This window comes from Pelecanus crispus, chromosome 5 (assembly GCF_030463565.1).
Source record: "Pelecanus crispus isolate bPelCri1 chromosome 5, bPelCri1.pri, whole genome shotgun sequence".
Taxonomy (NCBI): Eukaryota; Metazoa; Chordata; class Aves; order Pelecaniformes; family Pelecanidae; genus Pelecanus; species Pelecanus crispus.
In genome coordinates, this window is record NC_134647.1 from 81,683,571 (window position 1) to 81,755,659 (window position 72,089).

Sequence of the window (72,089 nt, forward strand, 5' to 3'; positions counted from 1 at the left end):
ACGTTTCTCCTTCACGGTTCATAAAAGCGTTTCCAAGCAGGGTAAACATGAGGCAAATTTCATGCTCAAAAGCCAGTCTGGACACAGTTTATGCATCTATCGTTCTTGTGAAAGTTGTCTAAGGGCCTTGGCAACAACATCCTCTAAGCTAGCGAGCCCCGACCACCATCCAGCACTGCGTCCCTGGGTATTGAGCGTCCGGCCCCAGGACAGCCAGCCTCTTTAGCCACTACGGTTTTGCCCGGTGACTACCTTGGATTGGCTGTGCTAGTGGTGCGCAGCAACGCTATACCAAATGGAAGAACAGGGAGTGAAAACGGTAGCGGTCCGTTGGTGGCACGGAGGAAATTAAGCCAGGCGGGATATACTTGGAGGGTAGCCAGAATACAAAATGTCCTACGGATCTCCCCATCAAAATGGCTAAGATCTTGGGACTCCGACTCCGACTAAACTCCATTTACAAAAGGAAACAAGACATCGCTACAAACTTGTATCTGCACCGAAGATGACCATTAACGATACCATTTTTGAAGAGTAGGGGAAGAGAAAGACGGGCTCAGATCTTATGTTTGCTGTTGTCTGAAACCTCCTGCTTCTTTGTTACTAGCTGAGACAGGAAGAGCAGGAGAACACAGAAATGGAAACAAGAGCGATGCTCACTTCTAACAGCTGCTGCTTTGCTGCTGAAAAGAGCAAGTTTCCTGAGGAGTGGATTCCCCAGGGCGATGAGCAGTTTTTAATTAAAGTCAGGGAAGACCAGCCAAGGGACCAGGCCCTCTTCTATCCAAACGAATGCATAAGAATTGAATTGGCTGTTTTGGCTGAAAAATGAGTCAGACTGCAATGTGTTCTAATCACTTGGGTGACCACACTGGTCAACATCCAGCAAGCCAAATCACCTGCCTTTTTCATACATCTGTTTAAGCACCTTACAAGCAAGCATATATTTGAGGGGTTTTTCAATTCTTTTAGGATTGTGCCAGGTGGAAGAAATAAGAACACAGGTAAATAAAACAACTATTAAATGGTATTTTTGTTTTGAGGAAATATGGCTTTATGTTTCCTCTGTTTAGTCTTTGCCACAGGAGTACCTAGAAAATCAACATAAAGGAGAAATGCATTATTTTTTTAAGGTTTCAAGAAAATTCACTGTGTCTCCAGTAATTTTTACTGTCTCCCACTAATTCTCAAGGGTTTACTTATCTACCAGCTCAAGCCAAGGTCTTCCCTTAGCAGGATCTTGCACTTCCACTCCCCAAGCTTTGGTTCATTAGGCTAACTCTGAGGCAAGGTACTAACAGATGCACAACACAACTATTACAGAGAAAAAAAAAATTAAAACTCCCTCAGTTCCTTCAAACCAAACTTGCCCTTCTCTGGAGTCTCCCAAGTGCTTCAGAAATACCCATGGGCTGGGCAGGTGTAGCAGGCAGCAGGTGACTATACCAGGATGAAAAAAAAAGGTCTTTTACCATGATTTTGCTTTTAGATACCACGATGACCAATTGCTTTAATAAATGAGCGTGAATCCTCCTATAGCACCTTCTCATAGCTACAGAGTGCTGCATGGCAGAGTACCTTATCTGATAAATGGAGCCCTGTGTGGTTACTCAAAACGCTGAGTTAGCACTCGCACAGCTGCAGAGCCTTTCCTCATGTCCCCTCAGCCTCTGCCTGACAAATCCTTCTCCTAGACCTCTCCAGAAATAAATGAGCAGCGAGAAACATCAGGACTCTGCTACCTAGAGTCAAACTGCATCTAAATTGCCCGTTCATTTATCTAGAAGCCTCTCAGCTGCTGTAATTAGAAACTGTAATGCTATTACCAACAGCGGCAGTTTCTATTGCTAAGGTTGTAAATTGAGTGATTTGGTTATAATCTCTCTTTGTAGGAGCATGGGTGTGTGATAAGGGAATCAGTGACTGATGGATTCAGTAGCCAGCACCTCCAGCTCCTAAGCTGCTTTTTGTCTAGCTGATATCCAAAGTCCTGGCTGCACACCCCTATTCAGCAAAAACTCCACCTGATTGCGCATAGCGATCATGATGAGCTCCATTCAGGCAACAGCAGGTCAGGAAACAAATCCCTGTTACATAAATATAGTCTGTAAATATAGGCAATTTATACTTTTGTACACTGCTCACAGACTGCAATTTCCTGCATAGGATGGCCCAGCAAAAGGCTTAGTCTGAGGAAAAAAAGGCAGAAATCTATTTGCACTTCTTTGTGTGTTTACATGGGTCCTTCAATAAAATATTTGGAAAGCTCCCTTTTCGGTGGAGATTTTTATTGTAATTTTTCATGCTTAACCACTTCAATAAGCAACTTTTCCCCTTCAGAATCTTAATATCCAAATAGCTCCGAAAATCTTTAGCTAAATGTCTTTCTCTCACCTTTTTTTTGTTTTCATGCCTTCCCCCTTTCACAGTAATCTCAATTTTAAGTCATAAGCAGCACAGTTCAGCAGCATAAAACATGCTCCTATATACTGGCCTGTTCTTTCGCGTTCACAGGCTGGCCGGAGCACCTCGGTGCTATGTCCGCTGTTCCAGGTCTGCAGATACTGTGCTCAGCAGTGGGATCCCAAATACCCGCTAGACAGATAACAGTGTCTATAGAAGATTATGGATGACATTTAAAGGTCCCATTTTTGGGATGAAGTCTCCATTTGATGAGGTGCCTTGCGGATTCAGATACAGACAGTTCATAGTGCAAAGACTATACAGTCTAATAGACATAAATCACGTCACAACTGTAGTCAGGCATGCAGTAAGAAGGCAAATAGAGTCATAAACAGTGCTACTTCTCTTGTGTATTGGTCTTTGTTAAAATAGAACCAAAGTCAAAGGGACTAATGGTACTGGGGGAGTCACTAGAGGAAGGGAGTAAGACAAGGAAGGAGAGTCAATATTGTGTTGCTTCCTTGGTGACAACACGGTCAGTCGTATCTGAAGGATGGCTGTGGAAACAGATGAGGCGATACTTGCGCTGGCGTATCAGCATGTTGCATGCTTGCATGAAGAGGTAGACAACAGAAAATGAAAAAAGCGTCAGGGAGCCTGTGCGTTTCTGGCATTACTTAATCTGCTTTAACCCTGCTGATGCAGAAACAGAAGCGTACGGGCACACCAGCAAGAGACGGCAGTTGTTGTGACGCTAGCCATGACCACGAGCACAGGGCGCCAAAAGGACCACGGCTGCCCGTGACAGAGCTTCCCCAGTCTCGTGAGTGACTGTGCCAGGAGAGCCACGAGGACAGCGCTGCCCGGACCAGGAGGTCCCTCCCTGCTTTTAGGAAGTCTCACGTTTCTCCTTGCCTGCGCCTCTGCGCTGAAACCAGCACTCAGGTCCAGTAACGCACAAAATGGCAGAACGTCATAGTTCCGCCACTGCCACAGGGAGACGGGAGCCTAGGGCTTGAAAAGTCCAACGCAAAGCTATCTATTTGTCTGGGATATATTCTAAACCAAATGCTAAACTGCAAACCAACACCAAACAGTGAGGAAGCCGACACGCTTAAACGCTGCTGAAGTGTAAAACTCAGCAGAGGAAGGGCACTGATGGGAAATGGAAAATTTGTAAAGCTAGATTAACGTATGCTGCAAAGCTCTTTTATGCCATCTGGTAATAAGAGCAATAAAAGACCAATATGGAAGAGTGAATAAGTTCAAAAAGTAATCAAGAATAAGAAACCAGCATATGAAAAAAGACGGCATCTGTTACAGAGAATGGATGGAAATCACATCTATCTCATACTCAAGGAATAGGAAATGACGGACTGAAAGCCTATTCTGCCAACATACTGTCCTGGAAAAGGGCTATGCCAGGATAGCTTAAAGCTTCTGGGAGACACAGCTGATAAATTCACATGATAAGTCCACTCTCCATCTGGCAGGTGAAAGAGCTTTCCCTGTTCCAGGGCTAACCACTGATCTATGCGAGCTTGCAGCCTCCCGTCACAACTAGGTCCATCAGAAGAACGATACCACCGTGACGCTACAAATGCGCAAACGCTCATCAGCAACTAAGCCCGTGCCCGGTTTCCCGCAGTACGCCGTCCTGCCGAAGACGTTCGGCATCCTTTCACCCCAGCGGGAGGGAGCATGGCTGTATCAGCTCCAGCTGCAGAGCAGCGGGGCCAGGGGAGGCTGCAGCTCTCCCGTGTCCTCCTCGCAGCTAACGCAAAAGCTGTGTTTGAAGTCTTGCTAATGGCCTGTGAGCGCAGGCTGGAGCGGGGCGAGAGCAGAGGAGAGATGCGCAGCAGAGGAGGTACTGCATTCGCGTCAGGTGGCGGGCAGTTGAGGTCTGAGTCAAAGCCTGATCAGAGCGGGGTATGAGCTTCAGAAAGGGGACCTCGCAAAGCAGGAGGACGCAAGGTGGCTGAAGGGGAGTGACGAGGACTGGGATTTTCCTGTTGCCTCCTTTGTTGGTGGTTTTGAGTAGCTCCACACAATGAGCTTGCTTTGGAAAGGGCCATTTGTCATATCTGGAGTGCTGCTCCCAAATACCACATGCATTTGAAAGAATTAACCAACATATGGTCTATCTTGTAAATGATAAAACAATACAAAACCACCCTCCCACCCCCCCGCTGTGTCTTCTATTTAAATCTGGAACCAGTCCCCTGACTCCTACCCGGAGTTACGCAAACCAGACTAGACAAGAGCGGTATCTAGTCCTTTCTTGACCAATTTTCTTTCCTGCTATATCACAGAAGGCATGATACACGCTGCCCTGCACATCTTTGCTTTCCCATTAGTTTGTGACTCGTCACAAATTCAGGCCATATTTGCGCCTGTGAACATGACTGCCAGACCACTATCTGTACGATCTGCAGTGTCATGAATTAATCCAGTATGATCTCTTTGCTTTACCAGCTGTACAGGAAATTCTCATCCACTGTCTATAATGTCATTGCACGTTATATCCTTTGAAATTCCACTTGTATGCAGATTCAAGCCTTTAGCTTGGATGATGTCACTCACGTTTATTATCAGATTTTTCCTTACCCCTCCGTTTTTTCTGAAACAATCTCATTTTCTGCTGTTGCTCTACTCCCATTAAAATAACTGGTACCTCATTACATTTCTTCTACTTTCGTATTCATATCTGCACCTGAAAAATCCATTTTATGTTGGCAAAGGCCTAAGTCCAGCTACACTTGCTGGTTATTACACAATGTGACACAGCAATATGTAACATCTGATGAGAAAGACAAATGCCAGAAGCAGAGTGAAAAAGTGAAGACAGAGACAGAGCCATATAACACAAGGAGCAGGTACGCTAAAGGCCAGTGAGGATGGAGAGGAAAATTTTAGTACTGTTCTCTTGTGTGTTGACATGTTTCTCAGCAATCTTCCAACTGAAACCACAACCATAGTGAAGTGAGTGGTACGTTTGGAAATCAATTGCGCACTTGAGACCAAGCAGGTCATAAAGGGCTTTGTAGGTGACCAAAACCTTGTTGTAGCTCCCACTGCAGCGCTCAAGACTTGTAGAAGCCAGCTCTTCCATTGAGCCTGTAGAGGTGACCCTTCCCCTCAACTATGAGAAGCTTTTCGTTTCAGGTTTATAGCAGTATAGAGGTAGAAGTGAGTTTACCATCCCAATTTTCAAAAGAAATTATATCCATGAGAGAGATTTTCTTAAGCTCTACATGCAGATCACCAGAGTCCTGAAGAAAAATTCCATTTTATTCATACAAAAATGCAGAATACAGCGTTTTACCTTAAGTATGCAGGGAAGGCAGGTCATCAGGCAGCAAATAAAAAGCAGCAGCATATTGTCCAATGCCATGGGAGTACCGACTTCTCTTAATCTGACAAAGAACTGAAGATCAAATATCTCATGATTATCTGTTCCTCTAAGCAAAACAGTAATTGACTGAAACGTATACATTATAAGCAGGCAACAGTCCCATAGGAGACCCAGGATGACAGAATTCTGTCACATGAGCAGCCGACATCAAGTCCCTAGTCACTTGGTTTCTTTCCTAAAAAGACTGAGCGTGGGAAAGCTCTCACCCTCCACTGTCAATATATAGTTTGTTTAGTCTTTCTATTCCCCCTCTTCTGCACTGCTGCTCACTGTCTTTGAGTGTGACTCCGTAGAATAAATATAATACAAACCCAAGGACATTCTCCGTTTCTCTCTGGAAGACTATATGCTCCAAGACTACATCCTTATAATGTTTTCTCTAATTGCTCCGAAAAAAACCAGGTATTAATCTCAAAAAAGATCTATCACCTTGTCTTGACAACAACGCAAGGTATTGCCAAGAGGCAAAGGGTCTTGGTTTATTCCTGGTGTTTCCTACTAGGATTAGCTTCAAGTCCCCTGTCTTGAATGAGAGCCAAAGGGGCTTTTCATTTGTTTTCCCAAATAAGCGCTTCATTCTCATCACATCAGACTTATTTTTAGAATATTTGACTAGCATATCTTTAAGTTGTCAGTTGCTACTGTATAAATAGAGGTTGCTAAGGAAGGAACAGGAGCTGCTTCCTTAAGCAACAGTAGCAAAAGAGGATGAAACAGCAGATGATTTCTTAGCAGAAACAGCAGACTAAGAGTAGCAGTTCTCGTCTACTGCATTATTTAAAAGATGTAGAAATGGCATCCACTAAAGTATTGATATTTCAAGTTAGAAAAATATAGCAAATCTACCTCAAATTGGCACATTTGCTAAAGAGCGTAAGAAGTCATTTTCCCCGCTTCTGAAATCCATCCCCTTCTCACTTTTGGAGCTCTTTAGTTTTTCTTTTAGTTGTAGACGTTACTCTCTTTTTTAGGGTCATTTGCCTACCTCAGAGCAATCCTAGGAATTCACAACTCAAGGATCTCGCATTCAGAACTGCATTAAAGATTGCCAGCAAGGCTACAAGTTCCCTGTAGCTGCAGAGAGTATGTATGGGTGTAACGTTGTTATTTACAGAGAGATTCATCAGAAAAAGGGGTTAGTTTCTTATTTTTATTTATTTATTTGTATCTGAACATTGTCAGATGAGAACACTGGTGCAACGAGCTTGGGTTTGGGGACTAAAACTCTTTACTGGGGCTTCTACTGAAACCCCCACCTTCAAGGATGGATTCAGTCATTTCACAGTTGGAGCTTACCATTGTGCCCGTTCTAAATCACCTTCAGAGCACAAGAGCAGTCCTCTGCACCCAGTCCACTAACGAAGCCACTAGCAGCTGCGTAATTTAGAGATGATTATTCTGCTGATGTGATCACTTCAGGAAACTGGTTGCCACATGTTGTTCTGGCTGTAGTCACTAGGGGAAGATATTACAACAGTAGAGCTCCTGGGAAAAAAAAAAGGCTTAGGACTTGTCTACACAGGGGACATTTCAGGACGGTTTATCTGAATTAGCTAGAGATTTGCTGTGGATTAGTTAGAATCACATAAAACCTCTGGGTGTATACTTTTATTCAGAATTAAATTGTTCTAATTCGATTAGATTAACTTGCTTCCAAATGTTTCACACAGCTAGTGATAACAGACCAAGAGCAGAAGACATGTGAGGGTATCTACAACAGTCTGCCGATGAACACAGCCGCTCTCCCCTTATGCCTCGTGAATATCACATCTCACAGCAGAATGCAGCATCAAGAGCCGACAACTGGAATGGAAGAAATTGAGTTCAAGGACACGATAGGCAGAGAACTGGATGCCACCATCATCCGCAGAAAAAAAGTAGTTGGAGGCTGGGCAGTAGCTGGTTACATCGCTTCCAGCCAGAGTAATCATCAAACGCGCCTGGATCATGATACCCTTTTGGGCAACTGGGAGCATCTTTGAAGCTAGCCTTAATGACAATGATCTTGCCACCAACTTGCCTGGGATAGTGTTCATCAGACACTGGGGACAGGTTTCATACAGGATCTGCTGCGCTTCCTAGGATTCTCTACAGAGAGAGAACAAGCTCCAGTACTGAGCAGGGAATCAAGCACCTAACCCTCTGTGTTGGAAGAAGTGGACTAGGGCTTCATGATGGCGCAAATATGGCAAATATAGGCAGTTTAGTATCAAAAGCAAACCTATTAGAGTGGTACCTTGGCATGGCAACTCAGCAAGTGCTGAGGAAACAACCAGGCTTACTTATCACACAGTCACACTAGGGCTTCCGATTCCCTCCCTGCCAGGAGTATTTCTGGGGTGTTCACATTTTCCTCTTCCCAGAACACCAGGTCAAGCCTGGAAACCCTAAGGAGCTTTTTCAGCCATCCTCACACAGGAGAGGATGACAAAAAGGCAACACTGTGTTTTAATGGAAAGTCCCTGGTGGCCGACAGCAAGAGTAAAGCTTGCCCAAGCCTAGGCGTGCAGCGGAGGTTCGAGTGGGCAGAGAGCCTGTGAAGCTTTCCTTTACTTTCCTGTGTGGAACTCTCTGAAAACCGAAAGGCCTAGAAAGTGGAGGAGAAGGCCAAAAGCTGAAGCCATGGTATGTCCCCGTTCGTTTGCCTCTCCATTTGTCCAAGTAGGAATCGGGCAGCCGCCGGCTCCAGCTGCAGTCACGCTTGTAGTACACTTCGGGGTGAGGATGTGGCGTCTTGCCTGACCTGTCCAGTTTCGCAAAGGTACTTGAGGGGAGGTGAAAAGCGCTGGCGTACAGCAGGGAAGCCTGGTGTGTTGGGGTCGAGTCAGCGTCAGAGGCAGAGCCTGGAGAAAATGCTCTTGGTGACCTTGGAGGGAGGTGCTGCAGGGCTGAGAGGTCCGGAGGTCTGCTCGCCCTTCCACCTGTTAATGCTCCCGAGCTTCCCCAAGGCCAAGGCTGTGCAGATGGCCAGGGATGCATTTGATCAAAACAGACTCAGGTTATCTCTTCCTAAGATGTAGCGCACTCTGCTTTCTGCATGGCAAACCTCAGAAATACCAAAATTAGACTTCAGAAGAGTATAAAAAGCTCCCTGCTAACATAATGTGCAAATGGACTGTCGCACTCACTGTGATCTTGGGCAGCAACAAAATTAGAAGGCAACAGCAAACAGCAAAGAAAATTGCAGCTGAAAAATACCAACATTATCCTCTTTTAATACATATTGTTAAAATGAACATTTTTAAAAGCTGAAGAGATGTGGAGCCCAGATGCTATCGCTGTATGTCTTATGCAGTTCATGATTCCAAAAAACCAACAGATTACATATAAGGGAATCTAAAATGGTATGGATACGAGCCCAGCTGGCGTCCCCATATGCCTTATGAATTCCATTTTTAGGAACAGCATATAGCATTAGAGATGCTTCTTAAACATCGCATTTATAAATAGAGTGGAGCTCTTTCACCGAAGCACACACAGAAAAGGTCTGCAAGGATCATAAAACCAGCTGCGTTCAAAACCACTGAAATGGTTCCACCACCGTGTCTGCATTAGGAACCACTCTGCACCAGAACATTCCCTGGATGAGGGATGATGCTTGTTTGTCATAGGCTCCTCACTGGGATTTTTTTCAAATGCGACCACCAAAAAGCCATTTTAGTCAGAAAATGCCAACTTACTTTTGTTTTGGCAAACTGTTCCTACTGAAAGCTTTTTCAGGTCCCGAATGGAAGAGCGAAGACCCGAGCTCCAGGGCAGTGGAGAGGTACGGGTGTGGGAGAGGTGAATTCTTGGCGCTTCTGAAAATCAAAGTAGGGTCTGGAGCTTGGCCGGTCCACATCCCGGGTGAGTCCTTCACCAACAGGCTGTGGACTCTTCTGCAACACAGCTCTTCCTCTCCCGCTTTTCAATTTCACCAGAATCACCGCTAAGGGAAGGTAGTTAACTGTGGGGATTCCTGCTTAATTGTGAAAATACATCACCAAAAGCAGTTGACTTAAAATCATCATTTAATTATACGTACACTATCAACCAAAATATACCTAGAGCAGATATCTAAAAAAAAATACACTACATATGAATGAAAAATTATTTTATTTAAAAATACATTATACAGCAGAGTGTCTCTCTTTTTGTTTTCTCACTGCTGGTTCACAGAGATAGTATGGTAAATTTAACCCAAATATTTGACTGGGAAAGATCCTGAGAGAGAAGGAGACCAGTTACAAGCTGATGATATACAGTACACTGAAAAAGAGTCATCTCTTTTAACATAAAAGAATCTCTTGGTAATCTTATAAATCAGATATAAAAAATGCAGGTTTGCTACCATGCAAAAATGAGTGAAGATTTCATTTAAATCTGCACACCGAGAAATCATTAGTACCTTGGACCCTAAATAGCTAGACTAAGAGAAGGGTAAGTGTGCCTAACATGGTGTTACAAACTTTGGACCTACTACAATTTTGTAAACACAGTTGATAGTCTAAGAAAGGTGGATCTTTCAATCACCTAAGTAACACTGTTGTAGCTAAGGGCTCTATTCTACGACTTTTCTCCCCACGGATATTATTTCTTTATTCTCTAATTCTCAGCACAACAACTTCGTGAGATACGCACTATTGCACTCAAAGATGACTTGGCCTTGCCCCGTTTGCCAAGCACTATTTAGGTAGTTGCATTTGAGTGAAAGCAGAGGTTAAAAAAAAAAAGTAAAAAGCAGGTGTTACCTGGACGACTGTGTGGGAATGCATTGAAATTCATCATCAAAAATATATACCCGATTCTACAGCCTTGTGTTTCAAACATCTTCTAACAATGATTAATGCACAGGAAATACACTGAATTATGGAAAATTTAAGGCCTAGAATGTCCGACAGCCTGCACTGAGCATCACTGTTCTCAAAGTGTCTCTAGTGCTAGCGTTGTACCAGCTGTTGCCAGAGGAAAACTTTCTGGGAGATGTTAAGAGCATCTTCAGCATCTACAATATTCAGATCCAGTTGGTGCTCAATTTTTATAGGACAACTTCACTATGAATAGTCAGCGAGGCTGTCTTTTGCCGGGGAGGCTCAATTTGATTATTCACAGCGATAAGAGAGATATGATAACATTGCCTGATGTTGAAGAAAAATCAATTCGTCAACACCGCACAGACTGACAGAGGATTTTTTTGCAAGAATATGGCCCTGAAACAGAAACAGAGATAGAAAGATTTGTAGAGAGAAAGTCTGCCTGTCCTGGTCACTTCGGCTGAAGAAAATTCATGAAGCCATTTTGGTTTTTCCATGAGTGCTCCGACATGAAAATGGAGAGTAGAAACTCATACGCACTTTTCCTCACTAAGCCAGTGACGCGCTTCTTATAGAATTATAGAATCATTTAGGTTGGAAAAGACCTTTAAGATCATCCAGTCCAACCATTATCTTAGCACCCATTCTCCCAGCGTAATACCGGGGTGTACAACAAATATGAGAAGATGCAGGGTTCCTTGAGTAATTTTTTTAAAATTATTTATGAATAGCACGGCTTCCCATCAGATATGCTGAGCTAAGAATGGAGCCCTTAACCTTTTATGGGATATCATTAGTAATAAAGAATATATCAATGATCAAACTTTCTATATTATTTTCATTTCTTTTAACCTAGATACATATATATCATCCAAGACATTCAAGAACTACAAAACAACAATTCAACTACAATTATGTCAGGAAAATATCCAAATAAATAAACCTTTAATTATGATACAATACTTAATACAGTAAAAATTGGCATTTTTTTTCTCTTCAAAAGCAGAAGCACCAGTCTTACATATAACATACTGTTTGAATGATATCCTACATGGAATACAGCGTAATACAATGTGCAAACAGCATTTTCATACAGAACGTAATATTTGTCTAGTTTTTATACACTGAAATCGCCTCAAATGGAAACAAGTTCATGCTGAATTAAAAACGTAGATTTTAAAAACCAAAGTCAAATCAAAATATGAAGTACTGTTGGAATAGGTACACGAACCATTAAAAACAATGAGAAGCCAAAATAGAGGGTATTGTCAGATAAATATAATTAGTGCTCAGTTTGTCCCATTCCATCAAAAAGTAAACAGTTAATATTTCTGCTAGAAAGTAAAGTGACGTTCTAATATTTAAGAATTCTTCAAAATGTCGGTATCATTTTAATGATGTAAAAATCAAGTCAGAAATAGGACTTCTAAAAATTTCTTATTTTTGATACACTGCAATTATCGTGTGGGGGCTGGGAAAAGAGATGAAGTCCAATGGAGTGAATATACATCAGCGTCAACATCATGTGACTTCTGCAAAGGCCGTGATGTGGTTCTACGAGTTAAAGGAAAAACAAACAGATAAAAACCCAGAAACCACACAGACAGACATCAGTCGCCACTGCGAAAACTTCTGCCTCTTGCGCTTTAGGGACAGCGTTATGCTTGGAGACCATTGCCGGATGATGCAAATAAAACGTTGTCACTGCACTGCTCTCGCTCACTCCCATAGCAATTCTTTGTTAACCGCTGAAGGACGGGATATGTAAGCACGCTGAACAAAGTAATTAGGTGCCATGGTTCTACACTCTTTTAGTTTTAGATGGGGCTTTCAAAATTAACAATGTGAATAATTGAGTTCTGTACTTTTATTGCTACCTTGTTCATAACTTAAAGCAAAATTCCTAGAAATTAAAATGACAGTTTCTGACAGATGATAATATTCTATTTCAGCGTTGATACAATTTTAATGTTGCATTTTTTTGAAGATTAATTGCTTCCCATGAGCTCGATGGCACAGAATCGAGCATCAAAATGCTACAACAAAACTGCACGCAGCAGCTGAGAACTCATATTCAAAATTTCTTTTTCAGAATCACTACAGCGTCCTCTTCGTTTGCAATGTTACTCTCCTCCTTCCTTCAACAGGACGATTCTTACGAACACGAAGACGCGTATCAGAATGTAAATATACTACGCGTGGCTCTACACGGTGAAGCTGCAGCAGCCCAAAGAGCTTTGCTGCTTTTTCATGCTCTAATCAAAGCAAGAGCCTCTGCAAACATTTGGTAGGTGAAGACTCAACTGCACAGTGACGTGTGGGACCCAAAGGAACCGTACGCTCCCTTCAGGCACATGGTACCCTTGACTGCCACCATTTTTTATAAAACGTGCAACGTGTAAAATTACTAGAGGGAATCTTGTCGTTAAGCCACGTGTTTGCTCCCCCGGCGCAAAAATGCACAGAGGGAAATAACACCAGGCAAAGCACTGCAGGTTTCTGCCATCACCTCCCCTCCTGGCGCAGACCAAAGTCAGAAGGGAGGAGGTGTAAGCTGAAGAGGAGGGGGGATGTAGATAACTCACGGAGAGTGGGATAAGATCTCCCTTTTTTTGCTTAAGGGAAGTTGCTCTAAATCCTTCAGAAAATCTCTTATCACACACCACAGAAAGTGCTGGAGAGAAACAGTGGCCACCACACAAATTTATATTTCTCCTTTCTTCTTTAAACCGCCTGGATATTTGCCTACCAGTCTACGTGGGGGGAGGCAGGCAGGCATCTTTGATTTCCTCATTACAGAAAGGAATTTAGAAGTACCCTGAGTGGGAGCACGGGAGAGCTGCCTCTTATGCCCCCCGCCCCAAACAAGGCTGGCAGCTTTGCTCCCTCTCTCGCCGCGCCATAGCTGTACCGCGTCCAGGAGGCGAGCTCTCTTCCCCCACCCCGAAAACATGCACTCTAGCTCTGCCTGTGTTCTTGCTGTATTTTACGACAGCTTTCACAAGAGAACATCGCCGAGCAGTAAGCTTCGATGTCCGTTCTTCTCCAAACCAGAATTAATATATTTTAAATAAATAACAATGATTAAACCATAGCCAGCAGATTTTTTTAAAAAGCATTAGGAAAAAAAGAATCAGCGTGCAACTTCCTGTGAACATGTTTTCAGTAAACAATATTAGCAAATGTCACCGTTTCCAGATTTTGACTCTGCAGAAGAAAAGCAAAATTAGATTTCCTAATTAGATAACAAAACATTAACATTTCAAAGTGTTTTAGTTGGCTGGCCATCTTCTGCATTCAGTACAGGGAAGACGACACATTGGGCAACCTCAATGGCTCTGGGGTTGCTGTGAGGCTATTATGACATTTTCTTCACAGTATTTAATTTTTCCTTATTTAGAAAATTATCCTGTCAACTTAAGCTAGCATCAGTCTAAGATTATTCACTTTGTTGCTAAGTAAGATGGTTTAAAAAATGAGGAATTAGAAGAAAAACAATTCCTCGTTATTTAATCTAAACAATTCTTTCAAGTCCTGCTACATGCTATCCCTTTCTCGAAGCGACACGTTTGCCTGCGATGCGGAGAACCAAATGCTCTTTCATGTGACATTAATTCAGGACTGGATAACTATTACTTCGGAAAGGAGAATGCGGTTCACTCCCCTGCCAGCTGTACTTCCAAAATGAGCAGGTCGCCATCCTTGGAAGGACCCGCAGAGCATGGGATACAATAACAGAGGAGAAAATCCCCCTTCCTCAATAAACGCTCAGAGAGAACTGCTAAGCTACCCATTGCGGAGCTATTGATTTGGACCCTAGTGGAGACTTGTCAATTTTTTTCCAATGGACTCAGCAGGGTGATGCGTAACTAGGTCAAAATAAATTACTTGCTGATGGCAAGAACCATTGATACAGGTTCATGCAACTGTCTGGGCAGTCACGCTTTTCCGTATGTTCTCGTCTCAGGCAAAACTACAAATAAGCCTTGCTGAGACGCCTTATAGAAAAAAAATCATAGAATCATTTAGGTTGGAAAAGACCTTTAAGATCATCCAGTCCAACCATTAATAAACAGCCTCCCTCTTGAATAACTGCATTTCAACTCTCTTACTATGCTCTTTTACTTCTGCTTAGATTTACTGCGACAAAGTTCAGCGCGAGATGACCACTGTCAGCAAACACTCACACAGATGCAGGAGACAAGCAAAACACCATGCACAAGACCTCAGCTTCTCCAACTCCATGGGAAATTATTTTCCCTACGGTACTCAAAAGAATTAAAATATGCCGAGGGTCTGCTCAACGGCAGCAGTTTCACGGACAGGCACACCAGCTTTCTATTTATTTCTATTATTCGTTCTAAAATGACAGTATCGGCTCGGCGTCAGCACCACGTGAACAAAGCATGCTTCACAACCGTGCTAGCACACACTAACAGAGAAATGAAAGCTTAAGGCTAAGCCTTGAGTGCAGGTTTCTGGGGGGAAATGATCCATACTTGTATATCTTCTCTTAAGATTTTAATTAATTTCTGTTTATAAGCAATTCTATAATGTTAAAGCATTGGAAAAAAAATCCATGACAACATTTTTGTGGTTTGCACTTTTCATTATACATATTAAATATTTTTTACCCGAAACTGTTATGTTCTGCTCTCATGAATACAGTTAGAAATACACAAAACCATTCATCATCCTAAAGAAGATCTTTCCATCTTTGAAAACAGGAATTTGAAAAATTGTTTCTAGTCCTTCACATGGTGGAGTTTGTTAAAAGAAATAGACAAATACTACTGTAGTAGTTCAGGCAAATGATAATTTGTCATACCATAATAATAATGTTATCATACAATTCTCTGGGTCAAAGTACATTTTATGCTTTTACTGGACGAATCACGTTTTTAGAGAAAAGAATGAGTCCAAGTGAAATTCACCATTTAAAACATTGCAGACCTGCACAGAACGCTGCCGCCACACTGCATCTGCCTTTGCTTCAATTCCACACGCAAACACTTATTGCCTTATATGAAGATGTTCAAAACGGTCCGTTCCTGATATCCAGGAGAAGAACCGAATGATGCGTGCTTTGAGGGACTTCCGTTGCAAAGGATCTTCTCGATCATTACTAGCACCTGGATTCTGTAACACCCGCACAACACGTATATTTGAGGAGGTCACACTGAATATATCGTTCCATTTCCTATGGTTAAGTATTATTTTAGTTGAACATTAGATGTGGTGGTCACAGTTTGCATTCAAACAAAAGTAGTTCTTGTACAATCCCCCAGAGGTAGATTTAAGCAGAAGAGTAGGAGATGAATGCAAATTCAAATGCTTGACATTGAAACGAAATTGCTTATGGTCTTTTATGAGCTGCCTCTCCTGGGTATGTGTTTCTGCGTGTGAAACAACGTTGTATGGTAGCTGCTTTAATATACTGTATTATCAAGAGAGAACCATTATGACAACAGGAACCTTCAAACCTGCCTATAAGCTAACGTAAGCACCTGGGCTCTAGTCAAGCCATCCTGGAGATACACATGCACGTACTAAAGCACTGTATGGATACTCATGTACGCTTACGGACATCAAGCATGACAGTATTTGGAAACTTCTCAACTAAAATATTCTGAAGCGGCAGAAATAGACACAAACCCTCTCCCCGCTTTGCCCGCAGTATGATGAGCTAAAACGTCTTTCTGTTTTGCTCTTTGCCTGTGAGCTCAGTGACAGGCGACCGAGTCTCCAGGGAGTCCCAGGGACCAGACCGGACTCCCCAGGCCACGCTGTGTGTACGCAAGTGCACGTACCAGTGAAAGGCTTCCTAGTACCAAAATGCTTAAGACCAAGGAAAAAGCAGAATTAAAATTAAAAATAGCCTTTTCTGACACTGCGAAGAAGCTGTTCTGTGTCTCGTGAATAATCAAGATGGAGTAAACAGAAAAAACGTTATACCTTAAAAACGGAAGGGGAAAGCTTCCCCAGCCTTAAAATACTATCGGAATCTATTACAATATCTATACTTACTATTGTTACAATGTTTTATCACCAGCATTTCCTTTGGCACATACACAATAGAACAAGAATTAGTGTCAAACTCAACAAGATTTTTGAGACAATTAACCCCAGATAGTCACTAGCAATTGGTATGATAGGCAACAAGAATGTCACACATTGTGAGAGGAATTCCAAAGACTTACCACCATTAAAACTTAGAAATGGCTGTGTCGGAGAGGGAGACCCTACACTATCTGTTTCTAGCTCACAGCCATGCTGGAGAGTCAGCCCTATGGGTGGAGCGCAAGAAACCTCATTGTAACAAGGAACGGTGACTGTGGTTGGGAACATGGTTTGGGCATTGCTGACCGAAGTAGCAGCATGAAGGAATGCCAAGCAGAGACTTTGGGAATAAATGCAGCTTAGCTGTCAAACAGAGCACTGTGAAGAACCCACTGTGCAAATAATATTGAACAGCTACAGCAAGTACTGGTGGTCAGACACAGTGATCATCCCACGCCACAGGAGATGAACCATAGTGCCTCTCCCAACCCAACCCTTCCTTCTAGAACCTCTTACCTCAGCATTCTACCTACTGCCCCAATTAGTCCTCAAATGCTCCATGTTCCCTTTGTATTTGATTTTTTCAAAGCTAGAATACTTTAAAAAAAAAAAAGGCTAGGGAGAGTCAGCAGCTACTACAAGACGCATACAAGCCCTCTGTAAGCCCTGGCTAATTTCAGGTGACTTTAACATGGAATAATGTCAGTCTCCCCTGAAACGGAAGACAGAAAAAATAGTTTGGGACTGCCCTGGATGAAGCTGAACTTGAAACTCTTCCAGGTACCACCCAGAGTATCCCTATTTCCCAGTAACTCTTGCAAAGGAAGAGGAGTCTCTAACCCTGGCTGCGGTAGGAAGAGAGCCTCCTCTTCGCGGGAGAGTGCCAGCTAACTGAAACATGAATTGTCTTGTAAGAGATGAAGAAGGTCAGAGACAGGAGAGAAAAAGCAGCAGATTGTGAGTGATGAGGTTTCTTGGCTTTCATTCTTTTCATTAATTCTGAGGATGAATGTAGTTAAGGTGAAAGCAATAAGTCCGCACTGCTGAGCCAGCCCTGGCAAGGATTCGTCAAGGAGACACTCTGCAACTATGGCTTATTTGAGCGCATGAGAAGTGGGTACCCGTGCAGAACAGCTTAATCACTGCATGCACCACAATTAAGCAGAAGTGTCATGCAAACAGTGATCTACCCTTGTCATTAACCAGCAGCAGCTCAATTCAGAGTATTACAAGGACACATATTCCCATTTAAGTGCACTTCAAATGTATCTCTTGACCTCCACCAGAACTCAGACAGTGGGAGCATGGAGAGCATGCCAAGCATGCCAAGAGCATTTGTTCTCCAGCAGGAAAAAGCACTGGAATAGCAAGTAGCAGATCTGGAAACACAAAAATAAGGTGCTTCCAGGTCTGTGTGATACACCATGTGCTTATTCATTTACGCGTGAATTTATAACAAAATTGCAACGAGTGAGATCCCATCTGGCAGGCATTTCTAATGAAGTCATTCTTTAAGACAGCATCTTTGAATTGCTCGCTCCCAGATACCCATATAGTTGTTATTTTTATACACCAGAGTTGCATCGCTTCATGCTAGCACTGCCTTAGCCCATGATAACTTCAGTCAGTCAGGATTTGTGCTACACTTAGTAGCTAATTTCTGACAGTAAGCTGTCTTTAATACTGGCACAGGAGCTTGCAGACTGAGAATAAGGAAAACCAAATTTAAAATAAGCCAACTGTAAATGTATGTGCATTCAGAATATGGAACTGGAACAGCCCTAACTGAAATGTAGTGAAAAGTAATTTGCACATGGTTAAAGTAGGGAAAGGCAAGCAGCACACAACTTATTTAGCAACCCTCTCTCCCCGGAGGACAGCAAAGGATGTAAAATAAGAAGGGAGTTAAAAAGCAAAGACTAAGTTAATAATTCCTATAGTGATGGTCGTTAATTGAGGTGGCTCAGTTTAGATCTTAGTTCCACATATGTATTATTCTTAGTGCTTTTTATTTAACAGGGTCTGGCTTCTATCTAAAACTTTAGACTAAACATTAAAAAAAAGAAAAAAAATCCACAAAAACTCAACACCTGAAGCACTCACATGTAAGTAACTTTTTCATCAATTATTTGCTAATTCAAATTCAAACTTTCTGAGAGTGGAAACAGAAGAAAGCGTTTCCCAACAAATAGCAAAGTCTCCACGTTATCCTCCCACCTCATCCTGTCTGTCTGGAAAGGAGAAAGGCTTTGCAACATAGACAAAGATGAGCCCATACACCGAGATCTCCCCAAGTGCAGCACCCCGCGGACAGTCCCCAATTTTACCACCTAGAGAGAAGTTCCATGACAGCAAACAGCTGCCCTCTACTGCCATAGGAATACGGGTTCAGATGGAAAGAAGCTCGTTCATATAACGGAGTCCTGGGCAGTTCACAAATGGTAGAGGTCATCCTCGAGCAGAACAAACATTATTCCTGCCACCACCCTTCCACACTCTCCCATAGCTTCCCCCACACCAGCTCAATCTTGCCTAGGCCAAGTCTCAGGAAAAGGACATTGCTCATCATGAGCGAGAGGGTGTCAAATCAGGTAGAAACACTAAGTTAACATGAGGTCTTTATCCCCAGGAAAAAATTTAAAATGTCAACAGCCAGAGCATGTGCATTTATTACCTATGATGGCTTTTGAGCCACAGAAATGGCTTCTACTGCAGGAGTGCTTAGCACGTAACTAAGACATGCTCTTGTTAATGTGGTATGTCCTAGGCCAACTGACATCTTGTTTTGTTTTGACATTTTACAGCAAGTTTACTGAATGGATTATTTTGAAGATACACATTCATCATCTAAATGCTTGTTCAAGCAAATGAGACTCTGACCTCCTTATGACAAGGTATCAGCAGAAGTAGCTTAGACACATTTGGTTCAAAAAGGCGTGTTAGATCATTCTGAGGAGAAATCTTCTTTCCCTTCAGGGAAAGGAACAACAACGCAGGGCTAGCAGCAATTCTTACTAAAGGACAACTTCCACCACTTCCAAGTGACTAAGACAGACTGGGAAGTGGTTAAAACATTTCTTCTTATGTTTAATAGGAAAACATATCAGGAGTAGTTTGGATTTAAAAGAATGCCACAGAAACATACTTTTGGTGCCCTAAATCTGATTACCTCGGCACTCTTGACAAGATAGTTTGGGATCATCCTTCCAGGAAAGCTACAGTTTTTTTAATGGTTTCTTAAAAAAGTCAGACATTACCTTTTCTAAAGGGCTTTCTACTCGGGGTATGCTGATCATGGGCATCTGGGCCAGATTATCCATGTGAGAATGTTCATGTTCTGGCTGACGTCCTCTGAAGTTATTTACCACACAAACAACCTGGAAGGGATTAGAAGATAAACAGAATAGCTAAGAAAACAACTCATTTTTTTGAGCTTTGATCCTGACATCCATAAGTAGGCAGAACTGACACCAGCTTTAGTCACAGCTTACAGCAGAAACACAGAAATGCGAAGTTCACGTTTTACAGAAAATCCTTAATTAATATTTCAAGACAAAAGATTTTCAACCAATTATTGTTACATGCATCATCTAAGAACCAAAAATCCCTCTTATCTAAAACCAAATCCATTCCTGAAGCTGAATAATAGAATACCAATTATTAGCAACGTCATGAACAGCTGTCCAGAGCACTTGCAGCAGAATATGGCAATATCTTTAGATTCCTATGAAGGGCCAGTACCATCTAAGTTTTGACCAGCAAAGACTTTCTCAAATGGAGAGTGAGAAAGGGAGAATAAGAAGGCAAGGACCATCCCCAGGTTTGAACTAAACTCTAAACCTGCTCAGGGCAGCAGTGACTTTCACACAAGGATTTAGGAATGTGATATACACCAGTTTGTTAAGTGTTTCTACTAATTCAGACATTCGGCCAAGCAGCAATGCTTGCCCACTGTATTTTCTTCAAAACACAACTAAATTTGCTGTCATGCTACTCAAAGGAGTTTATGCAATATACATCAGAAAACAAGAATTTGTTGGGACAGATTTCTACTCTGCTCTCTTTTGGGACTTTAGGGGCACAAACAGAATGGAAAAACTTTTTAAAAATGAACAACCAAATATAATTCCCGGACGCCTTGTGTGGAAGGGAACATCTGGAAGTGTGAGCAGGTGTATTTTAAAGGAGATCTAAAGCTGCCCTCTCATTTCTCAGAGGAGTGAAAACACCCACCTCAGCCATCCCTGCAAGAGTTCTCAGCCAAGCCAAGCCTTCAGACCCAAGACCTTGAGATCAAGACCTTGAGATCCAAGAATCAAGCTCAAAAGTGTTTTCATGGGGAAAAAATGCAAAGGTGTATTTAGTACTATTACGAGCTGCCAGGCGGGCACAGTTGCAGGCAGTAAACAGCCGTGACTGTTCTCTGCCGTAGCCTTGCACTGAAGCGATCGGTGAAGGCGATGAACAGATTAGCGGCAGCTTTCTGACACAGACACTAGTCATTGTGAACTGTGACTAACGATCTCGTTTTGGAACACAGCTCCAGAAAAGGAAAAGGCTAAACAAGGATTTTTTGATACAGAGTAACATAAAATTTCAGTGTAAACTTGAATTAGCATGAAAGAAAATCAATAGGGTTAAAGCCGGAAAAGAAATGCTACTTATTCTCTGATCAGTGTACGTATCACTTACTGAATTTAACAATTTATACATGAAATCATAACTAGATGTCATTCTGAAGGATATACACTTGCTTAAAGCGGGGCTTGATGCAAAAATTCTTGGTTGAAATGCTACAATCTGATTTATAAGGAAATCAAAAGAGATAATTTGATCAGTCCTTTCTTGGCTTCACATTTCTGAGTGTATGTAAATGTAACTAAGAAAACTGATAATTAAAAAAAAAATTAGAAACACCTCTTTTTTGTCATTTAGTTGTCTGAAAAGTCAAGGCTACTAATATTTTTTTAAAGAGATACAAAGTTACACACTGATTTTTTCAAACAGAAGTGACACAGATATACACTTACCAAAAATACTGCTATAGATATTCCGATTATAAATCCTGCTATTACATCTGACCAGTGATTTCGATACTCTGCTACTCTGTTGATTCCAGTAAGGAAAGCCAAGCACATTAAGCCCAAACACAGAACAGGTTTTGCAAGCCTTGTTCCTCTGGCTTTTACTGTGTTGGTGATATACATCTGAAAATTAGGAAGGAAGAGAGTTAAGGCTGATGGATATCTCCCATTAATCGGTGAATAAAATCTCAACATTTTATTTGAATAGACTACATGTACTTGGCTTTTTTTTTGGTAAAGAAACAAGAAAGTAGAGTGCTAGATAAAGTCATCACACCCTTTTCCTAGGGATACAGAAAAAAAAATTAGACCATACAGCAAAATTACATTTTATGTGAACCTGAAGAGCCCCCAAAGGAACATGCAAATTAGATAATCCTATCCTGTTACTCCCAATGTACGTTATTTATTTGTGCAGAGAGGTAAAGGAACTGATTTTTCACTGTGCAGTGTTGACAATAATAGAAAAAGATCTTTACCCTGAGAGGGGCTACAGCAAGGCCTTATTTTTATTAGCAAAAGCCTGTCTTCCTCATACCCAACTTCTCCATGTGATTAACTAGAGATTTGTCAAAAAGCAGTGAAAAATTAACGAAATGCCAGCAATAAATAACATGTAGTAGTTTCAAGCAGTGCTGAACCAACACACCCCTGTACTTCACAGACGGTGACTGAGGATGTTTCGTACCAATCCCCCCAGCACACAAACCAACCTCAATGCAGAAACTTTTATGCATCAGACTCCAAGAAATCAATGTGCCCTGCTTGCAGTCTAACTCTCCCTGTGCAATACTACTGAATTAAAAGCACTGCCTGATGACAGAGCAGCTCTTCTGCCCTGAGGGTGCATTAGTGACTACTAGGTTTAAGCCAGCACTTTCCAAGCTCTGATGGGCCAATGGAAGAAACGAATACCAAATCTCTGACTGCCCATTCTCTTGAATCTTGATATTAAGGCTGCTTGAAAGTTCCCCCCTGAAAAAATTGTTCTTCGACTAACACAATTTTTGAGAAAAAAGTTTTCACTTTCTGCAGATGATGTTTTCTTCTGTTAAACCACTGAAATCCCTAAAACCTTCACATTTAGTTGGAGCTGAAGTCTTCGGATTGAAGAATGCAAATATTTTCTATGGAGTTTCACTAGAGACTCCAAGTGTATAACGCCATCACTTTGAACCGCGAAGGGAAACAGATGAATCTGCATTGAAGAACCAGTACCTTTTTGGCCAAATGGGCAGTCTTTTGTACTTTTTTTTTTACTTTTTTTTTTTTGCTTTTTTGTACCGTCTGAAACTTCAGCTGAATTTACTGGGTAATTAGTTACGAAGTGCTACAATAATCCAGTCAAGAAGTAGTTTAGGAAGCGTAGTTACAGTCATAATAAATTAAGTAAAGGAAGTAGTGGTCAGAGGTTGTCTGAAAAGAGCAACATCTGACAGTAATTTTGTTTAAAACAGTAGAGAAGATCCATGGCTTAGAGGATGAATCAAAGCTTAAGCTTAAAATCACAGCAGGGTACCGCAACACATACATCTTCAGTGTACCTTATGTGATGAACAGCAAGGTAGCAGCAAGCTTACAACTAATGCAGACAGAGCAAAGGTTTGAAAAAAAGAGATTTGGGGTGTATCTCCAAACCACATTTCTCCTCTCTTCTTCCTAGACCGTTTCAGAAATAGCGTTTCTCCCTTTGCTGACTATCCTTTTATTTTAATTCATATTTTTGCAGACTCTCTTCAGTGAGTTACTCTTACCATGTGGAATGCTGATGAGACAACTGCAACTTTAATTTCCAGCTTTTTAGCACCACTGGTTTTCTTCAAGCTACAGACAGAGCCATGCATGCAGAGTTATTCAGCAACTCTCTATTTTAATGAGTCTCATTGTACTCCTGGATACTACCACCATTATCCACATTAATACTACATGTTAGAACATCTGGTGCTAGGGAAAATATTCTAATATTTTGAATACACAGCAAGAGCACCAAATTTCAGATACAGTTTGGCTGAAGTTGACAGGAAGCTATCCTGCATTTAATTCTGTATTGCGGCATATTAAATCAAAACGACTACTGAGAAGGAAAAATCAGCTCAAAAAAGAGTGTAGCTTATTTAAGGCAGGTCTTGGTGACATATTTCAGTTATCTGTAACACCTGGTCATCGCCCAAGAAGATGATCTCAATTTTTATGAAGTCCAAACACATTATAATACAAATACTTAATTCTGTGGTACTTCAGTCAAACTTCAACATTTTTAATACAAAGCTAAACTGAAAACTGCCCTGCAGAAAATTCTCAGAATCTTTTTACAGTCAAGCACGGCCTTCAAATCCCTACTGAGACAAAGCACTGAATGAGCAGAAACAACTGCAGACTCATGCCCTGCCTCACGTGAGTAATAAAGACCTCCATTTGCCAAGTCCCTTCATATACCTGCAGTCAAGATTGTCATGCGCAGTCCATTAGTCAAAATAACCTGAGGGTTCTGCCAGCACAGGGACCATTTCTATCTTTTCTTTAAAGAACAGACACCAATGATGTTAAGAATAGTATTATATTAAAATATTATTAAAGAATCAATAGAAACAGGGTAAACTTTTCCTGAACCAGTGTAGCAAAAAGTCTCTATATTTGCAAAACTCCACGGAGCCAACGTAGACTCTTCCAAGGCAGGATTCACAGATGTCCATTTTTAAACTTAACCTCTTGCAGCTCTATTACAATATACTAACACAGTCGACTCGGTCAAAGACCTGATTTGCACTAAGAATAAAATATAATTAAGCAGTTGTTTTCTTCTTGGTTCTAGAAGGAAAGCTATAAACCAGCACAGTCAGTAATTGACAAAGAATAAACATCTTGAAAAGATGACAAGATTTTTCTTTCACTTTTCATAAATATTAAATGCAGTATCAACAATGGAGAATAGCTCAGTGATTTAAAACATTAGTGAGAATGAATGGCAATATAAATTTTTACATGTCTAAAGATGTTTACTGAACAAGTCCATCTCAGTTCCTTTAAGAACAGAAACTGGGAGAGAAGGAATCTAATTACATCTTTTAAATTCATCAACAGCAAGACCAACAACATAGATTTTGTATGTAAGGTCAAGGAATGATACAGTAGTTAGAATTAATTTTGCAGGCTGCACTTTCTCCTGCAACATCAGATCAGCAGTGAATCTTCTCTTGAAGAACTTCTACTATTGCTTTTTCTTTTTCCTGAAATAAGATTTTAGTATGAAAAGAATTAAAGGTGATACTAGCAAACAGACACCAGCAGAGTCTTATATAAGGAGGTAGATGTTATCTGATCATTCTATATACCAATATTTACTAGATTTTCAGGAAAACACAAACATTTGACCTTCAGTCTTCAAGATGCTGGAAGTGAAGTCTTCAGACAACCTCATAAATCGGAAGAAAAACTTTAATTAAAGTGGTATTGAAAATATGTATTTGAAAGACTCAGAATCATCACCATCACCACCTGTGAGGCTTCTGACATGACTGTCTCAGGTCATAATATAAGGAATAATCATAGTGTTGGCACTTAGCTCGTACTGGGAAAGCTTTCAAAAGTGTCATGTTGCAAGTCTGACTCATGTGAAATATGTCCCAAATCTAGTGCAAACAAAATCACTCCAAAACACGTAAGGGAAGACAGGAATTGTATGTCAAGTGCAGGACAGAGTGGCCTCCTGGGCTACGCTGCAAGCTCTTCCTAGTCGTCGTCTTTGAGCTATCTTTAGGCTCACCCACGCAAACGTCTATGCACACAAACACACACGTAACAGGTCCCAGAGTCACATTTTAGGTAGAGTGGAGCTAGTCATCGGGCTGGGTGCACCAGCCAGGAGGGAGGTTAGTTCTCCTAGCTGCTTTCATCAGCCCGGGGCCCAGGGATGTGGGTAGGAAGATCCCTCTGTGCTTGCTGTTTCAGTCCTCCCTGAAGCAGATGGTCTGGGGGACTGACAGACACAGACCAGTCCATTAGTGGGCAGAGAATAATGACTCATGAAGTGACAAGCACCAAGAGGAAGGAATCACTGTACAGGTGCCTATCCCAGGCAGCACTCCCAATGTAAATTATCTCAGGATTTGTTTTGCTTTTACAATGTGCTATTGTTAAAGAAAGAATCTTGAACTACTCAAATAATATAAGCAATGTCATAGATGTTCCACCTCAGGAATGCACAACTTTCAGTATTCATCATACCTACAAGAAAAGGGATACTCAGAGAACAAAAAGCTGCAAAAGTAAGTAGTGGGCTATAGCAGATGGTAGTCTATAACCAGGTTCAATGTTTAGTTAGAATCCTCTTTGACAATCTAAAAGCTCTTCAGCTTCCTTGATTAATAATGATTGGGTCAAATTATTTCTACAGCAAACCACAGTCGTATTCTCAAATCATCTGGGCCTTTCTGCAACTGCCCACTGAAGATTTTTCTAGTGCTCTTGAAGCCTCCTCCAGCTTTCTCCCTAAGTTTTGCAGTAATTATTGATGGTCCTAGACAAAAATTGGCTTTCAAAGTCAGGGGTCCGGGTTGGCAAAAGGAAGAGAAAGCTCTAGAAATGCTGAACCTTACTATTAAGTTTCCCACTATGAGCTCCCTGCAGTTGTAACTCTAAACAACTGGAGAAGGAAAGAGGAATTCTTCAGTGTACCAGGTCTGTAAGATACACCCAAATACTAATTAAAGCTGATTCAGTCTACAGAGGTGGTTATCTCGAGCAACTGAATTGTAATGAAGGACTGACTGACAAGAAATATCTAGAGGTCTTTAGATAAACCCTTGGATCAAATTCTAATGTTATTTTACTATCCAGCCTGAAAGTAACTAATACACCCACTGCCTGAAGCCCGTGATATATGCTGTACAATCAGTATCAAGGGACATTTTTACTTGCTGCACCAGATACTGAAAAGAAATTCCACTTTCCTAACACTGCCCCTGAAAAGCAGCCAAAAGAATCCTTTAATTCTTCAATTTCCTAACAACAAATGGACAACAAAGCCAACTCAATAAGGTGGCTCTGCCACTCCTTTTCCTCCTGAACGCTCCCTGCATGCTGCTGCCAGCTGCCCACTGAGCAGGAGCCAAACAGGCACTTCAAGACGCAAGAGAGGTGAGAGGAGGCCTAAAGACTGGATCAAGGAGTGACACTGAGCAGAATGTCACCCTGCTGCCAGCATCGTGACCCACACTGCCTTGCTGCCTTTTCCCAGTGACTTACAAACACAGTAAACGGCAAAGATGATACAGCGGAATGCCAGGAGCAAGAACCTTGCAGAAAAGATGATCACGGGCCCAACAAAAGCTCTGCAGAGCGGAAAAAATTGTCAGGTTTATCTGCTAGCCCTGCCTGAGGCCATAGTTGAGGCCAAGGGTTCCCAGCACAAAGCAACAAAAGCAGCCCACAGACCTAAGGGCTGTGTCAATTATCAAGACATTAAACCTGCTCCTCTATCATTACACATCCAAAGCAAGTCTGAAATGTATGCGGTAACACCAAGTTCAAACGCTACCCTACAGACAGGTTGGCTGCCAACTGCTCTTGTCCCATGCGGTAAGAATAAAACAACAAAAAAGCAACATTTTATAGAATGAATTAGAATTTGTCTTAAACTACAACTAGCAATGACCAATCCCCTAGGTCTGCAGCAGCAAAGGACAACTGTTAGTCACAAGTCTCATATTTAAAATCCAGGGGAATAGACTGACTAAATCTTCATGTATCACTTCGAAATCCTACCAAAAAAAGACCGATGACTCTCATTTCTGTGTCTCAGTTGTGGAAAAAAACCAAGTATGTGCATACTTGGCTGCTTCAAAATATACCTCTAATTGTCCAGGCTCTGTCAGCTTACACATATCAAAACGTGGCTTATACAATTACATGCTATTTAAAAAACTTGCAGCGCTTGCCTTAATACCTATGTTAGCAGATGTTCCAGCTGTGAAAGAGTGAATTGCAATGCTGGTAAGAAGTGAAAGCAGATGCAGTCAACTTATTAATGCAACTCAGGCAAAAACAACCAAACAAAAGATTTAAGACGACTTGAGCAGACACCGAAGGAGAAATCCAGGTAGCAGCCAGTTGGGTTAGAGATTTTGGAATAGATTTACAGTCGTTCATTGTGAAGACTCTGCTACACTGGGAAAAATAAACCTAAAAGTCTGAAGAGGACAGGAAATGCATCCTTGAAAGTGTCTGTGTTTGGAGCAGGGCAGAGAAAACACCTACCCATAGTGCTGCCATTCAACATTTCCCTGGCTAAGTCTTTCTTGATGGGTACTGGGAGAAAGTAATGGAGGCAAACATTACAGAGAGGTCTAAATATTAGCAATAGAATTGTTTGAAAAAGACTGTACTTTCAGCAGGAGGGCAATTCAGAGTTACCATAGCAGCCACCCACTCTCCAAAGAGGGGAGGGGGGAAAAAAGGAAGACTCAAGAACTTGGATGAAAAAAGAAGCTATTGTTAACAAGACAATATGCACAGATGGTAGGTGATAAGGACGTGGCTGCACTTAAATGGAAGGAGATGGAGGAGTTATCAGATAAAGCACAGGCTTTGTTTTTAAATGGGTTGATGGGTGAAACCACACAAGACTGAAGTTGTTTCCTTCACCCCCTCAGACAGCAAGGACTCTAGATCAGCTTGTTGCCTGTTTATGTCTTTAAACTGGTTTCGTTTTGCGCACAGCTGGCTGAAATGGCCAGGGAGGATTCTGCAGCAACCCCTCCCTCTCTCCCAAATATTTCTGTTAACCAAAAAGAAAGCGCATTTTGTATCAGAGATTATATGCTCATGAAACAGTAGCTGAGTAATATATGGAGGTCTTTATGTCCATGCTCTCAATAACTCTTGTACCACGGCTCATACAAAGACTAGGCTACTGTTTAAATCTTCTACTCCAGTGAATAGTGATGAGAAAGTTGTTATTCAGGGCCAACTATCCTGATAAACATCATGACAGTCTGAGGACATGACCCCAAATATTGGAACATTGCATTTCTTTCCCTGGTGTGTAATAAACAGTATTTTTAGCTGCAACCATACAGCAGGATTAAACACAAAAAAAAAAAAAAAAAGACTGCCAATATTGCATCAACATCAAGGACCTAAATTTGCAGGCTACAAGTCCGCCGATATATCATAGCAATTCAATTTATTAGGCAGCCTGTAGGAATTCAGAAATCCTGAGAGTAGTTTATAGTGCTTTAGTTAAATGATGACAGTGTCATGCATCATGCAGCGATACAGTAATGACACAGGATATATTATAATCTTTCAGTAACTGCAGAAATTAACGTCACGAAACAGATCACAGCAGTTTTAATTTGTGATGTTGCTAACTGTGTACCGACCACAGACAACATAAGGTTAGCATAAAGTACTCTTGCTCATGTCAAAAGCCATTGATACCAGGTATTAGACCTTACTGATCTCTACTTTCTGTTTTTAAAATGTATTAATACTATTTTCCTTCCTGCTTTGCAGTAGCTGAACAGTTGGTTTCCTTTAGTTACTGTGACTCATGGCAACAGTGGAAATCCAACTTTACAGATGGATGAGAAAAATAGGAGCAATTAAAATGAAGAATGCTGAATATTTTCTAAAATAGCTTGCGCCAAATTTAGAGGTACGTTTCAGTAAAGCAAAGCCTTAGATATCTCCCCAAATAAAGACAATACTATTAGGAGCCTTACACTTGCCTCAAGTTAGAATAGAATTTTGTTGCTCGTCTCTTATTTGCAGATAACACTTGCCTGTACTAGCGGATGATCCACACCTCTCAAACAGACATTGCTCACAAGGAACTTTTGGTAAATGTTACTGTCAGAGCTGCAGATTTTAAGCAACTGGTTCTAAAACCATATTCAGAAGCATGGAGTTGGCACACTGTCTGTGGATAGGGTTGGGATCTTTGCCAAGTTGGCAAGTATCAGTTCCCAGATCAATCAAGAATTAAAAGTCAGCTCATTAAATATATGCTCAAAAGCAATACACACTCACACATGTGTGCATATACATGTGTATACATGCACACATACACACACACATGTATGGACAGGCAGGCCAGCGTTCAAATACTGAGGGAATTTAAGGGGTGACTCCTGCAGCGACCACAGAGGTACAGCCACACGTGCCTCGTTTCCTGCTACGAGGGCAGCCCTGGCCCCCCCAAAGGGCTACAGAGGGCTGTGATTACCAGGGAAGAGACTCCCACGGACACGTGCTGGGGACTTTACTCAGAACAAGATGTGCTTCTGCTTTAGACTAGAACGACGTGCACTCCAAACTAAGCCAGGGAGCACTGCACAGAGTTACTCGAGCGAGATTCATTAGTCACTCTGCCTCTCACCTGCCTCCCCACACTTCTCAATAGCCTCCAGAACAGCTCTGCTGCCAGGCAGCAAACACCAGGTTTCATCCCAGCCCTGCTCATCACTCCCTATATCAGAGAGGAGAGAGGGAAGAAGGGCTAGATTGTCTTGTAGCCCACTTCATTGCCGAGTACGAGCCAAACTGACTTGGCATGAGCACTGAGGTACCTATAAATACCAATTCTGGTACCTAAAGACATGCACAGATCTCGGGAACCCTGCAGAGATCAGGCACTGGCATATGCCCACTCTTCTGCTTCACCCCACCAAAGAATACGGCCGTGTGCAATTCTACTAATCTGTACTGGGTCAAAACATGGAAAGAAACCACTACCAGTCACGGGCAATCCCTACCCTTATTCTTTACCACCCAACAAAGCCTCCTCCTACATTCTCTGTAAAAAAAAAAAAAAAACCAACAAAAACAAAACAAAACAAAAAAAGCCCAAAAACCCAAGAACCTGGTTATCCTAAATCTACACCTTTTTTGGCCAACTTGTCCTCTCAGCATTGCCTTAGCTTTCAAGGTACAGAGAACCACTGCATCTGTAATTGTCAGAATTAAGTCCAATGAAGCAAATTCTTAAAGGCCTCACAGTAACTCATAGCAGGTTTACATATAGCAAATCAGCCAATAGTTGTCTTACCTTCTCCCCACTCCTCCCTCCTCCCCTCACAGTGCGAGCCATTTGCTCTTAAAAATAGAGTGACATTAAACAGTACAATATACTTACAGCCAGATACATAGCTGCATATATGCTTAGTGCTGCTTCTTTGGATGGGAATGTCTTTCTGGCTTTCATGATAAGGTCTGGATTTCCAGTACAGGCATGTACACTACTGATGAACTGCGTATACTGTTTACATCCAAGCGCTGTATAGTTGGGTTTACAAAGTGCAAGAAAATGTGGTGCAAGATTCCCTGTTACTACTTGTCCAGCATTTACAAAGATGTCCGTAGCAAACAGTCCAAACGCGTAAATTCCTAAAGAGGGAAACAAAGAGTTAAATTTCCTGATAATTTCACTCCAGGGCAACATATTATAGTATTTAGTACAGTAACATACCAGCTCCTTCCATTTAAGAACATGAAAAACCCTCAGGTGTACTGCACGGTGGAGATGGCACTTTCCCACACGACCGCAGCAGCACCGCTGCAACGTTCCCACGCACCTGATCGCTCCCCATCCTTCGGAGGAGCACGCTCACCTCTCGGGCAAGCAGCCCGCTTTCCCAGGCCCCTAGCCACGAATCTCCACCGTTCGGGGTAGCTGGCTATACTGGTACCTAACTTTTGCCCATGTTCACTAAACAGAAGTGACAGAGGCAAATTCTTCACCCTATAAATCTGCTTGAGAACCAAGGAAGCCAGGCCCTGATGGAGAAGTAACTTGAAGAGCCGTGACACATACTGGACAAACATTTTCTTTTCCCTTGCAGCTGTAAAGTAGCTGAAGTACTGAATAATTCAATATTGCCATGCACAAGTTATCTGCCTGCTACTGGGTGCATCTCTATGCATGGCATATTAATCACAACATCAACACAGGGAGCTACAGATCCATACATTTGAGGAGCTACTTATGCTGAAGAGGTTTTTTATCAGACATATCAGCAAAGTATTAAGAATGTGCACTCGTTCATTAGTATGGAAACGCACGTATCCGATTACTTAAAAGAAAACAGATTTCTGCTATTCTGAGGTCCCTTCCTATCCTTTTGGAAGCAGAAAATGAGCTCTGGAAGGAAATGCAAACACAGCAGCCTGACTGGGAGGCAAAGCCAGCAGGTGTGCGTTCAAATCCCACCTGAGCTTTAGATTTCCTCCTGTATTTCCACAGGCAAATCACCTTACCTTTCCCACACTTCAATTCCCTGTGAATATACCGTGAGTTCCGGCAGTTCCCAACTTCACGGGGCACCGCGAGGACTTTCATGGATGCGCACCACAGCAGCCACGATCCCACAGAAACACGTGCACTTCTAAAGGTCATTTTTTTTTTTTTTTTTTCCTCAGCAAAGCTAGAGGACCCAGGATGAGTTCTGGCATCCTGGCTGGTCAGCAATGTCACAGCAATGTTAATTCACCCTGGGCTGCCAGACAGGGGCGAGCAGCGGATTGTGCCCAGCCCAGCTGCTGCACAGAAGGGCCCTTTCAGCAAGCCCCGAGGGCATGCACTAGCCCAGCATAGGTGGCCACATCACGTTGTGTCAGCGCTAGGGGTAGCGATGCCTCATCCGGTAGAGCAGCATGGAGGCCATTATTCATCCTTTCCCTCCCTCCCATTTCTTTTTTTTCTTTTTTCTTCTTCCGTGAGCAAGGAGGGACGACCAAGCAGGAAGGAAACGTGGGCACTGAGCAAGTGGAGCAGGAGGGGCTCCTCACCACCACTCCCCACCTCCTCTGGCCCTACACGAGACGGTCTCCTTCTTAATGACTTTTAGCACTCCAGCGCGGCAGCGAGCAATCGCGCTCTCGGAGGCGGGCACGGCTGTTCCACACACACCGCCAATACAGGCACAGCTGCACATCCCCTCCCTCCCCCCGCGACTGGGGCACGCAGGAGGATTAGCTGCCCAAGGCTTCGTTCCTCCAAGCTGTTTCTCTTCGAGACAACCGTGAGTGAGAAGCAAACAACAGAACTGAGCCCTGCGATGGCATCCCTGCATGTATTAAAAAGCAGCGTATGGAAATATTCAACAGACCTTTTGAGCGGTGGTCGTTCTCCCTCCAAACACATTTACAACGAACTAAGCAGATAGGATGACATCTTGTGCCTACTAAAGTCAACGGGGGAGTCACAGCTGCCTTCAGTGGAGCATGGATTTGGTACAGTTTTCTACTAGAGACTATAATACCATCTCCAGGCTAAGAAAGTACCTAAACCGGGCTTGGCTTCAAACACACATTTGTATCCCAATGTCTTCAACTTTGGCTGCTATGCGTGTGCGCAACCAAAACTATCAACGATAGATATGGCACAAAGATGTCTCCTTTCTCCGCTTCACCCTACTCCAGGCCTGCTGGTTGTTTTTTCCCCTCGTGGTCCCAATTTGTTCTATTTTTACTGCTGTTTCTACAACTATCTTTTCTTACCCAAACTTCCAAGAAGCTTCATGTGCTATCCAAAAGGAGAGAACTCACTGCACCGGAGTTAGGACTGCACATGAAATGTTGTATGGTTATCTGAATATTTTCCCCAGGTCAAAATTAAGACATAATTCATCACTCTCACCGTTCAGAAAATGAAAGCATTAATTTTGCTCATACCAAGGAATCTGATGGTCCTGCGCACCAGTGGATTTATATAACAACAGTCTCCAGTTAATATTGTTTTTTCTTGGTTTTCAAAATCCTTTGTAGCTAACTGTAGACAAAACACTGCAGTTTCTCCAACGATAATCTTAGGGAAGGAGAAAAAAGGGGAGAGAAATGGTATATCAGATTACAGCAAGTAAAATACACTAATATTACAGAAATGGCTATCTCATCTTAAAGAAACAAGACCAAACCAGCACAAAAGACAATGTAAGTGAACCAAGTTCTGTACATTAATCTTCTTACGAGGGAAACAGGCCTTACGGCTTGCGGTTTTTTATTTGCATGGAAAGAGAATAAACTTCTATAACCAGGACTTGGAATCGACATAACATAACCTAGTTTTCAGGATGAGGGGAAAGAGAAAGAAATCCATTAGCTCAAGAACGACAGATTGCATAATGCACTAGATGTGGACCAAAGTAAAGGCCTAATCCTGGAAGATGCTGAACACTTCAGTTCCCACGTGGCTTTCACTGACACTCAGCACTTCACAGGGTTGAGCTCTAAGTTTTGGAGCATGGTGGGGGAGGAAAAAGAAAAAAAAAAGAAAAAGGAAAAAAAATATCACAACAGAGCTCCTGTTCACATCAGCGGATTGGTTTGCCAAGGCGTACTTAACAGGGTTTGATTCATATTTTGCCAGCCAAGTTTATAAAGTCTGGCTTTAGCTTTGTTCCTCATGCTTGAGCACAGTGCCACCACTGATATTTTAACATTAAGCATGACCTGTTTCACATTCATTACACCAAACTGAACAAAGTTCTCATGTCTATAGATCATTCACATTACAGTTGGCAAAAAATTTAAAAAATCACAACTCAAAAAAGAAAAATATACATTTTGAATGTAAAGTATCCCCTCTAAGATGTGCGTTTACCTGTACAGCAAAACATGACCTCTAATTTACTCATGACAATTATGGTATTGAGACTTAATAGCCAAAGCCAAGCCTTAAGCATGTATTTATCTAAACCTATGATACTGAAGCCTTAGGGCAGGCACAGAGGTATGATTAGAAAGAGTAGAGGAGAAGGGTCAAATACCGACCACTGTATTCCAGCTTTGATTCACTGTGGGACTTAAAGGCAAGGCTCTTCCGCTCTTCTGTATGAAGAGTAGTGAAGCTTATTGGTACGTACATCACATTTTGATAAACAGGAACGAAGACCAGCAAACTGAACTGAATACTACACAAATCCAAGAAAAAATGCCAGCAAATCTGATTCATTTCCTAGGTTTTTCTAAACCTTTGACCTAACAGTAAATTATAAACCTTTTCATGTATCACAATAGGTCTGAACAGTTCTACACACAGCACTGGTCACAAAAACCAAACCAAACCAAACCAAAAAACAGGTGATGGCTCATAAGGACAGTTTGTTGTCAACAGGGAGAACGCAATTAATGACCTTACTTAGTTATTTGTAGATCTGCACAGATGACTTTGAGCTAAATCGTGACACACAGAGGAGGAAAGTGCTTCTTATAAATAATGTGGCAAAAATAACAAAAATAACTGTGGCAGCAAGCATGTAAAAAGCAAAATTCAGTTTGTCACAGGAACAGTCATCATCTATTACTTTAGACAGGCTTCAGGTCCTAGTGGAATTTTTAGATTAAACAGAAATTTGCATACCTGAACTAACAAGTATCCTCTCTCTACTTTGATACAAGCAAATTTTCAGCACACTGAAGTACAATTCCTCCATCTATAATTAACAAATGATCAGCACACATATGAAATGTAACTCAACCTTGAATTCAAGGTCATCAACGTTACGGCAATGATAAGGAGAATTCAGCCCTATGACCCCTACAGCTCTCATGAAAAAAAACAAGCAAACAAAAAAACCACTTTAATATGATTCATAAAGATGAGAACTGAAACACTACGATTTTTACTGTGAGTCACAGTAACTCCCTTCTTTCTTCTGGAATAATGAAACATCAGGGACCAGGCAACCTGAACACAGTCAGATTTAACTGAGGGGTTTTTTGCCAATCTCAATAAATTTCAGTGAAATTATGCAGATTTCCAGACTCCAGGAAAAAGCAGAATCCAGCACGAGGGAAGCATGTGGGATACACAGTGCTCAACCTCTTGCAAGAACAGAAAGAGAGAGCGTGCCAGCACGCTCAGCTGCCCAGCTCTGAGCAGAGCCTCTGAATCTGCTGATCTAGGAATACAGGCTCTTCTTTTTGGTTGGCAGGGAAGCTGGGGCTAGCAAATGGGAGAACTGCTCATTCAGTTATAGGAAAGGAGATCCTCACTTCCAGCAACCCGTCCTCATCAGCTGCATCTAGGTCCTTGCTGCTGGCAGCAATTTTTCCTTGTTCCATCTCCTTCTTTGATGGTGACCTGGATGAAGAAAACCCTCTGCTCTGAGAACAGCAGGGAGCGTTCAAGTTCTTGGCTGAACGAAAATACTCTTAGAGTGGACACGTAGGTGCAAGGGTCAGAACAATGCAGAACTCGGCTAAAGACAAACTTTTTGCTATACTAGGCCTAGTGCTCTACCCTCAGAAGTAATCAGAGCGGGATATGCCACTGAGCACAACAGGCATTCATCTCTACGCTTCCGTAGCTTAACTTCCATAGAATCCTTCTGGAATCTGGCAATAAATACAGGTTCTGTATTTTTCTGTACTGGCAGCGCAGCTAAAGCTCTTCTCCTTCCTCCATCCTTCAGCACAAGCACTGCTCATCTCAATAATCAGCCTAGTGATGTTTCAGAAATGGAAGGAAAGTCTTTTCCATCTCAGTAAGTCCCAGGAGAGATTCTGCTTCCCAGTGCAATTCCTTCTGCTTCTTCTCTCCGGCCCCACTGACAATAATCAGCTCTACAGGGCAGAGGAAAGGGAGGGTGATCTCCCTCTTGCCCTTTACCTTTAATTTGCATGCCTGGCATATTCCAGGATGGAATAATTTTTGGACTCCCTCTGGCACGCGGACCACCATTACCCCTTCCACTGCATATGCGAGTTGCAACCAGTCAACAAGTGACATTTAATGTAACAGAACTACTCATGTACTTCTTGGTCTTAGGGCAAAAAGTTTTTGGACATTCCAAAACTGACAGTGAAGGATTGCAATGGAGAATCTGAAAGCTCTGACAACATAACATTTGGACAGAGCTACACAAGTTCAGGTATAGAAATATAATTTGCAATGAAAAAAGTGAAGGTATTACAAGTATCTTTTACCTTATTCTGTCTAACAGGTTCATACTACTTTAGATCACTGCACAGATTTCCTGAAGAATGATATATATTAAAATCCTCAGCTCACAGATATTTTAACAGCTGTTAAAAGCAGAGGCTGTCCTTCCCTAAGGCTGAGAAAACCTTCTGACATATAATTACAGCATGTAAAGTATAAGGAAAAGAGCAATTTTCACCTGAAGACTAACAGTACAGAGTGCAGGCTTTCCAGTACTCTAAAGAACATATGTAAAAATAATTTTCACAGTCCTTAGGTAGCAATGCAGTGTACATAACTGTTCCAAGAAGGAGCAAGACCAGAATGATCGCCCTGCGGGCACCTGACAGGCAGCGATCGGGTCCTTGTTCTACTACAGCTTCCATCTGTAACCCCTTAGTCCTGGTTCACAATGTAACGCGTGATAGGAACAATACAAAAATCCCCCTACACAAAGATATTTAGTATTAATACATACTTTGTAACTAGCGTTTAGATAATCCTTTCTTTTTAGGGAAGCATGGAAAAGAAGTATTAACCCAGCAAAATCTAAATTACCGGAAAAGTTCTCATAACCATCTCCATGGCAATTGTATCCTGTCTGCGATGTGACAGCCCATTCGACAGGCAGGAACAGAGTTTGGGAGGGGTGAGATCTAAAATAAATATTTCTTCTTGTTTCACCTCTCAGCTCCCAATTAATTTATGAGCCAAATGATTTTCATGGTGGTTTTGCACTTGTAATATATTTATTGCCAACCACCCAATACCTGTCCCTTTCCTCGTTTTCTGTACCGGATACTTACAGCATTTAGCACACATTCCTTGCACTGATTCCTTCCTCCCAAATAAATTCAGGTTTTTTCCATATTAGTCATTTTTCTGAATCCAGGCAAGCTGTTCCTAGTTTTAGCACCGCATGTCAATTTAGAAATCTAATTTGTCCTTCCCAAAACGATCCATCCAGTATATTCTTAACTTGGTTCTAAATTCTGAGCTCTTTTTCAACTTGAAATGTCAAACATGACTCATTCCAAATATTAGAGCTAGAGCAGCCCTGACCTTGTTGATTTTCCAGTAAACTGACTCCATAAACAAACTTCCCCTGGTGTCACCTATGGTTTACAACAGCCAGCACCTATATAAATAAATGACCTTAAATCTGCACTTCTGAAATACTAATGAGGTTTATTTTATGGACTGCCTTCTCATATATGATGTAACTTCCTATAAAAACCCCGGATTCAAGTAAGAATTAAACATTCATTTGGATGACAAGGTACCTGAGAGTATATTAATGCATTTAAACAAGATAAATCGTGAAATTTAAGGTGGATAATCTCTATTTGGGATTAGAAAGAAATTTCTGTGTACACATTCATAGATCTTTCCAGCTAACACCTACTTTAGGGTATACAAATGTTCATGAAATATTTCACATGGGCCAGGGAACGTGGCAGAATACACGATTCCCTCTCTGCCAATTCTCAGGGTTATGCTGTAGCTACAGCAACCGCTCAGATAGATGAGTAACACTGAAAAGTCATTGCATTAAAAAGACCGCTAAATATTCATCCCTGAACTTCTCCAGTTAAGAAGAACAGCTGACAACACTGTGGCACTGTAATGTCTCTTCTGACTTCTTTTCATTCACTGTATTTCTCTCACTTAGGCATGACTTGAACCCTAACCAAGGCTTCCATGAGACCGTCTTCAAGAAATAACACGGCAAGGGATTGTCCCTTTGGGGAATGAGCATCTCGGGCGGTCCACAGCTCCGCTCTTCTCTCTAGAATGAGCTTCCTCATACTTCCTTATCAGGCAGGAAGGGAAGCTGGGAACTGGAGCTGAAAATCTTGGGGATGATCTCCGTATCTCTAGGCAAATCGTTATCATTTAAGTTGCATGGCCTCCCCATTCATTTGACTTATGAGTTCCCACTTAAAATGTGTGAGGTAGATTTCTTTTAAAAATACAGCTTCCATGGGCTTTGTTGTTCTTATTCTTTATCTTTTCTTCCTAACTTTTAGCAAGACCATGGGCTATTTCTGGCCTATTTCCCCTTCAAAAATGCCATCAACGTACCACAGAGCATGGTGGTCTCTACAGTTTGGAAGATCTAGCAGCATAAACCTCGGACTTTAGTGATGCTGTAGATAAGCTCGACTCTCTGTTTTAAGCTAAAATTGCTGTGCAAGGTGACAGCCCTGGCAGGAAAAGCAGCAACAGTATTTCCAGCAGTAGCAATTTCAAGTTCATTATGCAGAGCTTTCCCTTGAGGCCATTTTCTTTGTGTTGCTTCTTGTTCTCATTGCTTCTTGCTTGCTTAAACTGACAGCAAATGCCCCAGTTGATTTTCACAGAAGTACATTTTCTATAATAAAAAATGACCAGTAGTTTTGAGGAAAATGAAAAAAAAAAGTCCTAGATAAATCTGTCTGCTATTGAGTAAATACAAAATATCCCCCCTTGCATTCACCATGGAGACATAGGACCATACCGCATGGCAGCTTCTGAAGGTCTGGAAAAGAGATGTGAAGAGAAAATTGCTTTTCTAGAGAGAGATATGGAAAAAAATACCCAGCCTTTTTTGTTCCAGTATATATTGTTTTAAAAGTATGTACTCTCCATTTTTTTGAGAAAAATATCAAAATTTTAATAGAGTTCTTGGTGTGTATTTGTTCATAGCCATTTACAAAGGAAAAATAGCAGTGTAAGATTATATATCTAATAGTCAAATATTACCTGCTTTACTTCTCTGTAGTGCAGAGTATGGCTATATGCTACTAAACACAAATGTCACTTCTGACAGGGACAAATATTCTTTACTGCTCTTTGTAATACACTGTACGCATAGTCAGTATGTAACAATGGTAAAGGTTGCTCACTTCATGAAGACTTTATTGCTCGTTGAAAGCAAGAGGCACATAATAACCAAGCATTTATAACCAAGGAGCTTCAAGGAACCCCATGAGCACGTAATCACAGACACATGGACAACTTCATCATTCTCTGCATTATCTTCATTCATTACTTCACCATATGATAGAAAAAAATGAAATATTTTTAAGTATAGTGTCTCTAAAAGCTTCCTCCCTCCCTCCCCCCCCCGCTTCTTTTTCTTTTTTTCCCCTAACTGAGCAATTGGTCACGGATGCAAACGGCATCTCCTCTAGAGCACCCCTGCATTACCCACCAGGCAAAGCCTCTGCGCACCAGCACGCTGTCACCAGGGCTGGAGTCACACAATGCCGGAGCAAAGTCTGGTTACGCAAAAGATAATTTTGAGAAACAGTTACCAGGACCCCGCTATTCGGGGTGTAACTAAGAGCAGGGCCTCGTGCCGTCGCCAGAGAGGGCGAGCCTTGGCGCCTGACAGCAGGTCCTGCATTTGATGATCGGCAACAGAAGCAGAGGGGCGAGCACGCAGCCCCACGGGGTGTGCCTTGACAGGAACGTTCGCTCTGCATTCAGCCCCGCTTTACCCACTGCGCTTGGCATTACATCCCCTGCTCGTGCCTATTACACCTGGAATACTGTGTCCAGTTTTGGGCCCCTCAGCACAAGAAGGACATTGGGGTGCTGGAGCGTGTCCAGAGAAGGGCAGCGGAGCTGGGGCAGGGTCTGGAGCACAGGGCTGGTGGGGAGCGGCTGAGGGAGCTGGGGGTGTTCAGCCTGGAGAAGAGGAGGCTGAGGGGAGACCTCATCGCTCTCTACAGCTGCCTGACAGGAGGGGGCAGGGAGGGGGGTGTTGGGCTCTGCTCCCAAGTAGCTAGTGATAGGACAAGAGGAAATGGCCTCAAGCTGCACCAGGGGAGGTTTAGGTTGGATATTAGGAAAAATTTCTTTACGGAAAGGGTGGTCAAGCATTGGAACAGGCTGCCCAGAGAGGTGGTGGAGTCCCCATCCCTGGAAGTCTTCAAAAAACGGGTAGATGTGGCACTTTGGGACATGGTTTAGTCTAGTCTACCCTTGATTGGTTTAGTGTGGACTTGGTAGTGTAGGTTAATGGATGGGCTGGATGATCTTAAAGGTCTTTTCCAACCTAAAAAATTCTATGATTCTATAAACCTCTTCTGTCACTGTGAGATGAAAAGTATCCAGCTGCTCGGCACTGCAGTTCTCCTGGGGATGAGAAATGGCCAACACGCTAGGAAAACTAGCTCAGTAACATGGCAGTCTGGGGGCCAAATAAGTGTCTGGCACCTGGCTCCAAAACTATCTAACTGCTGGCACAGTTTCACAATACCAAGAGAAGTATTCTTGGCGAACACATTCCAAGAGGTAGTAGATAACAGACTTCGGTGAGAATTCTGGCCCATGCAGCAAGCTTTTCTAATTTTAAAGCACATCACCAAAAGCTAGGGAAAAAAATTAGAGAAAATTCTCAACAACTAAAAAACCTAGTAATTTTGATCTGAAAATGGTGAGGGGAAGAGAAAAGAATTAATTCAAAACTGCCTTCTAAAAACATCAATTCACATTTCAAAAGGTAAAGTTACTTCAGGCTGAAATACTCCAGACAAAGTTCTTATAATGGGGATTCATACAGGTTTTAAGTTGTTCTCATTTGCTTTTCACAAAAACAAGGATGCCATTATCCAAAGCTTCCAAGCTCCACCCTTCACTCTACAAACACACCTCGTTAGGAAGGTGGGTTGTAATATGACCAGAGATCAACTAATTTTAGTCTCCTAATCGCCAAGTGATACTTGAAAAAGGTGGTTGTTACATATAATTATTTCATCAGGAATACTGAAAAAGAACTTTACATCAAAATTTTTCTTTTTTCAGGTGCTTAGCTTCAACCTTTAAAATACCATAATATTTGCAAGGAAAACCAAAATGTTCAAAGACCTGCTATTTATCTTCCCTATTAGAAGAACCTTGAGGTTCAACAAGGCCAAGTGCAGGGTCCTGCACCTGGAACGGGGCAGCCCCCGGTATCGGCACAGGCTGGGGGATGGAGGGATGGAGAGCAGCCCTGCCGAGAAGGACTTGGGGGTGCTGGGGGATGAAAAGCCGGACACGAGCCGGCAATGTGCGCTGGCAGCCCAGAAAGCCAACCCCATCCTGGGCTGCATCCCCACAGCGTGGGCAGCGGGGCGAGGGAGGGGATTCTGCCCCTCTGCCCCGCTCTGGGCAGACCCCCCTGCAGCCCTGCGCCCGGCTCGGGGCCCTCAGCACAAGGACACGGAGCTGCTGGAGCAGGGCCAGGGGAGGCCACAGAAATGCCCCGAGGGCCGGAGCCCCTCTGCTGCGGGGCCAGGCTGGGGGGGCTGGGGGTGCTCAGCCTGGAGAGGAGGGGGCTGCGGGGAGGCCTGAGTGCGGCCTGGCAGTGCTGAGAGGGGCTGCAGGAAGGGGGGGGCAAGCTTTTAGCAAGGCCTGTGGTGACAGAACAAGGAGTGATGGGTTTAAACTAAAGCAGAACAGATTTAGACTGGGTATAAGGAAGAAATGTTTCACGCTGAGGGTGGTGAGGCAGTGGCCCAGGTTGCCCAGAGAGGCGGTGGAGGCCCCATCCCTGGCAACATCCCAGGCCAGGTTGGACGGGGCTCTGAGCACCCTGGGCTGGTTAAAGCTGTCCCTGGCACTGCAGGGGCTGGGCTGGGTGGGCTCTAAGGGTCCCTTCCCACCCAAAGCATTCCGTGATTCTATGAATTCCATACAGCGTGTTCAGCTCTGTACTCAGCTGTATCAAGGAAGTCTACTGGGCTTCAAGTGATACATGTGAAAAAGCCTGTGGTTCCTTATGGCCTGGCCTTGGTAAACCCCTTTGTTTCTCGCCTGTCCAAGAAAACACTACTTTGTTCTGTCTGTTGAGGGAAATTGGCTTCTTAACCCTTCTGTGCATGTTGAAAACATTAGTCCTTGATGAGCACATTACCGATGCTCGTGATACCCGTACCAACGATCATTTCCAACAGCAATGTTACTTTGTGCTTTAAACCTTAGGTGATCTACACAACTGCACTTTTCTACCCAGGATGAACATTCAATTGCAAAATTCAACATAAACGGTCTTTCATCCTTGTTTGAATAAAAACTGATCACATAAAAGGCATCTCTTAAAGATTCTGGTCACAAAGCAGTGGTTTTACAGTCAGCAGATGACTGGAGCCAACTGTTCTCGGGGGCTCAGAGGACGGAGAATATCTGAATTTCCTGCTTTTCACACTGTCTTACTTCTATCTCACTTCTACTCAAGACCAGCCACATTTTGCTGATGCATTATTCCCAAGATCAGTTCAAGGAAAGCCACTTTCCCTGAAATGCCATCGTCATCAAACAACTGAAACTGAAGGACCAAACACTGTACCAGTATAAGCACCCTGTGTTTTAACATAATTATGAGAAAAACAGGCTGCACATATGATTAATAACTGTAAGATTCCACAAAAAGATGTTTTCTGGATTTTTGTGGCACAATAGGCATCTGCAAAACATATACACGTAATTGTTTTTTTACTTGTGTTTTGTTACGGTCAATCAGTATTTGATTCATAATGATAAATTTAAGTCGACAGCTCAATAAAACAATTCCACACTTCTTTATTAAAAATTATCTTCACAATAAAATAGCTTTCTTCAAAAGCACATAACTAGATCCACCTCTATTACAATGGCCTCCGTACAAGCACCTCTTCCTTTACAATTTATCTTAGGCTACAGTATAATTGCCAACCCATCAAATACATTAAGGTCATTATCTTTTTCTTGTTGAAATCAAAGGCAACATCCCCACTAAATTCAACAGGGGCTGGATTAGTCGTGAAAACCTATGTCACTCCAGATTAAGAGCAATACTTCAGTCAAATGAAGCTCTGAATGCCATCCCAAGAACATAATAAAACAAAACTAGGAAGCCAAGCCAACTTGACAGGGGAGTAGTACTAAATATTTGGGAAAGAGGTTTAACAGGTCAGATAAATCAGAAAGGAAAGTCCAGAACTGTAATGACCACTCCTGAGCGTATTACCTTGGCGTCATTCTTCTTCTAGAATACTTTATAGTCTTCACATTGTGAGCATTACTGCAAAGGATCCAGGTGTCATCAAAAATGAGTTAAAAACACTTCAAAAGCCATTGCATGGGAAGCACCTGATCTAGAACTATGACTTTATTCTGAGCTGTCTCACATGGGGGTTAATTGTGAGTAACATGTATATTCAGCACAAAATCAGCAGTAAAACTACTGAGTAACAAACCCTGACAGCATTAATCCACATTTCTAGTTCCTGTGAAAGCCAGGAGACAAACGACCAAATAAAAGCTTTCGAAGAAAAGTAGAGACTGCAACTTGTATTGACACTTCAGTGACACGGTCAAAGCGAATGAAACCGTGGCTCTACCAAAGTTAACCTCTGAAGCTTCGCTGACTTCGGGCAGACCCGGCATGTCATTCCCGGGATGGTCACTAGAGATGCTGGTCAGTGAGAATGGATCAGAAAGAAAAAGAGATCAGAAGTTCCTCTTCCAGACACGCCCCAAACAAAGATACAGATTGAAACCGATGTGTGACCATTCACCTGCATCTCTTCCCTAAGACCTGAAAGCTGTCATTTCACAGTGTGCAATTCTTTCTCCTTAAGAATGTTATTATAATAAATCAGTATACTGATGTTTACCAGAAACAGAACCTTAATGAAGGCATAGAAGGGGGAGCAGAGAGCTGTTTATGAGCACCAGAAGTTTTGATAATTACTTACCTCTTTCTCTTAACAATGCAATGGTAGTGAATGAGCCAGCAAGCTTTTTCACAGAACATTGCATAGCAGTAGCATATCCCATTTGTCTTTATTTGGTACATATACACGTAGAAAGACCGTTTCAGTAACGATTCTGTATATCCTGTAGATGAAATATGGGGCATTTACTTTATGGTTTTCTGCAAATATGATTTGCACCGCTCTTGTCACTCTTTCAGCTCCGCTACACAATGTCTATTTTACTGCTCCTGCCGCAAATCCAGATGGCTGCAGATGTGCAGCTGGCAACACTATGTTGTCTGACCCTGTTTAGGAGTTTACACAATGCAGTGCTTGAATTAAGAGGAAGTCCCAAGTGCCCTCATTAGCACAGCAGCCAATGAGCTGAAACAGGAGCAGCAAGAGTAGGAAATTTTAGCAGAAAATTCCTAGTACAGGAAATGCCTACAAGACAGAGGGGAGATTGTATACTTTGCTGTGAAGACAGCAGAGTATAAAAACAGCTCTCTTAGGCATGCAACGGTACTCTGAAAACTAATTGCGAAGTCTACAGGCCAAAGTAAGCCCAGCTACTCTTCTTCAATATGTGACTGTATCTCCTTCCACTCATAAAATAGGGCATAATGGTTTACCTTAACAAGGATCACCTCCTTTGCATAGAACTGTAAAATAATAGCAAACATGTTGCTGGCTTTATCAAATATCTTCAAAAAAAGCTCAAGCGGTGAGAGAAGTGTTTTAAGGATGAATGAGTCTATTTAAAAATTTTAGATCTTGTGAAGCTTTGACATTGGCTGTCTTCAAGGCAGACTTTATGAGAGTTGGCGTTTGGTCTTCTCTGAGAAGACAACAAAGGGGTATTAGATAAAACACATAATTGTTATGTAAATGTATGAACATATATTGTGGTTTTAATCAGTGTTGGATGTAACCTCTCATTATTCGAGCAAGTTAAGTTATTACTAGAGAGAGAAGTTCAAAGTATGCTGTGCTGAAAGGTGCTTTCACGCGTTCGGTGATACGATAACCTTTTTAGGTATTCTGGTGTGGTGAACTAATTCTTTCAGGCATTACTTTTTTGCCATTGGCATTCAAGGTTAAAAACGCATGTGAACTAAACTATGGATACAAATCAACCATATGAACGTGACTATTTTCTGGCAGCACGTTGTGCACCCACACTCACATATGTAAATATATTTGAGTTTTTTAAAGAAATACTCTCTGCTTTACGATTTCCTTCTACTTCTAATCACACAACAATCACAGTCAATTCATAAACAAAAGAAATACTGGGTAAAACTGCAATACTGACTCTTAAAATGGATGTGGTTCAATAAAAAGATTCTATCAGCACCACACTCATTCACAAACACATCTCGGGAAAGCGTTGCTATTTCAAGCAGCATTGAAGCATGTGATTAAACCCCACCAATACCAAGATAATGAATTAACAATTAGTACATAGCTAGCTCTTGTATAATTCTTTTCGGGCACAAATCTCCTCGTGCTTCACAGAGAAGCCTAGTTTCACAATTCACCACTTGACAGCTAGGCAGTAAAGCCTAAATGTACATCCTGCTTGGGTGGCCAGATTTGTTTATCAAGGCAAAGCCCGACAGAGCTCACAACCCAGCTCCGTACATTCATTCTGCCAGCTGCAGATGTCTGCAAACTACTTGCATACCCCAAGGTCAGCCTGCCTGCAAATCTCATCTGCCTTTGCTAAGTGCTCTGGAAAGAGTCCCCGTGACTGACTGCAGCGCTGACTCCAGTCAAGCGCGAGCGCTTGGCAAAGAGGGCAGTGAGGACTATCGTACAGCCGGCTGTCCTCACCACCGCTCACATGAGCACGCTTGTGGCCTACAGTACAACGCAGCACAAGCTCCTCGGGCCTCTCGGACGCTCAGACGCACGTCTGTGCGGTTTGAATGCACGATGGCAGCAGCCTCAAGCCTGGCCTCACAGCAGAGCCCAGGTACACCCCAGCAGGTCCAAGGGCATCCCCCATAGGAAGAGGAGAGGCAGAAACTGAGCAGTGGAGAGGCTCCGGACACCAAGCTCAACCTGTGTACATATTGGACTGGATGATCTTAAAGGTCTTGTCCAACCTAAACGATTCTATGATCAAACTACTAGTAAGTACGCGCTGAAACTCAGGCACGTCCACTTGTGGTTCTGCGTAGAGATGAACTTATGCACAGAGCCATGCACTTCTGTGAATGGGGAGGTCAGACTTCAGACATCAGCCAGGAGCAGTTTGACCAAGAGGTCCCCACTTGTCAGCAGAGCCATGTTACGGACAGTCGGCGCACCCACTCTGTAAAATCCAAAAAAGTAACATGCATTGGCCTAGGTCTTAATTAAAGCAGGTCAAGCTCAAATACTTCACCTCCTGCTCCCCACAGGCTGCAAGTTGTGCACGGTTGGTTACTGCAGCTCAGCTGACCTGTGATTAACAAATCTCTAAGCAGAATTCATTCAGTCACGTCTGAGCCCTAAATTGCTACAGACAGGTCACAGAAATCCCTATTACTACCCAAAATAACTAGACTGGGAAGCTGAGTTCCACTTACTGATTCTATATAGAGGCAAACTACAAATTGACCAAAGAAAGTCCTCATAATATTATTCAGAGTTTGAATGACACAAAAAAAAAAAAAAAAGCATGACTCAGATGCCTTTTAGAGACAGCATGAAACATACCAGCCTAAAACAAGGCGTGTTTCAAAATGTTATGTAGAGAAAGAAAAAAGAATCGGAACAGCAGGATACTGTTGGGCTGACTTCTGCTCTTGATAGCTTTTTTAATTATTATTATTATTTAGAAAACAAAAACCCTCTAGTTTTTCACTCTACATGGGCAAGAGGCAAGAAGTAATATCTGCAAAGAAGGAAAAATACTATTCGTAAAGAAAGCCCTTAAAACATAGCTATGTTGCATTTATAATTGGTTGCACATTAATAAGTATGTAAGGTTAATGAAATATAGCAGCCTCATAGCAGCCTTCCAGTACCTGAAGAGGGCCCACAAGAAAGCTGGAGAGGGACTTTTTACAAGGGTATGTAGTGACAGGACAAGGGGCAATGGCTCTCAACTGAAAGAGGGCAGATTGAGATTAGATACAAGGAAGAAATTCTTCACTGTGAGGGTGGTAAGGCACTGGAACAGGTTGCCCAGAGAAGCTGTGGATGCCCCATCCCTGGAAGTGTCCAAGGCCAGGCTGCTCAAAGCCCCATCCAACCTGCTCTAGTGGAAGGTGTCCCCACCCATGGCAGCGGGGTTGGAACTCAATGGTCTTTGAGGTCCCTTCCGACCCAAACCATTCTATGAATTTTCCATATAAATATATAATGTATATTAATTATACAACGGATAATTATGATGCATTTATACGATACATGCAAAATTACAGCTAACAGTGTATATTGTCCAGAGTGGTAAGCAGAAGGGGAATCCACAGCCTACTGAGTTTTCACCCAGCATAAGCAGAGGGGATTTTTATGGTGCCTCATGTCCCAGGAAATAGCATCCAGGATTGAGAGTCAGTTTTGAAGTGGTACTGAACAATTTATTACATTAATAGCAGATTAAAAAAAAATATTAATACATACAGTAATTTTTCTACTGCAGATTTCTTAGTGCTTTATATTGCAAATAAATGTATTCCCACCTGCAGGTGAACAGAAGTGATCTTAGATCAGAGATAGCAAGTGCTATAACTTTTGCTTTCCTAGTCCCTCTCCAATACCATGTTCACTGTCCTATGAGTGAATATTAAGGACTAGCCTGTTTACAACGGATATTCCTCATGAAAACACCATGTCACATGTACATGTTTCCTGAGCACTGGAGATGTGGTATATCCACCTCAGCTAGGCTTTCTATTTGCAATCTATGAGGTGCCACACCTCTGCTAAATAAGAACCATTTATGATAAGGAAGTGTCCTGGTTTCGGCTGGGATAGAGTTAATTTTCTTCCCAGCAGCAGGCACAGTGCTGTGGTTTGGATTTAGGAGGAGAAGAATGCTGATAACACGCTGATGGTTTAGTTGTTGCTCAGCACTGCTTATGCCAGTCAAGGGCTTTGCAGCTTCCCCTGCTCTGCCAGGGGCACAAGAAGCTGGGAGGGGGCACAGCCAGAAGAGTTGATCCCAACTGCCCCAAGGGCCATTCCATACCATACGGCGTCATGGGCAGTATGGAAACTGGGGGGGTTGGCCAGGGAGCAGCGATCGCTGCTCGGGGATGGGCTGGGCATCAGTCGGCGGGTGGTGAGCAATTGCATTGGGCATCACTGGCTTTGTATATCATTATTATTATTATCATTATTATACTGTTACTATTAGCATTACTATTCTACTTTATTTCAACTATTAAACTGTTCTTATCTCAGCCCAGGAGTGTTTCTCACTCTTACTCCTCCGATTCTCTCCCCCATCCCAGCGGGGCAGGGGCAGTGAGCGAGCGGCTGCGTGGTGCTGAGCTGCTGCCTGGGGCTGAGCCACGACAGGAAGAAAAATACACATAAGGAAGAAATTTATATTTAAGAAAGAAATTTTCCTTCCTTTATATATAAGGAAGAAATGTTTTACACTGAGGGTGGTGAAGCACTGGAAGGGGTTGCCCAGAGAGGCGGTGGAGGCCCCATCCCTGGCAACATCCCAGGCCAGGCTGGACGGGGCTCTGAGCACCCTGGGCTGGTTAAAGCTGTCCCTGGCACTGCAGGGGCTGGGCTGGGTGGGCTCTAAGGGTCCCTTCCCACCCAAAGCATTCTGTGTTTCTACAATGAAAGCCGGGCCATCACTCACTCCAACGTATCTGACAGATGCTGCAAGAGCATTGTAAAGCTTTTTAAACATCACTCTGCTTTTAAGGCTGAAAAACACAGCTAAAGCTACTTACAATTCTAGTTTGGCTGTCATCTATTATGTATCATATGGACACCCATCTCCTCAATCCTGCATGATGTACGAGTAAGAACTGTTTGGTTGAGAAACCGATTATTACTTGAAGCCTACCATTTTAGATTACAAACAATGCATACGAGTTCCCTAATCGCACAGGATTAGTTGGATTAACAATTTCTCACTTAAACAGAAGCTCATCGTTTATAGGACAAGCAGGCATTCAGCTGCTGCGAACAGAACCCTGTCCGCCTTGTTCACATCTGCTTGCCGCTTTACTTCCAGCACGCCCATCAAGGGATGAAGCGTATGGCCTCGAGATTGTTCGTGTTTGTAAAGAGCACGCACAGCAAGCACAGCAAGCACAGCAGAAATTATACGTTCAATGGGAAGTACAAACATAACTTCTGCAGGCACTGTTCATGTAAGCCATCACAGCCCAAGAGGAGGACAGGCAGATAAAGAAGAATTCCCAAGAAAAGCCGCAATGGTTCCAAATCTTTTATTGTTTCTCCTGGTTACAGCTCTGTTGGATTAGTGGTTTTATGCTGGGATAAAACCAGCATCAGACTATCAAACCATGTATTTGCCTTGCTATGTGTCCCAACAGGCCAATACTGACATCTGGCACACAAAGTTACTGCAGACCTTAACAGCGTGATTTACTTTTTATTCTTAAGTAAAGTTGCAATGCAATTATCCCTACACAAAGGAAGAGCACAACATAAGTTGTCCTTAGCTTTAGCATCTCCTGCTGGCATTCCCCCCTTCCAAAAAAGTGGTCTTCTGCAGTCCCTAGCATTTGCACATTAAAAAAAAAAAAAAGCAGCAAGTTTTACATGTTTTTCATCTTCACCCCCCCCCCAAAAAAGTGAGAATGGAAGAAGAAAACTATCAAGGAAAAGAAGTTGCAGCTGTGCATACAGGTTGAGGCAGAACTATGAAGACAGAGACCAAATGGGCCCTTGAAGAACAGCATGATCACAGAGTAAACAACGTATTCTGGCAATTCCTTCTTCATGCAACATCTCAACAGCTGTCAAATGTGCCAACAAGAAAAGGATACATAAATAAGCTTCAGCTAATCCAAGATATTCCAGGATTATTGAAATAGGTCATATATCAAGAAGCCAAAGAGAGTTTCTCATGCAAGTAAAACCATTTCCATTTGATTTCAGAGGCTAAGTTTAGTCTACCCAATTCACACGAGTCTGGATGTGCAATTCTAATCTTCTGTTGCATTACCACTGTCATTTCAAAAACAGCATTGGGAGATGTTCAAATATTGCAGCTACCTACCTAGCAAGAAAGCTTACTGCTCCTGAAAAAGAGCACCCGGACAGACTGAACATTTTGCTGGGCGATTCCTCTAACTTGCTCTAGAAGATGTACATAAAAATGAATGCTTGAATACCTCACTACATATTCTAAGAATTTTTTTGCCCTGTAACACAGAGCTGCTGGCAACTGTGCAGCCTTGCATTATTTATCAAGTTTCCCCGATTTCTCTCTGGCAGAAGCTTAGTCTCCCTCAGGATGCACAGAGGCCACTTCTACTGTGAGCAGCAGAGCAGGAGAAAAGTCTGTTTGATCCTCTCCCTGTGCTTTAGTTTTTTCCAGTAGTATCAAAGCGTCCACAGAAGCTCAAGCAACTTGGTACCAGCCATGAAGTAGAAAAATAATCAGCCTAAAATAGATAGAAGTAACATTTGTGAAGGTAGCGCTTTTTTCTAAGGTAGGAATGAAAAGCATCTCAAGTTCTCAGGTATGAGGTAAATTCCCAGTTTCCTGGCATAGCAAATCACAGAGGACATTGCCAGAAATATTTATTTTTCAGAACTTTAATTCCAAATTGTGTTTTTTCCTCAAGTTGTAACAGATAACAGACCATTTTGATGTCCTAGAAACAGATCACAGTCCAGCACCCTTTTTCACGTACAGCACTTACATCAGAGTAGAACAGTTTCCGTGAACTACAGGCTAACTAGAAGCTACTCTGACAAGAGCATTTTGAAAACTCAGCCTGATAAAATCCGATCAGTCCCTGACGCCACAGCACACGGAATCATAGGTGCCAGAAGGAAAACAGGGACCAGGCAGGTTCAAAAAGGAAGAGTGAGCCAGGAACGTGGCAACGGCATCAGCTAGAGCCATGTGCTGGAAACGAGCGGTGCATCTCCTTCGGGGCTCGGCGCATCCCTCAGCTACTCGTGAGATGCTCAGACCTGGAACTATTAAGAGATCAGCAAAGACACTGAAGAAGAACGACTTATGAAATTCGTGCTGATCCTTCAAAAGGTAGCTTCTCTTCCTCATTATTCACAGAATGATCTTCTTTTTTCTTAAAGCATCAAGGTACAGTAAATGCGATACCTGAACAGTGATGTTGCATCTCTCACTTCACAGTCTTTTTTTTTGCCAGGTTTCAAAATTCCTTCCTCAAATGATCAGAAAGGAGAAAGTTACTGACTAAAGCTAAGCTGAAGGCAGAATGCCTGATTTTTCACATCCATTCCTTGTTTGGGATGTGCCAGTTTAAAGATTCATCCAGTCTACTGAAATAAAAAAAAAAAAAAAATACAATACTTCATGTCTGAATGGCAGATATTTTTTCAATGATGATATTAAGAGGATTATCCTAAAACAAATTAGTCTTTAATTGGTTTACAGAGAAAAATATGAATATGCTAGGAATTCTTCTAGGCAAATAGAACAGTGTATATTTTATGAATAAATACAGTAATCATCCGCTTGTTACTTGGAAATAAAAACAAACAACATTTGCATAATAAAACTGTTTGCACATCGTAATGGAAGTGTGTCATTAGCTCCTCCTGGCTTTTCTGCAACAGTCAGTGTACATCTTAGGTCCAAGACATTAAGTTTTACACCAATTATTGCTTAAATAGTTTTGACATTTTAAGTAATCCGTACTAGCGTGTGGATTCATTAAAAGAATCCTTGAGCGCAGTGAATAGTATTTTAGAGAGCTCAAAATTATTAAGATCTACCAGAAAGAAATAATGCGGAACTGATCACTCTATAGATTCTGAAAACATGAGAAACTAGCCTCACAGTTCCACAAACCATTTCTACTGGAAGCTAAAGGATTAGACTGACATGTATTTCCCAAGCTACATCTGTCATAACAAGTCTAAAAAAGCAACCAGCCCACTGAGCAAGAACTGGCACTTTGGGAAATGGCTTAAATAGCATCGAGCTCTCAACAAGCACTTTTATGCTTATTCCATATTCGAAGAGACTCAAATCAAGAGCGTATTTCTTGTCACCTTCACATCTGACTCAAAGATAAAAATTAAAAGAAAAAAAGCGTATTGAGAATTCCTCAGTATACCACGGATTTCCGGGCGTTAGCGCTACAGACAGTAACAGGGGGGGAGCGCAGAGCCAGCGGTACTCTTTCAACCCCGAGTCACAAAGACAAATCATAGAATGGGAGAAAGGGAGCCCACACGGGCATGGCCTCCAGGAGCCTCGTTCTTCCATCACAGAACCTCATACTTAGGCTTTTACATTCTTCTGATCATAGTTTCAACCTCATCTACATTTTGTAGAACACTTTACCATTAGTCTGCCTACTGCTCCTTATGCAAACACATGTACTCACTCAAGGCATTAGTTTACCTGGGCCTAAAGGTACGACCGGGAAGACCTTCCACAAATAACAGTCAAACATTGGAACGGACAATATATTTCATTATATGTTAAGCTGCAGTTGTTTTCAGCCTTTTTTTAAAAACAAAACAAGCAAACCAAAACATCTGGGCCCTCAAAATTCTCCAGTGGAAGAACTCATAAACTACAGATTTAACAGATAAGGAACAGTGCATACAGGCTTTAGAGATAATCCACAGAACACAGAAAACCAACGCTGTAAGGTATCCTGCTTCGCTTCATGGAACCTGCATAAAAGCTGGGAAACCAGCTGGAAAAAGGGAAAGGAAGAAGCTCTTCTCATCCTACAGAACGGCTGCTGGATTCCTCTGCAGGTTTCCTACAACTGCTGTTATACCTATGAATCACAGAATGGTTTGGGTCGGAAGGGACCTCAAAGACCATTGAGTTCCAACCCCCCTGCCATGGGTGGGGACACCTTCCACTAGAGCAGGTTGGATGGGGCTTTGAGCAGCCTGGCCTTGGACACTTCCAGGGATGGGGCATCCACAGCTTCTCTGGACAACTCTGAAGTTGCAAGGACTTCAAGCAGATATGTCCACTAGTGGACAATAAATTGATTACTGTTGAAGTAAACAGCACAACAATTTAATTTCTTACTAGCTCCTACATGACCTAGGAGACATTGTAGAATAGTTCAGTTGGAAGGGACCTACAACGATCATCTAGTCCAACTGCCTGACCAAATACTTGGTTAATACTTTGTAAATACTTGACAGAAGACTGTAGACTGACAAGCCCAGTAAATCCCAAACCCCAAACCCCCTTCCCTGAGTCACAGTTTCCCTTTCCCATACCAGAGCACCTGCAAGTCAAGCGTTACAGGAGAGAGCAAGCAGTCTCTGCTTCTGCCCCACAACTCCATGTCCCAGATCAGGCTCCTGAGGACCTGTGACCTGACAGCCAGCTGCATCTGTCCTGGGGTGGCATGGGGGCAGACGGGATTGGGAAGCGGACGGACTCAGGAATGGAAGCGTGACAGCAATGCTGCACGAGGGCTGCAGGAATGCATTAGCAAGAAGTAGCGTTTTAAAGACTAAGCTGAAAAGTTTGGAGCATCAAACGACCCCGCTCATCATTTACATCTCAGCACACGCGTGTTGCTGCCCTGTGACCACTCAGCTCTGCCGCGTGGCCTGACACTCAGCTCCACCACTGCAGCACTGATGTGGCTCAGGAGTTTTGGGCGAGCCGCCGTGTGACAGCCTCACAGCAGCGAGAGACCCATTGCTGATGGGATGCTCGTCAAGACAGATCCAGCTACTGGTACTTTACTGTCTCAGTTTTTTAATAACAGGCATGTGGAAAGAGGAAAATCACTGGAAAACCTCATTTATTCTCTGATTTTAGAGCAATTTCATTAAAACTCACTGCAATGGAGCCATTGATTGAGTCACATTAAGTGAACCTGGCTTACCTTGAAGCACTCTACAGCTCCAACTCAACAAGCCCCATCCCTCGGAAAAAAAACCAAAACCCAAACCAACCAACCAACCAAAACCAGTGACCCTGAATACCAAAGTAGAGACTCTTTGTTGCTCTATCTCATAACTCCAGAAACAGTATTAAACCCACACACCAAACTAACAGAAAGAAAAAAAAAAAAAAAAAAAGAGGATTTTTTTTTAAACTCTCATAAATCACAGTATTTAACAAACTATATTCCATTACAATAGTGATTTTTAAAAGAAAAAAAAAAGTACAATTTCATTCATAGAAATCCATTTCCTTCACTGGTCTACGTTTGTATCTTTACAGGCAGAAATATGGTTTTGTCACATGGTTCATTTTTATATTTTATTTATAGAAAAAAAATATTACAGAGAACATCTGTGTTCAAACTGTCACAGACGATAAACAAATGAAACAGAAGAGAATCTAATTAATCTCTGAAATCTTGGGAAGGAAGTTCAGCTACCGCTAAAAGCATACAAGTTGCTTTGGTGAAGAAATATTACCTTCACCGCTTCATTCAACGACAAGAATAAGCAGAGGCAACGTTCATGTCCTGCACAACTGAGCAAGAGCTGTCCCGTGTAAACACTGAGTCCAGGAGGATTGCGCAGGGAGAATCGGAACAGAATTCTGTCTAAAGCCTGAAAAACGTTGCCTTTATTTAACAATGTTAATAATTAGGCTTAATGCTCTTGAAGTCATGAGATTCGCAGGGGCTGAATTCTCCATTTAATAAAATAAAATAAAATTTTTTTTAAAAAGTGCAACACAGGCACCTGCAATGTGGTTTTTCCATGCCCCGACCTCCCAGTGCACGTCATTTGCCCAAGAGACTGGTGACTGAGAGAAGAAACACAGTTAAATATCATTAAATTCTATTACTAGCTTTTTAGCAAGGCTAATTACAAGACTGCCAACCCAAAATGTCATGGTGATTTCTCTGACGTAATCACCTAGCACCCAGGAAATGCATGGAAACTACCAATCCCTTTTGCTGACACATATTAGGAGAAACAGATGCTCATCACGAATATCTGACATAACCTTTATAACTTCCTGAGCCAAACAAAAGAAACAGAATTAAAAGCAAAACAAGCATCACATGCAAACAACAGAAAAAACATCACCAACAAAAGAAAACCCTTCAAAATCTCAATGGCATTTGGGGGTTCGAAAGAGCAAACAAACAAACAGGTAAATAAAATGGCCTACTAGTTGATGTTAAAATAAAGAGGAAAACGAAACCAAAAGGCGACGTAACATGTTTTGCCAACTGATGTAGTTCAACCCCTAGAAAAAAAGAACAAAGTCTCCAACACTACGGCTGAGCCTGGCCATGAGGTTTTATGCTGGATACCATCCGAGACCTCACGGTGCTACAATGCAGAAGGGAATTCTGTCTGGGATTACCATAGGATCACCTCGATAAAGGTTGCTCTTATTTTGTATATTTTTCTGCAGAGGAATTAATCTGTGAAACTAATAATGGCTATCTTAAGAGGCTGCTTCTTACTGTGATTTTTTTTATTCTAATGCTTACAGCCGATTGAAATAAACTCTTTCCAAGGAGTTTCTGCTCGTGTAACCATGCATGCACCTAGTGAGTCTACATAACCCATCGCCGATGGTTCAGTACTCGCATCTCAGCCCCTCTCGGGCTTCGCTCCACAGCACGGTCGGGGTTTATTAAACGATGCTAATGCCCTCCTTATCCGACAGCACAAATGGTACATTCAGCACCTTGAAGGGCAGCCATCTCACTGCTTTTCCCCTGGTGGCTACTCCCCCCAAACCCCGAAGGGAATCAGGGAAACACGGCTCATTCCAGGGACGCCTCTCCCAGCCTTCCAGAAGAGCACAGGCAATCGCGGACACGCGGGGCCGGCTTGCGCGCACGCCAGTGCCCGTGACACGGAGCCAGCCGGACTGCGCCCGGAGCCTGGCACACATCGGTCTACTTTCAAAAAAATAATAATAAAAAAAGGAGATAAACCGACGGAGGGGTCTTCTAATTACTGCTGAGCGAAGGCTTAGCGAAGTGGCTGCCAGGGGTTTCCCTCAGGTAGCCCACCTGCCTGCAGCCGCCAGGCGCGTCGGAAAAAGAAAGATTATTTTTACCGAAAGGAGCCGAGGGGGGCTGGCAGCACGGGCCCCGGCAATTACATAAATCGGGGCTAAAAATAAACTTCGGAGGCGCGGGGCGGGCAGCGGCCGGGGGGCAGCGCTGCCGCCGAGGCCCCGGCGCCGGGGGGCAGCCCCGGGAGCGGGGGGGGGGCCCACCCCAGGGTCCCCCCCCGGCCCAAGAAGCTGCCGGAGAAGGGGGGCGCGGGCGGCCCCTGCTTACCACCAGCACCGGCACGCCTGCGGTCAGCGAGTAGAGCAGCAGCGGGGGCACGGCGCTGCGCTCCTCCGGGCCCGGGTAGGGCTTTCGGTACGCGCCCTCGTAGCAGAAGAAGCCTTGCACGTTGACGGCGAAGGTGTCCGTGTACTCGAAATAATAAGCCAGCATCACGGTCCCTGCCATGATCACCATCTGGAAGTAAAGCATGCTGGTGAGCGGAGAGGCCACTCGCATGTACGTGGGCTCCGGCGGCCGCGGCAGCCCTCCTCCTCCTCCTCCCCCTCCTCCTCCTCCTCCTCCTCGGCGGTGCGCTCCGGCGGCATCCACCGCGGGCGGGGGCGGCGGGGCCGGGCCGGGCAGGGCTGGCAGGGCCGGGCAGGGCTCGCAGGGCAGGCGGGGGCCCTGCCCGCCGCTCCGGCAGCGGCTCCAGCCCCGGTTGCCTGCGGCGGGCGGAGCGCGGCGGCGGCGGGAGGGGGCGGCTGGCTTCGCCCCGCCCCGCCCGGGAGGCGGCAGCGGCGCCGGACCCCGGCCCGCCCGGGGAGGAGGAGGAGGAGGAGGAGGAGGAGGCTCCGCACCGGCGGCGAAGGCTGAGCTCAAGCTGCCGGGACGGCGGGCGGGCACACGCCGCGGAGCTGCCCGCCCCGTCCCGTCCCATCCCGGAGCCCTCGCCCCCCCGGCAGCCGCAGCCCGGCAGGCGAAGGGACCCGCCGGTATGACCGGGGCGGTGAAGGCCTCCAAATGCAGCCACGCACCCCTCCGCGTGCCCCTAGCTAGTGAAGCAATTCACGCTTAAAGCTGGCCTTCGACGGAAAACGGGCAAGCAAAGCTGGGCGCCGAGCTGGCCTCGCCCAAGCAACATCCCAGAGCAAGAGGTGTCCGCTCCAGCGCTGGGAGAAATCACACCTACACGAAGACAGGGGAGTTCTCGTTAAAAATATATACGTGGCACGCGCGCTTCAGAACAGGCTGCGCCCAGCGCTTGTCCAGGTTCACCCCCGTGCCCGCTCTAGTCTGGATTCCCAAAGCCAATGGATAAAAAGAGAAAAAGTTACTGAAAGGTACTCCCCCACCCCACCCCAAAATGTTCCACGGCTGGGAAACACTCTTTAAAGAGACACCTTAGCCTTAAAGCCCCCACTGGGCTTACTTAGCAAAGGCCGTTCGAAATAACAAGTGAGAGTTGATCGCCCTGTTTATAACGTGTAATCCTTCTTCTAGCGTTGTACTTCGGCTTTAGCTGTTCGTTTTCCTCCCCTTTCTGAGGAATTTTGTTCACATTCAGTGACGTTGGTCCCCGTGCATTTATTTTTAATCGGCCCTTGAAGAACACCCTCTTGGTGCCTGGATTGCACGTCCAGTCTGTTGCTACGTGTTCTTAGCAGACCCCCCAGAAGACTCTAAATCACATCGCTCCCATTGCGCTCGCCAGACTTAGCGGGATAGCTCCCTACCTCTGTGCAAAACATGTAGAGAGCCATGAGACATCTTGTGGTGACTTCTGCCTAGCACACAGTTTATTTTCCCCATTCCTTCAGCGCAGTCCAATATCCATTACCACGGAAGTAAAAAATCTTCATTTCATCCTGGAGATTGCATGCAATTGTTAGGATACAAGGCCGGACCCAAGGACCAAAGTCAACAGCAGGACCGCAATGCGCACTGGACGCAGCTCTTCAGCTCTATCTGAGTGGATGCCCCAGAGAAACGCTGGTGGCATGTTTCTTTCAAAAATTGGCATTGGGGGAAATCAACCTTTTTCCAGGAACCAGCTAATAAAATACTCCCACATTTTGCTACTACAAGCCAACTTCTATTTATAGATATACCAATGGAGCTATTGCATATAGGAATTAGAAGACATAAAAAGTCCTGCTTTAACAAAACTTTTTTGAAGCGACTACCAAAATCTCTGAAGGATTTTGGATCACAGATTTTGGAAGACATCTCCATAGGTCACACAGGCCAACGACCTGCTCAGCGCAGGTCCCATTAGATCAGGTTGCTCAGCCCAGTCAACTGTCAAGTATCTTGAAGGACGGGGATTCCACAACCACTCTAGACAACCTGTGCCAGTGTCCAACCCCTGACATGTCAAACATTTCTTCCTTATATTATGCTCGAATTCTCTGTGTTCCATGCTGGGCCTGCTGCCCCTCCTCCTGTCACTGGGAACCTGGAGAGAAGAATCAGACTCGCCCTTCTCTACACCGCACCATGAGGTAGATGTGAGCAATTGTAAGAAATGCCCTTGGCCTTCTCTTGTTAAGGCTAAACAAAATTAATATCATTTCTGGTGGTACAGGAATACATCTGTACCCTGAGTGCTCGGTGTTTTCTGCTGATACACAGATGCTAGCAAGTGTATATTGGCTGCCATTAAATGAAGCATAAGACTATTAAAGCGACTATTAAGGGGCATGACAATGAAGAGAGTTTGTCTTTATGCTTTTCTCTTACTCTACAACAGTGACACTATTTAGGCTCTAATATGTAGCTTCCAATCATTTAAAAACATGGTGTGCAACAGGCCAGAAGAAATCTATTAGATACAGTATTCACTTGTATTATTTGGTTCAATCTGGTGCCCATGCTTCAAATACTACAGGTGGACTGGCCATTTCATACAGTTACAAACCAGGAATACCAGATTTAAGTCAAAGAGGAGTTTTAAAGTCTGCTTCATTGGTAGTCAACTCAGAGTCAGCTCAGAGTGATCTGAGTCAACTCAGGTCACTGAGGAAAAAAACTAAAACGTGAAAATGTCAGGCTCTGTTTTTCATTCAAAACAAATGGCACTACGTAGGGAAATTGCTTGACTGTCAGCCTGATGCTTCACTGTGGAATTAAGGGAATTAATTATTCCCCTTCTCCAACCTCCAGTTTTTAGAGTAAAGACCATTAGGTGAGAAGAGTAGTCAGGTCACCTTACTGAATGGCAAGGGGCTCAACTGCAGAGTAGATGACCAGATCCCAAAACAGAACTTTAAAACACCTCAAAGCAGAAGGTATATAAAAATTTCAATGATTTTTTTTTCTTTGAAAGCTCTGTAAACTTATGACTATTTCTGAAAATAATGATGAACTGTGTATTTATTTTTATACAGGTAAGGCCTGCTCTGGCACTGTCACCTTTTCGCAGCCCCTTCTTCCTCTTCTCCCATTTTGAAGAATTTTTTTTTTCCTTAGAACAAGCCTGAAAGGCTTGGTTTCTTGCAGCTGATAAAGTTAAAACCTGTATTAGCTTCTCTCTGACTTGCACCAGTTGAAAAATATACATGCACTTGATGCTTGCCTCTGTTCTCTTGATAGAAGTTGACTGTTACACTATGCAGACTATGTGTGATATAATAATGACGGGTAGAAATGCTTAGGAATGCATAGGTAAGGCAGGTCCAAGCTCCACAAGATGCTTAGAATATTACAAAAGCAGACAGTAATATCAAATATTGCCTTATTTTAATACTCTTAAACAAATTCCTGTTGTTGCAGAGGTGCTTTATAAGCACAGCCTCCACACCAGTGGCTCGCCTTCATGAATATGCAGTTAGCTGACCCAGTAAAACCAGCGATACACTTTTTATTACCATGAACATGATGTTTATTGGCTGCACAGTTGAATATGCAAACATGTATTAAATCAAACAAATAGAAGCACAAGAACACAATCCGCAGTGACTAATGCAGCCAGCTAAATATATTCTGCAGGCACAGTATCCCCTGCTGATTTATATCAGTGATATGCAATGACAGCAGAATGGCAGAGAAAAGCCCAGAACCAACAATTTTCGTTTCAGAAGGCTACTGGTAAAATTGTCAGTTGAAACTCAGATGACAGACAGACTGGTTTTGAAACTAACTTTCTTGGGAATAGTGCCGCTGATCTCAGAGCAGGGGTTCCCCTGATAGTCCTCATGGATTTTTCTTGTTCTTTTCATTTGCTGCCTAATTTTAAGTGAAATATCAGCTCAAGAGACACAATGTAGAGCAGGGCGGACAAAGAGAAACCTTGGCTGCACTGTTTTGCAATACTTTGAAATCATGACCTTCATTACAGGGAGACATTTCCAATTCCAAACCAAATTCGCTAACCTTTCCTGCGCTTACGTCACCACTCTACGTAGTATTTTCTAGTTATAAAATACTGCCGTGGCAAAAGGCAGTAAAAAAACAAAGCCAACTCAGCAAAGCCTTCTCAATGGGAAGAAAAAGGAGAATTGGTATCAAGTCATCCCCCTGTTTTTACCTTTTTGTTTACCTCTTCCATGCTTTATCAGAGCGACAGCAGCTGGCAACCCCATGGCTGCTTCCCTGTTACATCTCCACAGCGCTACCTAAACCAGCCCTTTCTGAGGGCAATATTGCATCTCTGTTGAGGGCACAGCAGCAGCGAAGAGGCAGAATGACCTAAAATCTTTAGAGACCTCCTGGCTTTATGCAGGAAGAAAATGAGGAAAAGCCCCCTAATTTGGCAAATGGCAGGAGAGAGAGTTACTTGCATAAAAACTTTAGAAGAACGTTGTATAATGCTTAGTTATTTGATGCAAGCTTTACTCTGCCAATATACAATGGTCTCTTCCTCTGTATTTAATAACAGATATTGTTAAGAGATAACTAAAAGGACATTTTGATTGTTTAATTAAATTGTTTAATGATATGCAGTGAGTTAAGTCCTAAAGCCCGGGGCATTTACCGCTAAAATTTATGCTTGTAGGACCACCATAATGCAAGACAAAAAAAAGAATTTTCTAGCAGTTGGAGCACAGCACAGAATCAGAAATGGGGGCTTGCCCAGAACACTTGCAGTATGATTCAAACAAGGTAGGCACTCACTCTAAGCTTTTCATATGGTCTTAGTATCTCGTTCACAGGGAGAGACGGCTCCAGAAGGTGACTAAGCTCTACTACATTAGGGCAGGATGAATCATTCTCTGAAAATGTCATTCATTCCATCCTAAGAAATACCAGTCTCTGATGATACCACTTGCAACAGTAATGAAACAAGCTTTGGTGACTAGCTTAGACTAGCACCCCTCTTTTAAAGGGCTCTAGTGAGAGGTGATCAATGTTACCCTTAACTTTCGCTTGCACATAGCTAAAGTAGCTCCAAAATAGGAATTAGACTTTTCAAGAGTCACACGGGGAGAAAAAAGTCAAATTAGTAGCAGCATAAGCATTAATATTGAATTTGTGTTGCAGTATTATGTAGAGCTAGACCCTATTTCCATAGAAGACGACATTTTGTCCCAGTAAGCTTGGGCACCTCGTACAATGCAGTGCAAGTATGTGAGAGAGTGAGCAGATGGAGGTGAAACTCATGAGGAGGAGGACAAGGCAACAATGAAATGATTGAGCTTGAAATAATGAGTGGCAGTCACAGCACATTAGTTACCTAGTCAGTGTTTACATCAATAAGATAATTAATCTTGGTAAAACTGCTTGCTATCTTCAAATTAAGAAGTATTATTGCATGCAAGTTCTTCAAAGGTTAGAACAGAAATTTTGGATGCCGGAGGGACACCATGTAGCTAAGGCCTGCACGTCTTGAGAACTAAAGCCTGTATTAGCGTATCTACCACTATACTGCAAAAAAAAAAAAAATACAGAACACAGTTTTGTCAATGTGAAATGAAATGAAACACTGATATTTGAAAGCTCAGATAATGATTATTTAATCTCACTAAGATAAATTTAGGAAAAAGCCTACCACTTAGAAAATTACGACCGCCACGATGAAGTTATCTTCATTAGTAGAGACATTTTCGGTAACTGCAATGTTATATAAACTGGCTGTAAACTTGGCAATCTTTGGTGTAATTGGTTCAATAAAAATCATATGAATAACCTCAGGATTTTGGAATAAACTTCCTCATCTCATTCACTCAGAATATCATCATTCTTATCATTTCTTTTGATGAAAGAAAAGCCCTTTCCGAGGCAATTGGCGGTACCTTGGAAGATAGACGCAGCAGAGTGCTGAACGGGAGCTGACAGAAGCATAGCACTAGCCTGTTCATGGTGCAGTAGCAAGCGGAAAAAAAAAAATCACACAGACCTGCCCTGTGCAGTACACTGCCTGTATCTGTACAGCCGATTTTGTACATAATCCAAAATTAGTTCAGACATTTGTACAGTGCCTGAAGGTTTTACAGACCAAGCCTATAACTCCCTTTACATATTACTGAATTAAATTTCACTCATTTGAATATGGCAGTTTGCTGTGCTGTAATTTGCCTTCTATTTTGTACCTTTTTTATTATAAATACTGAGAATAATTAATACAATTTATCGGCTAAATATTCTGTACAGCCATTAAGGGGATGCACTTCAAGTAAATGTTTGCCCGCTCCTCAAGATTCTACGTGGTCAGTAGAAAACTTTCATCAATCTGAAAACACAGAATTCCGATGGAAGGAAGCGGCCAGCCCATCCAGCCACCTTTCTGCGGTTACCTGCGCTCTCACCACAGCTTGGCCGCCTGTAGGAACTGGACCCCAGCAGTCCCCAGCCCTTTTACACAGGGTGTATTGCTCAGAGATCTGTGAGCAACAGCCAAAGTTACTGGAAAGATGGAGATAAACTTCTGTTTTAACTGGAGGAGGCCTTGTTCATTTGCAGGAAAACTTGTGTGAAAAATCACGCCCTGCCTGCTTACAGGGTTGACGTTTTATCGCTTGATTTCTACCTGGATGAATCCGCCCTCTCATTTTTAAATTCCACACTTAAACAGAAGTGTGATTAATTTTTAGCTCTGCACACTTGCCATCGTTATCTTGCGCTAATGCCATGACTGAGGAGTAAAATATTCTAAGATACTGAGGAGGGGAAAAGTAAAACCATCCAGAGGTGTGTAAAAGAAATGAGACTGTCACTTTGGCTTGGGACTCTGCATGGAATTGTGAGGTCTTCCTTCCAAGACTGAGGATTCCTCAATTCAGGGGCAGCTGCATAGTAAAACGTGCAGAGTTACCTCTTTGCGTAACCAAGCTTGGCCCTTAGCAATTGCATCATGAGCAGCTAAGGTTTACAAGACTCCAAAGATACTTCCAAGCACAAGTCTGTACATAAGATTAAATTAACCCACTTGCTAACTTTCTTTCAAAAGGGAAAGACAAATAGGAAAATATCATAAATTATGCACCGTAATCACTACATACTTCCAGCTCTGGTTATCGTTTAATGTATGCAGCTCATGCTGGCAGGAGTCCAATACGTCCTCTGTAACTGTTTCTGCTGGAGAAGCTCACACGCAGTTGTGTGCTAGAACTACTTCTGTTCTTACAAATTACACCAGACATTTCTCATTAGCATTACACCTGAAATCCCATTCCCAAGTTGGATATTATCCATTACTTCATAAAATTAAGATGAAAAGCATAGAAAGAGCACGTTTAAGACACCTTTAGCCAGTAGTTCAATGGAGAAAAGGAAAAAAAAATAAAAGCCCACAGAATTTACCAAACAGAATTACAGAAACCATTCATTGCTACTATGTAAGTGTTCAAGAAAGCTAGAAATAGAGCTGATGATTTTCTTAGATTACTTTGAAAATTTTAAATATTAAAAATATTCCAAGTCCAATTCATAATACTCATCCCCCAGAACCCAGCTCTTCTGTACCCTGGCGTAGCCCTCAGCATCCACAATCCACAGAGCTACGAGGAACGCGGGTATCACCCATTTGCATTCAACAGCAAGACATTCACGTTGCAGTCAGGTTTTCACACACATCCTTCCTCTGAAAAACGCCCTTTCTTTTGTAGCTTATTCATGAGCATGCAGTGAAGACAGAAAACTCAGGAAAGAGGAAAACTTAAACTCTAGTGACAAAACGTAGCCAGCTACAAAGACACAAAGCATTCGGACAGCCCTGTGATGCTGTGCCGTGATGAACGACACCATCACCAGGCCAGGGAGGAGTTTCCTGCAGTGGCTTGTTTCACAAAGCCATGTTTTCCATGCCCGCTGCAGGACGGACGCCTCTGCACGTTGAGAAGCCCCCACCTTCTGCAGAATAGCACCTCTACGCTACCCCTTCCGGCTACAAGGCTGAGCCCAGAGCAGGACTCAAAAGACAACTTTTGTTTAAGGCATTAGGCCTACTCACACTGAAGTTAGTAAGTGCGCTTCTCCAAATGACTGGATTCCTACAAAACAATCATAGAATCATAGAATCCTAGAATTGTTTAGGATGGAAAAGACCTTGAAGATCATCCAGCCCATCCATTAACCTACACTACCAAGTCCACACTAAACCAATCAAGGGTAGACTAGACTAAACCATATCCCGAAGTGCCTTGTCTGCCCATTTTTTGAACACTTCCAGGGATGGGGACTCCACCACCTCTCTGGGCAGCCTGTTCCAATTCTTGACCACCCCTTCCGTGAAGAAATTTTTCCGAATATCCAATCTAAACCTCCCCTGGCGCAGCTTGAGCCCATTTCCTCTTGTCCTATCGCTAACTACTTGGGAGAAGCATCCATTTCCATACATCACCGTTCAGAGACTTGCCTCCTATCAAGGTATCTCCATCCTTGGAGATACTCAAAACTTCACTGACAGGGCTCTGAGGGACCTGACCTAAAATTGAAGTCAGCCCTGCTCTGAACACATGGGCAGATTACAGGACTGCCAGGAGTCCCCTCAAAGCTGAAATTTTTCTGTGATTCTGTGAATTACTTCTGATTTACTCCGACCCATAGATCTGCAGTCTAGTCTTAATGATTACAATCCATTCTAATGGTGATTCACTGCATTCACTTGATTATTTTAATTCATATCTAAAATAAAATCATGTTTCCTCTAAATTGGTGAATCACTACAAAGTGAAACTGCCCATCCACTTACCTACACTGGTAGCAACAAAGATATCTCTTCATTTTCCCCTTTCTAAAGGGACGGTCCTATACATATATACATGTATATGCTCCAGTAAGGTGCTACATAAAACCTGTTACAGGATTGGTCCTTAAAAAATAATCGGAGGGGCAACCCCTTGGTCATCTTTTCTCATCATAATTACCTTCCAGGCAAAAAGTATGCTGGCAAGCATGAGCCCGAGACTCAGGAAGGCAGCAAGGAAGGAACAGCTGAAAAGTCACTTCCGAGAGACATAGCAACAGCCTTTGCTGCTTTGAGAAGTGAATCCTGAACTGCAAGGAGCGTAAAGAGCCATAATAATTATAAAATAATAAATAAACCAGCTTTTGAAGATCCTTCGTGGTAACTTGCTGTTGTTGGTGCCACGAATTATTAATAGCCAAAGCTTTCAAGCTCTTTGCTAAATTAACGTGCTTGAGATTGCTTGTCATTTAAAAATATTCTGTGTTTAACAAATTGTTTGGCTAAAGGGTAAGAAATTTATTAGACCAGGATATGAATATCACTGATCTAATTAGGGGACATTGTCAAATTATTACGTAACAAAATACATGCTTGTTTGGTTAATACACAACTCTACTTTGATCACTGCTTTTGAAAATCCTTGCTCATTTGATGCCTTATTCACCCAGCTAGCCAGCTTAACTCCAGACAAATGACTGTACTAAAAGAAAGAAGTGGCAAGTGATCATGTGGGAAAAAATGATTAAAGAAGGAAAAGTGGGGAGAGAGAGATTTGTGCACGGGTACATCTCCGAAGTTGGCAAGAACATCAGAAGTTGAAATTACAGGTTGCTTGTGGGACAATGCAGCAAGTGGGGGATTGTGTAGGCTGCTGCCAGAGCAAAAGGATGAAAAGGTAGGAGCTCAAGAGCTCACGCGGGCGGCTCGCGCGCTGGCGTGAACGCCGGACTTGTGAAGGGAGCGTGATTCCGGATAGGCAGCCCAGCTCTTCCTAGGCCTGGCAGGTGGTAGGGAGGCAAGAAGGCTGTATCACTGCGACAGGATGAAGGAACGTAGAATATCTTCAGGATTCATTTTGGGTGAGGATTAATTGATATCTGTCAGAACTAAGATCAGGATCTCTTTTCTCTTATGACCGCCTAGCAACTTTACTCACGGCCTTAAAGCATCACGCAGCTTTTACACTCTCCCCATTGCCAGAAACTACCATTCTTACAAGCATATAAGGCTCATTTACTTTGAACTGACTGCTGAGTGGTAAAGCTGTAAATATGAAGTACAACTGCCTCAGAAATAGGGAGACATTAAAATATTATTAGTGTTTGGTCTTTCCCCCCCATAAGAATTCCGTTAATTTAGAGAAATTAAAATCAGTAGGAGATCCAAGTACAGAACATAAGGGCTGCAGAACCAGATTCTCACTAAGCTGGCACAAAAAATAACCTTTGGGAAATGGAGTGGGCAGTTGCTAAAAAGATACAACCATCTTAGGACACATAATTTTTATGGCATTAACCTTTTCTTCATAGAACAATACCAATATCCAGCATGCAGAATACTGCTTCTACAGTAACTAGGACAGTATCCAAATTGGATTGAAGCGAATTATTTAGCTTATTAGGCATCCTAATGTCCAGCGTTTCATTCCATTAGGGACATTTAAAGTTTCAGTTAGGAAAAAAAAAAAAGAAAAGTCATTCCACAGAAATGGGAACAACATCAAATTTGTCGCAGCTGACGCTGGCATTAGTTACATAGCCAAAGTCAACAACAAGTTTAGGAAAACCATGTCTGGTGTATTGTGTATGACTCTAAAAATGTGTATCATCCACAGAGGTTTTAATCATGCACTCTCTACTTAATATCTCAACTGTCTTACAATAATGTTGCAACTAGGAACTCCAGAAACAATGGTAACGAAAACAGGGACGCAGAGCAGCTTTTGTCATATGATCTTCCCCAAAGAGAAAAAAATCTTGGAAGGAGAACTTGTCATTGTTGTTGATACACAGCAATTTAATCCTGCACCAGCAGCGGTATCTTACTAGTTTTATGTAATGAATAGATACTTCTACCTAATCTTTTCATTTCAGTGTTCAATAAAAATAACACCGGTGTGGGTGTTTTAAAAAATTACAGAGTAATAAAGCTTACAAATCAATTGGGATAATTATGCTATACAAGTTCTTAGAAAAGACTTCCACTGTCTAAAAATACCCCTAAACATACTAAAAATATCCCACAGAGAAAGGGAAGTTCAAATCCTTGTTCATATCCAATAGGCACAGAACTCGTGACGCCCTCTCTCTTCTAGGATAGCCAGCAGGAGAGGTAAACCACCACGCATTCACGGGATGCCAGGAATTTTTTTCTTCCTGCATTTCTCATGGTCAGGGCTGGAAAAGTCATTGCATCAGAGAGAAGAGCAAAACTTCTGGAAACCTCTTCCGACTTCAAGACAATTCCAGAAAAAATCCATTCATAGAATCATAGAAACATAGAATCGTTTAGGTTGGAAAAGACCTTTAAGATCATCCAGTCCAACCATTAACCCACACTACCAAGTCTACTCTAAGCCAATCAAGGGTAGACTAGACTGAACCATGTCCCAGAGTGCCACCTCTGCCCGTTTTTTGGATGCTTCCAGGGATGGGGACTCCACCACCTCTCTGGGCAGCCTGTTCATGGATTAGTTTCCCTCAGATTATAGCTCCCTTGGATCCTGCTGTCCTGGGCATCTTCTCTTCCTGCCTTCTTGTGTTTTGACCTATTTCTTGTAAGTAAAACAGGCATTATGAAAAGCGGGAGAAACAGTACCTGCTTCGCGTTACTGGCTACTACAGTCTCCTTCCGTACCAGAGGGTGAAGATGAACGGAGAGGGGGAGGTGGCTCATTCCTGCATTCCCTGGGGTGACCGACACAACCCTCACATGCAGGAGGTTTACTCACATCTGGTTCTCTATTATGCAAGTCCTTAAACAATTATCTGCTACAGTGAAATTGCTTACTAGGGTGTTACTGGTTTATGAGAGCTAAGCTCAGAAATTGCTTGGGAAGATTACATTACAAATAAAGAACCTTTATTTAATTACTATGCTATATCCATTTCAAAGAAGCAGCAACTTTCCAGTGCTTGCCTTGTCAGTCGAAGACATTAAAAAGTTTCATTAGCACAATTAGTGCTTTTCATCAGCATCAGTTCTTTCTCTCTCAGTTGCGTGCTCTCAGTGAATGATCAGTGTTGAAATCCTCTTCTCTCTGAATGTTTATCATCCTGTTAGATATGGTTGGAAGTTTAATTTTTCAGGGCATTGTCAAAGAAAATATGTTGCTGTTCTTGAAAGTAAAATACTACACAGATAGCCAGAGCCCCCCTGGGGACTGTCTCTAACAGTGGACTATTCCCGTCTAGCAATGGCGGAACAGATATGTATTGTGGCACATATATTTTTCATTGTAAAGCATTACTAAAATGAATTCCAGAAATTAGCAACTGAAAAGAACTGTGAAAGAATTACTTTCATGTAAGATAATGTCTAACCAAAAGCTATGTAAATGAGCAGCGCAGTAAATGTAGGCTAATCAATATACGGCAATAACACAAGGCGCAGATTCTGAGCAGGTAAACTTTTCTATTTTCACAAAGGAAGAGAAGAATCTATTGGAACGGGAGACTGGCATGCAGTCTCTAGAGTTGTATTTCCCTCCATGCTCTTTGTCAAATGATTGAGATATCAAATTCAGCAAGATTTTAAAAGGACCAATAATTTTTTTTTTTTTTTCTGTTTTTGGAATGGGGTTAGAGGACAGTCAGTCATGACAACTGCTCTGTAAGATGGTCTCTGTAACATCCTGGACAAATCTAATGACAAAGACTGCCTAAGCGATTCACTTCCTACCTCAAAGCTCATGTATTTCCCTGAAGCAACTTCTCTGTGCCGCCTGTTAGGATCGTATTTGTATCTGAAGTCGTAAGCCAGGAGTAGTTAATGGGATGCAAGGTCAGAAAAAAATTATCATCTCCCCCAGTTCAGATGCTCCAAGAAATATGCAGGACAGTCAAAAATATATTTTCCCTAAGTCAAAATGAGTAAAAGGGCTGCTTGTAATTGAAGGAACAGCTTTCCACCAAGCAGCAAGCCAAGGACAGCCAAAGTCACTGAAAGCCATGGAGTAGGGTTTTCAGCTACAATGTATTTATTTATTTTATTTTTCCTTTTATAACTCTGTATAACTTCAGTTCCATCAAAGACTATGTGTATTTGATCCTGTCCTGGTATTTTGCATTTATCTATGGTATTTAAAGCGCTGCATTGCTTTAAAACAGTTTTCATTTTCTTACAACATAATTAAAAACACCAGTTGAATATATTTTAAATTATTGTTGGTTTTGTTGTTATTATTATCATAATATCACGCTATCATAATCTTTATACGTTCTGTAATTCCTTTCAGGGCCTACATTTTACATTCAAGTGGCTACGTGGAGCCTTAAAAGCTAAATCACGGAGAAGAGATCAACAAAACGTAACAGTATTATTAGAAACAAATCTGCATGACATTTTAAAATTGCACTTCCCTGTTCATGTGCTGCTTCATTTCACATTGAAGAAAAAAGTTATCAGGCATCTTACTCCATACCTAAATGGGATTACAGATCTTGGAATGGGAATAAATACACAAATAAATGAACACCAACAAATATACTTGGTAGAAGCAGAAACCACACTCTAACTCTATTATTCATCTAAGAGCAAACTCCAGTATACATATCCAGTGTTTCACTTCAGTGCAATATCTTTAAGGTCCATTGCAAAAAAATTAAAAATTCTAGATTTAAAGGAAAAATATATTTTGAGAGTTATACATTCAAATAAAGATTGTTTGATAAGTTAAGATTTTGGAGGGTGGCTATTTCGATGGGAACCGTGAAATGCTTTTTTACTTAATTCACCACAAATTCATACAACTGCAGTTCAGTCATTCACGTGCAGCTAATTCCTGCATCCTATGCTAAATGCCCTACTGGCCAGTTTTTAACACTGTTGACAAGCTACTTAGATACTGGGAAGAGAAAAAAAGAGGAGAAGAAAATGGTAGGCTGAGAAAATTACGCAAGAGAGAGATTATAAATAATGTCCTTCTTAGGCAGAAAATAAATCTTTAGCACCCAAAGGGTACGGGAGAAACTAAGATTGACCTCCTACTGTTGAATCAGCTGTAAATTGTCTGAGTCATCTTGATTCTCAGCTATGAGGAAGCTCCCAATTCAATGGAGAATAAATTGCATAAAGAGCTCAGCAGAGTGCATAACCAAGGCAGAGATAAATGTCAGCCAGGATCTCCTGAGAAGCATGAAAAAAAGCCATTGCTGTATTGCTACAAAACATATCCCCAACAACAACTAAAAAAGGACAAAGCCTATCAGCGTAGTTAAGCGCAGTTCAGAGCTCTGTGCTAAGAAGTCAGAAGTCCCTTGCACATTAAGGTAAATTTTTTGCAAAATTTAGAGAGGTAGTTGGTGAATGTAACTCTGAAGAGTCTGAAGTACATAGAAGTCAATATTCTCACAGGTACAAATATTAAAGGACCTGCCCACTGCCAGATTTAGTAATATTCTAATTCCTACATTCAAAAAAAGGTAGGCTTAGTAATTTCTAAAGGTTAATACCAGGTGGAAGAATTATACCTTCTCTAGAGATTCCAGTGAGTATATTTATATGCAAAAGTGGAAAAAAAGAAAACCAGACTAAACAGATAAAATAGATTGTTTAAATAGTACCACTTAATGCTTTTAGTAGGAGAATGCTTAAGCCCAAAATTGCAAAAGCATGCAAGATTAGCAACAGTTTGCACCTGGTGATACTAAGGAGTTGCAAGATTAGTACAATTAGATTTAGGGTAGTTAAGACTGAGCCCAGCAGGCATTTTTGACAGCTAATTGCCATGTCTAAAGCTTCTCCACTAAAGAGAGATAGCTAAAGTTACCTCACAGCTGTTACCTGGAGAGCTGTTTTCAGCATACATGTTAGAAAAAGATACTTCACTAAACAACAAATGCGTTCAAACATGTCAGAGAAAGCAGAAATAAATCAGATTTTGCATAAGAACGGACAAGGTAGGGAAAACTTAGGTCAAAGGAAAATTGAACAGTACTCTTGGACAATAATTGGCCTCTGGAATCTAAAGTTATGGTCTGTCATAAGAGCTGCACGAGTTGGTACTGCTGGAGACATCAACTTCTGATGTCGCATGGCTTTGAGGAGATAAATCTCGGAATCTGATGCTTACATTAACTTCTTCAATGGAAAAGCTACTAGCAGGAAAACAATAAACAAACAAGTGCAGCAACATACCATAAGAATTCAATGTCTGATACAGAAAACCAAGTATAAAGGAGACTGCATAAACGATGCCTTGAACCAGCAGAAGCTCTTGACAGCAATAGCGTATAACAG

At 42.5% G+C, this 72,089-nt stretch overlaps 1 protein-coding gene across 2 annotated transcripts; it reads right to left on the reverse strand.

Annotated features, from left to right (window-relative positions):
* Positions 1-12,132: 12,132 nt before the first annotated feature.
* PLPPR5 (phospholipid phosphatase related 5) lies at positions 12,133-57,022 on the reverse strand. 2 transcript variants are annotated; one of them, XM_075710538.1, is made up of 7 exons: positions 56,792-56,995; positions 33,429-33,561; positions 30,892-31,142; positions 21,702-21,878; positions 19,924-20,048; positions 16,095-16,098; positions 15,625-15,750 (listed from the first exon to the last, which is right to left on the reverse strand). In XM_075710538.1, exons 1-7 carry the CDS (start codon positions 56,993-56,995, stop codon positions 15,625-15,627), a joined length of 1,020 nt encoding a protein of 339 aa, XP_075566653.1. The 2 variants fall into 2 exon arrangements, with proteins under 2 accessions (XP_075566654.1, XP_075566653.1); XM_075710539.1 differs by lacking the exons at positions 15,625-15,750; positions 16,095-16,098 and adding an exon at positions 12,133-12,165 and having other exon boundaries at positions 19,929-20,048; positions 56,792-57,022.
* Positions 57,023-72,089: the final 15,067 nt, after the last annotated feature.

Bases quoted from the DNA above. Each gene is read 5' to 3' on its own strand.
- PLPPR5 (XM_075710538.1), bottom strand. From the start codon at position 56,995: ATGCTTTACTTCCAGATGGTGATCATGGCAGGGACCGTGATGCTGGCT. The intron at 31,143-33,428 runs GTATGAGCAAAA...TTCCCTCTTTAG, and splicing joins CAGGACCATCAGATTCCTTG to GAATTTACGCGTTTGGACTG. The intron at 21,879-30,891 runs GTAAGTATATTG...CCTAATTTTCAG, and splicing joins ATGCAGCTATGTATCTGGCT to ATGTATATCACCAACACAGT.